At 35.9% G+C, this 72,089-nt stretch overlaps 4 protein-coding genes across 8 annotated transcripts; all 4 read left to right on the top strand.

Moving 5' to 3' along the window:
* Positions 1 to 26,968: 26,968 nt before the first annotated feature.
* LOC114355063 (uncharacterized) lies at positions 26,969 to 31,058 on the top strand. The gene is made up of 4 exons (XM_028307721.1): positions 26,969 to 26,978; positions 28,542 to 30,080; positions 30,328 to 30,453; positions 30,862 to 31,058. The coding sequence occupies exons 1-4, from the start codon at positions 26,969 to 26,971 to the stop codon at positions 31,056 to 31,058; spliced, it is 1,872 nt and encodes a 623-aa protein (XP_028163522.1).
* A 1,608-nt stretch (positions 31,059 to 32,666) lies between these two features.
* Positions 32,667 to 34,734, top strand: LOC114354942 (uncharacterized). Its single transcript, XM_028307559.1, has 2 exons — positions 32,667 to 33,131; positions 33,729 to 34,734. Exons 1-2 carry the CDS (start codon positions 33,093 to 33,095, stop codon positions 34,461 to 34,463), a joined length of 774 nt encoding a protein of 257 aa, XP_028163360.1. The 5' UTR covers positions 32,667 to 33,092; the 3' UTR covers positions 34,464 to 34,734.
* Positions 34,735 to 34,990: 256 nt separating this feature from the next.
* LOC114355146 (uncharacterized) lies at positions 34,991 to 41,060 on the top strand. Of its 5 annotated transcripts, none has more exons than XM_028307868.1 (4): positions 37,933 to 38,007; positions 38,391 to 39,404; positions 39,694 to 39,767; positions 40,000 to 41,060. In XM_028307868.1, exons 1-2 carry the CDS (start codon positions 37,969 to 37,971, stop codon positions 39,087 to 39,089), a joined length of 738 nt encoding a protein of 245 aa, XP_028163669.1. In that variant the 5' UTR covers positions 37,933 to 37,968; the 3' UTR covers positions 39,090 to 39,404; positions 39,694 to 39,767; positions 40,000 to 41,060. The 5 variants fall into 5 exon arrangements, with proteins under 5 accessions (XP_028163653.1, XP_028163643.1, XP_028163669.1 ...); XM_028307860.1 differs by lacking the exon at positions 37,933 to 38,007 and having other exon boundaries at positions 39,089 to 39,404; positions 40,000 to 40,143; positions 40,186 to 41,060; XM_028307852.1 differs by lacking the exons at positions 37,933 to 38,007; positions 38,391 to 39,404; positions 39,694 to 39,767 and adding exons at positions 34,991 to 35,103; positions 35,781 to 35,870 and having other exon boundaries at positions 40,090 to 41,060.
* Positions 41,061 to 42,479: 1,419 nt separating this feature from the next.
* Positions 42,480 to 47,062, top strand: LOC114355052 (uncharacterized). Its single transcript, XM_028307711.1, has 5 exons — positions 42,480 to 42,495; positions 42,858 to 43,044; positions 44,265 to 44,395; positions 45,068 to 45,175; positions 45,332 to 47,062. The coding sequence occupies exons 1-5, from the start codon at positions 42,480 to 42,482 to the stop codon at positions 46,426 to 46,428; spliced, it is 1,539 nt and encodes a 512-aa protein (XP_028163512.1). The 3' UTR covers positions 46,429 to 47,062.
* The last annotated feature ends 25,027 nt before the right edge of the window (positions 47,063 to 72,089 follow it).

Raw genomic sequence — 72,089 nt, 5'->3', positions numbered from 1 at the left:
CATTCCAGAACCTTGCTGCCCCATCGGCCGTCAGTTCTGCGTACTATGTGCCCTGCCCACTGCCACTTCACACTCGCCTGACAAGAAGTATCGTGTTATTGTGGTATCGACCCAACTCTGTTCCATTTTTGTTACCTACATTCTAATTCTTATAAATAATTTTAATAATGAGTAGAAATAATTACTTTAAACTGTGCCTGTGTAAATTAGCTTGCAAATATAGAATTAATTTATAGAACTGTTTCTTACTTACCTCCCAAACGAAAACTATCGGTGCATATTAGGTAGACTTATAATAATGTTTGCTCTTTTCTAACGTTCATTATTATTTTAACAACCAGGCTCTTCAAATTACTTGTTTGTAACTACATCCTCATATTTAAAGTATTGTTTTCTTCTTTTTATTTGTTTTGGGGCTTTTATCCACACGGATATGACTGTCAGCCCCATAGGATTATTATTATAATACTAATCTAATAACTATGTCGAAGAGTTCAGGCAAACTATTTATAAAATATATTATGACTTTTACTTCACAGCTTTCATATATTTTTTTTTTGTTTTTAAAAAGATTAATTTTTAATTCGAGTAATATACTGAATTTCATGATAAATGCTGTCAGTCTCCATTTTTATTAGGGTTCCGTAGCCAAAATGGCAAAAACGGAACCCTTATAGTTTCGTCATGTCCGTCTGTCCGTCTGTCCGTCTGTCCGTCTGTCCGTCTGTCCGTCTGTCCGTCTGTCCGTCTGTCACAGCCGATTTACTCGGAAACTATAAGTACTACAGTGATGAAATTTGATGGGAATATGTNAATTTCCATTTTTAATTTAATGACATTTGTGTCTGCATTATTTTCGAAGTACAAAATTTTTGGCTGCATATTAAGTTGTACAGTTGTACTGTAAGGAAATCAGGCCAGTTTAAATATTATGCTTAATATCTGTCATTAATATTCCGAAGTGTAAAAATTAACTTTTTTTCAGAATTAGAATTCATAATGACCGATAAAGGGAACTACATAGTTGTATATCAAGGCTGCAGCTATTGGTGCAACAACAAACACGCTCCTGAGGGCATAATCAAGAGGTGGTACTGCTCGAAACGTACTAGAAGAAAGTGCCTCGCTTCTATCAAGACTCTAGAAGGGAAGCTCATAGGAATCTCTGGAGAACATAACCATTATACGTGAAATTATAGTGATACATTCCAAATATTATGTATGTGTAAAGTTACGTTTTAATACAGTCAGCGTCATGAACTGTTTCGTGACACGCAAAGTGGTCCAAAAAATGACAACTCAATTGGAATAAGGTTGGACTTTTAGGCAACTTTTGGTGTAAGGAACTTTTTGACTTTGACTGTACTACACCGGTGAATAAATTCATGAAGAAAGTATGGGACAAGTAGTGCTTGTCCTCTGGTCGCTTTATTGGAAATACGGTATGAAATGTTGTATGGCGTATTCGCCATATTCATCATCCATTCCATCGCGCTAATATTTTAGCGCTACATAAAAACTCTATGTTTTTATTGTTTTGGAATTAAATACTGAATACTTTTTGTGACATGAACCTACTAAATTATATTTGTGACGTAATTGTAAAAAGGTCGTTTGATTAAAAAATGCCTTTACTGTTTTGTGATTTATTGGAAAACGATTATGAAGTTTTTTTTTTATAATAAAAAGTTTATGTATGACGTGATATATTTTAACCTAACCTAACGTAAAAAGGTATTTGAGATGAAAATATGTTGTGTAGTTTCCCGAACGCTGCCCAGCCGGGTTGGATTCGACGATTGACCTTTTTCTCAAAATGGGACGTACTTAGCTTAATAGCTTATCCAAGTGGGTGTGGGTAGACCGCCCACAAGGTGGTTGGACGACCTCATGAAGGTAGCAGGAAGGCGCTGAATGCAGACCGCTACCGATCGGCCAATCTAGCAGTGGACGTCCTACGGCAAAAATGTTGATTTGATAATGGTGATGATGATCAGCATATGTATTTCTTCCATATTTATTTATTTACAATTTACAATACAATTATGGCAGCACATCAAGTATCAGTAAAGAATTCCTAGAGAAATCAGGCCAGTTTACCTGTTAATAAGTTGTTGTTGGTGTTATGGTCATTAGTATTGATTATAAAGTGTGAGAATTACTATTATCTTTTCAGAATTGCAATTCGAAATGACCGAAAAAGGGAACTACGTTGTTATATATCAAGGCCACAGTTATTGGTGCTATAACAAGCACACTGCTTCGAGGGGAGTCAAGGGGTGGTACTGTTCTAAACGTAGTAGAGGGAAGTGTCCTGCCTCGATCAAGACTTTGCGCGGGGTGCTCATAGCAAAATCTGGAAAACACAACCATGACACAAAATTTAATTTGTGACCATGATCCGTGAACTGAAAGTAGGTACTATACTAACATTCTTATTATTAACTAGCGTCCGCCCGCGACTTCTTACGCGTGGATCCCGTTTTGTCCCCTAAAGGGGTGGAGTTTCGTAAAATCCTTTTTTAGCGGATGTCTACGTCATAACCATCTGCATGCCAAAGTTCAGCCCGATCCGTCCAGTGGTTTGGGCTGTGCGTTGATAGATCACTATGTCAGTCAGTAAGTTAGTCACCTTTGAGTTATATACCTACAGGGTGGAATTTTGTAATGCCACCTGGAGGGAAAGTACTCTTAATACTGTAGATAGAAAATTTTACTGAAAGAAACATTCCCTTATTTTTGAAAAGAATGAGAACTGCATTAAAAGATTTTCGAAATTATTTCGAAAATTCACTAGGTACCATACTATACAATTTTCTGTAACATAGGTAATTAAAATAATTTAAGATTTCATAGTTTTCCTTTCATTTGATTTATCAAGTTTGTTAGAGAGATTTCATCCTTATACTTAAACCTAACGATCGATGTAATAAAAATACAGGGTGTAATTTTTAACAGCTTTTAGTTGGTTCGATTCCCGGGTGTGGCAAGCAAATTTTTGGAAATCTTTGAATGCAGTTCTATTTCTTTTAAAAAATAAAGGAATGTTTTCTTTGAGAAAAAATTTCTATCTACAATATTAAGAGTACTTTCCCTCCAGGTGGCATTACAAAATTCCACCCTGTATGTATATTTAGATAGATAAGAATTAACTGTATGTTACGTTTTCATACTACACCGTCGAATAACATTTGATGAATTTTGAGCGAGAAAATACCTAGGACAAGGATACCTTTGGTCCCTGAAATAGGCTATGATTTTTATGGTGAATGGCAAATTTTAAAATAACATTGATTGTTTAAATAGAGTCGGAGGGCTTATGCTATAAGAACTTTGTGACTTAGCATGCACGTTGGAAAAGGATGAATGTAATCTACACAGAAAAAGGAATGCCTATTAATGTTAAAAATGCCTTTACTGTTTTTAATTGATTGGAAAACCAGTATGAAATTCTTTCAAAATAAAAAGTTATGTATAAGACGTGAGATTTTTACCAACCGACTTCATTTTTATATTAGATAGAAGGCATAATTTTCACTTATGCCCGTATTCACAAACATTACTATGAGGTCTTACAGTGCGCGTGGACGCACAGGGTGACACACGAACCAATCACAGAGCTATATTCAAACGCTGTGCGTTCGGTTTGCTGCTTCACTTAAGCAAGCATCGTTTGTGAATACGGGCGTTAGTACCGATAAAATCGCCTAGTTTCCAAAATTTGTTTGCAAAATTGACACAAAAAAGTATCTTGTCAAGTTACAAGAAATTCCTACTGTTTTTTATTGATTCAGGTATTTAATTTGATAGATGATTTTGCTTCTATTTTTAATAAAAAAAAATTATTAATGCAGTCGTCTTACGCGACGCCACACAAAGAAATAAACGTATTTTTTTTAAATGTTAGTTAGGTATTTTCATTTACACCTAGCCACGATCCCAATAAGCTTCCTAGAAAAAGTAGTACTCGCGACACCATCATTTTCGTTTACGTATCTCAAGCGTATCAAGCTGTCGATGGTCAAGCTGTAGATCCTCGCTGCACAGGAGTTGCAGCGGTCGAGAGGTGGGTTCAAGAAAGTATGCTTATTCTTCTTATAAAGCAGATAATTGTTCGAAAAGTCTTGTGTTCAATGTTTCTACGTGTTTAATAGTAAAACATAGTCATCCCAGCATTAGAAACACAGACTTTAAGACTACTGAAAAAGTTTATATTTTGTTCCAGAAAAGGCAATCTTCTTAACAACGACCAGTGGCAGAATACAGATGGTGTATCGAAACAGAAAGTACTACAAACAACTCGAGGGCTTCCAGAAGGTCAGATGGAGGTGCACGAAAAGAGGTTGCAAGGCCTATTACTACCTTGTCAATGGAATCATCACTAGAACACAAGAAAATCATAATCACGATTGTCCCTAGTCATTTTTTTAAATAATCTTTAATTAGTATACTATAAGGGATTATTCTGACATTTTATTTTGTGTTTCTATGGAGTAGATGTAACAATTTTGTTGTTTATTGTTTTATGTTATTGTTGGTTTCTGTTGGTTTCTATACATCTAAAAATCAGTCATTTAATACTACATTTTATTGTGTGTTTTTGTGATTGTTTAACCCTCCCGTAGTGAGAGGGTGGAATTCCCTCACCCTGAGCACTCCTAGCCGTTATCACTCCTATCACTCACTCCTACACTGACTAGGGGTACTACTAACTAGTGAATCAAACACCGTCTTGAGGTCAACTGAATTCAACTTTATTCTTTCCTCGGTTATATATAAAGGGCGGGCAAAAAATCTGGACACCGCGCGCTAATAATTTGCCTTAATCTAAGAGGTGCCATCTATTGGCCAAACTACGTGAACTACCTGTCATCTAGCGCGCGGTGACATCTATCGGTAAACCACGAAACCTTAAACCGACGTCAACAGTGATTTTAATAATTATTTAAAGATTAGTAAAAAAGCATACGAGGAGGTATTATAAAATTATAAGAATATCACTTGTATCATTTAAATTTTACTCAATGAGTTTGTATATTTTAAAAATATTTGACATTGAATGTCAAAAATTCAAACAAAATTAATTTAGTAGCTATTTTATTGATACCAAATTAAAATATGAAAAAATGGCCATACTGTTTTATTTAATCTAGATATTTAAAGTATCTAATTACTTGAACACAAAGGTGGTGTACAAAAGGGTAATAAAACATTATTCGTTCACCATTACCTACTAACCAGCTCTCTATCAGGTTATTTTTTCAATTTACGTTTTTCCTCAATTTTTTTTATAATCCAACAGCGGTGTTCTTCATGAGCGCTCGAGGATCTCGGATGCTGCTCCTCCACGGCAACAAATACAGGATCAACAAGGCCCTTGGTCGGAAGATCAGGTGGAGGTGTGCCACCCATGAACGGTACAGCTGTCGAGCCAGAGTCCACACTGTCGATAACGAAATAGTGTACTTTATTGATGAGCACATAACAGAAGAGTTTATCACTGGCGATAACTAGATGACGCAGCGTGGGACGTCCACCCACAAGGTGGACCGACGACCTGATAAAGGTAGCAGGAAGGCGCTGAGTGCAGGCCGCTACCAACCGTGCGATGTGGAAGTCATTGGGGGAGGCCTATGTTCAGCAGTGGACGTCCTGTGGCTGAAATGATGATAACTAGATATTTATCAATGTTGTATTTTAAAAGTTAGGTATTTTATTGCACGTTTCAAAGTTTATAGGACTGGTGACCAATTTTTATCTTTACCAGAGCTTTTTATAAAAAAACTACATGTACATTAATTAATTAAGAAAAGAGAGGGATCATAATTTCCTTTGCCTTATTAAGCTATAAATTGCAGTGATAACATACATTTATTTTTATGGATAAGAGTCTATGTGTATTAGAATAAAAGATTATTCTGTAATGTTTATATTAACTTGATATTTTAATAAAAAATCTGTTAAAGGTTAAAGCTAATAAAATGATTAGGTTAATTGAAAAGCGAAAGATCTTTACTTGACCTAGGCGCAAAAATCAAAATCAATAAAATATTATAAATGGTAATATTTTGTATATTGTTATGTTATTACTAAAATCTCACAGTTTATTTTGAGATTCTCAAGTGTATTTTTAAGTTTCACCTTTTTTATATTTTAATGAAGAACGTGTGAAAAGTTAATAGAAATAAATTTATTTTTCAAAATAAGATTTTTTATTATACATAGATTTATGAATTTTATAAATAAATGAGTAACTTTTGGATTTTTTTCGTGAACATTAATTTCTGAGCGACTTTAGATCCTATTTTCAAATAAGTTTTGGTCTAATTCAGAAATCGCATTTCATTTTAGGATCACAAGGTATGTTCCAAATGAGCAGCAAAGGTAAACCTTACCTCTTACTAGAGGGCGTGAGGTACAGACTGAATGGGGCCACAGCTGGAGGCAAGAGGCGATGGAGGTGTAGCACTCACGCAAGGTTCAACTGTAAGGCCATAGTCCACACCTTGAACAACGATATATTGTATTACTTTGGAGAGCATACGACCAGTTGTTGTAGTTTCGACGATAATATGCAATATTGATTTATATTGACACAATTTTGTTTGTAGATTAACTATAATTTAAGTGTTGAATGCAAAAAAAAAAGAGTCTCTTCAAGTATGTTGTAAAATTTTATTTATCTACTATATAAAAATAAGTCGGGTTTTCCTCCCTGACGCTATAACTCCAGAACGCACGAACCGATTTCCACGGTTTTGCATTCGTTGGAAAGGTCTCGGGCTCCGTGAGGTTTATAGCAAAAAGAAAATTCAGGAAAAATTTCAACAGAAAAGCGGGAAGGGGGTAAAACGGGGTCCACGCGTACGAAGTCGCGGGCGGCCACTAGTTTTTAATATTTTTTTTTTTTGTAAGAATATGTAGGTAATGTCACAGAATAAGTAATAGCACAGAATAATAATAAGTACTACGTACAGAAGTTTTACTTCGCGAAGGTATTTAAAAAAATGTATGCTCAATGTCATTAACAATATGGTGTAATTAAGCTTGTCTCAAGAGTCAAGCACCATTTTGTTGACAAACGTCAGTGATCGGTACTCGCCGAAGCTATAGGGCTGACTTCGGTAAAATGATGTGACGTGAGGTGCCAAACTGCAGAAAATGGCGGAGGAAATACATGAATTATCATGAATAATATTAACTACTTATTTACCTCTCAGTGTCTTCAGGCAACTTAAAAAAGTACATTCTGTGTTTTTATTATTATTTAGGCAGTTAAATACTGCACAGTATTAAGTACACCAGTTTCTTTATTTTTTTCCATCATACACAAGAATACGCGTGCGTGTCAATGCTCGCTCGTATGTGAGGCCTTGTCAAATAGTAATCCTGTAGGGGGCCATCGTGCGTGTTTTGTTTTCGATGTAAACTCGCGAAGATGAACAGGCCTGGTACCAAGTTAGTACCAATAGTACCAAGGTAAAAGTTGTAGGAGATATCTAATTTAAAAAAAAATGTAATGAGTCAATTGTTTATTGGTTTACTACATTAACTCTTACAATTTAGACAAATATACAATGTGGACCTAGTTTAGGGCACAGCAATTTTAGAAATAAAATTGTTATGTAATTTATACTTTGTACAGGTTACAATAGATATTATTAAAAACAGCTTTATGTATTTATGTCAGTTGTTTTACTTTCCTTCCTGAATTTATTATTTTTGTATTTGTACCTGTTATGCTTGACTTATGCCTGTTTTCACCATAATCCCTAGTTTTTAGTGACTCCTATGAAAACAAAATGCCCGTTATGTGTTACCATAAGGGTCACTTAAAAAATGGGGATTGATGGTGAAAACGGGCATTAGTGTCCTATTCCCCCTAGATGGGGCAAAGGGCGTCTACAACAGTCCTCCTTCGTGTTTGGTCTTAAGCTTCGCATTTGATCTCGCTCCAAGTCTTGTTTTTCTTCATTTTCTTTGCCTTATCTGCTAAAGTGCGCCGCCAAGTTGATTGGGGCGACCACGTTTGCCTGGTATTTGTTTATAATGACCAAATAATAAACTTTCAGGGTTACAGCCAATATTTGCCAGGAACTCAAGAGGGAACCATATTTTACTAGCTGACGGTTGTAAGTTCCGAAGCAATGGTGAAGGGAAAGGAAAACTAAGGTGGAGGTGCACGTCTCATACAAAATATGGATGCAAAGCTGCCATACATACGATTGAAAACAAAATAGTCTATTACAGAAACGATCATAAGACAGCGTTTGATACATATTACAAATAAAATTCAATTTAAAAATTCAGAGTTATATTAATAAGCACTATAACAGTTCAAACTTGACTGGACCATGACAGACAAGGCAGGTATTTGACCCAATCGCACCTGGTGTTAAGTGGGATGCAGTCTAGGATGATCTAGTCATTTTGCCTTCGGGAAATGCTTTGCGCATACCCACTGGCCAATGAGGATGACCAGAGGGTTATGTTGGACTCTCTCCGCCAGAAGGGTGGAGCCTACCCACTAAAACTCATGTCCTCCGAGGCCATTGCAATGGAACCGCGAGCTTTTTTTTTTGTTTGTGTTTGTTTTGTTTGTGTTTTTGCTATTGTGATAAGATTGAACATTCGTCCCCGGCTCCGTCTCAGGCTACGGCGCTATGTCATATGGTTGCACATGAGGTTTGATTTGGGTTGTTAACGCCGACAGAGGGATGGGATAGGCGATCCTCCCGTCTCTATAGATGGCGAAAAGAACTCTTGGATTGAATTATTCGTTTATAGCGGTGTCAATCGTCGAATTAATAAACCTGTTATCACACAAATAGGCTTAAGCAAAATGATGAAGCAAAAGTCTTTCTTCCAGAATTCACCAAAATTACATCCAGGAAAGGAAAGACCCTGCTGTGCTACGAAGGTATCGGATACCGGCAAAAGTTTAGGAATAACTTGAAAATCACCTGGGTCTGCTCGACCCACCACTCCAGAGGCTGCAACGCATCTATCGTGACAGTTGGATCTGAAATAGTAAAAAAAACCACATTGCATAGACATGCCATTAAAGAAATATTACCATATAAGAAAATAAAATATTAATAAGATTTTATAGGATCTGTTATATCTGTAGTGCATAATGAGTCAGTGTCTGAGGTAAGGGAGCAGCACGGCAGGAGTGACATTGACAAGATGACGTCACAAAGCATACACATCTGAAAGAAATCTGAAGTCTCGTTGATGTTTGGCAAAGTCAAAGTCAAAATTTATTTATTTGTTTAGACTAATAAATAGCGAAAAAACGCAAGTTCATCGCCATAAACCAAAGAAGAAGAAGAAGAAGACTAATAAATAGTACCTACTTACAAATCGTCAAATATTTTGCTCTTAAGGAGCCTCTACATGTCTCATAATCTTTTTACCCTACCAGCGCTTCGAGACCAACATTTGGCAAGTGCTGAGAAGAAGCGCCGCAACAAACTCAGTCACCACTGTCTGTCGGTTAATATAAATAAATAAATAAATAGTGGCGTCTCAAAAACCCCCTCCCGTGCCGCTGCCGTTCCTCAGGCACTGACTGAGTACCTACCTATAGTAACAATAGTTGAGTATATTGCTAAGTCGCTATAAGGTTTCTTTACAATTGTTCTGAATTGACCGAATTTTTAAATAAAAATTTTGTATAAAATTGACATTGTTAATCCCCAACTACTAGTTCTTGTAAGGTGGTAATCAACTTGACTGCCATTAAACCACACCAGAAATAGTTTTGTATTTAGAAGAGAGACATTTTATATGAATACCTAACTAGCTTTTGCCCACGGCTTCACCCGCGTGAACTTTAGCTTGTCATAGATCATCATAAATTATAGCCTATATGTTATTCTGCGTTATAAAGAATAATACCATACTGTAAAGTTTCGAAATCCGTTCAGTAGTTTTTACATCCATCCAGACATCCAGACATCTAGACATCCAAACTTTAGCATTTATAATATTAGTAGGATAAATATCGAGTCTGTACGGCTTAAGTAACGTTTCGGCTGCTCATTACTGCTGTGTGTTTCTCTATTTTAGAAATGGAACGTGAAAGATTAAAATCTTTTATAATATAAAAGATTTTAATCATATTATGTTATCATATTATGATAACTTTATAATTTCAGAGTTCAGCCAAATTTTATCCCGAAGAGGTAAACCGCTGTTGTGGCGGTTATACCTACTTTAGGAAGACACCAGCATATTATCCGAAGGCCAGATGGCTCTGTTCAATCCACCACTCCAAACGATGCAAGGCTGCAGTTATCACTATGGGCTTGGAAATCGTGCGTTTTGATGCAAATCATAACCATGAACATCAACCTAGACCTGGCCATAAACCAAATAAAAAGAAGGAGAACCATGAACAAGGCTAATATTGTTAAAGGATGCGGTTTTTTTGTCTACACGTAACAGGTAACACAGATTTAGAAGAATCTTTATTTTTGGCCTAGAATGGGCTTATGAGTTCTGTTTAGATTTAACCTACTCGTACCTATGATTTTTCTTTTATCATCTTTTGTTTTTTAAGCATTTGAAAGGTTTTCGTTTTCATCCGTTGTTCGTAGTTTGTGGCTGTTGTTCAAATTGAATTTAATGTTTGATTTTACATTCAATAAGTGCCTAGTTAAACACAAATAAAAATAAAATTAAACAAAAAGAACAGCATTTAATTTGCCATTTTATTGTTTGACTGGTCAAAATTGGGCAAAAATTGATATAGATTTTTCTTTCCAGTGTTTTCCCTGATGTTGTCTAGAAGAGGGAGGCCGCTGCTCTATCGTGGAGGTTACACGTACTACAGAAAGACTCAGAAATATGAGAAGACTGTCTGGGTCTGTTCGACCCATCACCACAAGCGGTGCAACGCCACACTCGTCGCTAGTGGCTTAACTATTATCAGATTTAACCCTAATCATAACCACTATCCGCTGAACCGTTTAACTCGTTCAGCTTAAAGATCATAGCAGTCTTATGAACTTGGAAAGGGATCAATACCGTATCGCCTTTCGCGAGCTGTCATTGCCTTTCGAGCGCTGTCAAACGCGAGGCAAGGCGTTTACGTTACAGTGCGGATAATTGTGCGTTGTAATATGGAGTTTCATTCAAAGAATACTGACTGCCTCGAGTTGATACGGTTACGATCCCTTTCCGGGTTGATAAATGTGCGACGACCTTAAATCTAACTTAAATTTTAATGTAAAACCATAATAATAGCGGATCTCTTAACTCTCAATTTCAAGTATATTCATCTCAGTCAAGATATTATAAGTAGCAATAGATATATAATCCAAAGATAACAATCCTTTAATAATAATAGAATTAGCAGTTTTATCTAACAGTATTACTAGGGTAAACTTACAGTCATTGGACACTTTAAGGCCATGTAGACAGTTATTTATTGAATTAAAAAGAGCATTTCTATTTCAATAACTAATGCTGGGAGTTGCAACATCTTACTTAAAAATAAATAAAAACAAACGTCAAAAATCTATCAAACTCCATACAAAACACCGGTTATTGTCATAGTTACGGTTAAAGTAAGTTGGTGCAACTGAGCCTTTGGTGTTTGACAGATTTTTGACGTTTGTTAAAGCTAAAGTAAGATGGTGCTACTCAGCCTAAGATATCCGACTGATGGAGATAAAAGGGCGTTAAGTTGCAATTTGCTTTTGAAATAATATTCAATAAGAACGTTCTATGGGTGTTTTGCCCAATGAGTCGTAGTGTCCAGTGATTGGAAGTTTACCTTATATTTATTCAGATTTTCATAATACTTATAAATTCTACATAAACGAACTTATATTTGAATGTATCGTAAACTAATAATAGTTCTATTAATTTATTTTACTATTCGTATTAGGAAAGAAATTGACTATACATAAAGCATTTAAAAATGAATTTAGGACTTAGAGTGATATAAAAATTTTCTTCTTCTGTGATATGAACTAGTCGCCTACTATTTTATTCTTTATATAAATATTATAGATGTTCAATAAACGTATTTACAAATAGTAAACTAATAAAAAAGTTAAGAGAAGGATGAGTGAACATGACATCCCCAACCCGTCTAGCTAGCGTGGGGAGTGTAGACCAAATCCTCCATTTGCTTGTGGTAAATTATAGAGGGTCGTGCTCCTGGAGTGGAGACTAAGGCTGGGTTGCACCATCTTACTTTAACTTTGACAAACGTCAAAAATCTGTCAAATTCCATACAAAAAGCACCGGTTATCGTCATAGTTACTAAACTCATGGCAGTAAGTGGCATGTCAAAGTTAGGTGGTGCAACTCGGCCTAAATGACCAGCCCCCCTAGACAAAACGCACTTTTTGATCGAATCGAAAATCGAATCCGTCAAAACTCCATACAAAAAAGGGGCTTTCGACCACTTTTCGACTGGTTTGCGATTATAATTTGCACTTTGTCTAGACCCACTGGGAGTGTAGTGTGAGTTTACGACAAAGGCATTCGATGTCGACTGCGTACAAAAGTGACATTAACGTCCGTATTCACAAACGATGTTTGTTTTTGAGCGCGTTGAATAGAGCTCTGTGATTGGTTCATGTGTCACCCTGTGCGTCCACGCGCACTTTGAGACCTCACAGTAATGTTTGTGAATAAGGGCGTTAATGTGTGACGTANACGCGTGCGTGTCAATGCTCGCTCGTATGTGAGGCCTTGTCAAATAGTAATCCTGTAGGGGGCCATCGTGTGTGTTTTGTTTTCCATGTAAACTCGCGGAGATGAACAGGCCTGGTGCCAAGTTAGTACCAATAGTACCAAGGTAAAAGTTGTGGGAGATATCTAATTTAAAAAAAAATGTAATGAGTCAATTGTTTATTGGTTTACTACATTAACTCTTACAATTTAGACAAATATACAATGTGGACCTAGTCAGGGCACAGCAATTTTAGAAATAAAATTGTTATGTAATTTATACTTTGTACACGTTACAATACTTAGATATTATTAAAAACAGCTTTATGTATTTATGTCAGTTGTTTTACTTTCCTTCCTGAATTTATTATATTTTTGTATTTGTACCTTGTAACTTGCTTGACTTATGCCTGTTTTCACCATCAATCCCTAGTTTTTAGTGACTCCTATGAAAACAAATTGCCCGTTATGTGTTACCATAAGGGTCACTTAAAAAATGGGGATTGATGGTGAAAACGGGCATTAGTGTCCTATTCCCCCTAGATGGGGCAAAGGGCGTCTACAACAGTCCTCCTTCGTGTTTGGTCTTAGGCTTCGCATTTGATCTCGCTCCAAGTCTTGTTTTTCTTCATTTTCTTTGCCTTATCTGCTACAGTGCGCCGCCAAGTTGATTGGGGCGACCACGTTTGCCTGGTATTTGTTTATAATGACCAAATAATAAACTTTCAGGGTTACAGCCAATATTTGCGAGAAACTCAAGAGGGAACCACATTTTACTAGCTGATGGTTGTAAGTTCCGAAGCAATGGCGAAGGGAAAGGGAAACTACGATGGAGGTGCACGTCTCATACAAAATATGGATGCAAAGCTGCCATACATACGATTGAAAACAAAATAGTCTATTACAGAAACGATCATAAGACAGCGTTTGATACGTATTACAAATAAAACTCAATTTAAAAATTCAGAGTTATATTAATAAGCATTTCAAATTTAACAGTTCATGGACTATGATGGATACCTTTTTTGCCATCGGGAAATGTTTTGCGCATATCCACTGGCCGATGAGGATGACCAGTGGGTTATGTGGGACTCTCTCCGCCAAAAGGGTGGAGCCTGCCCACTAAAAGACGAGGGTGTCCTCCGAGGCCATTGCAACGGAACCGCGAGCTTTTTTTTGTTTGTGTTTGTTTTGTTTGTGTTTTTGCTATTGTGATAAGATTGAACATTCGTCCCCGGCTCCGTCTCAAGATATGGTTGCTCATGATGTTTGATTTGGGTTGATACGCCGACAGAGTGCATGAGAGAGGCGATCCTTCTGTCTCCATAGATGGCGAAAAGAACTCGTGGATTGAATTATTCGTTTATAGCGGTGTCAATCGTTGAATTGATAAACCTGTTATCTCACAAATAGGCTTAAGCAAAATGATGAAGCAAAAGTCTTTCTTCCAGAATTCACCCAAATTACATCCAGGAAAGGAAAGACCCTGCTGTGCTACGAAGGTATCGGATACCGGCAAAAGTTTAAGAATAACTTGAAAATCACCTGGGTCTGCTCGACCCACCACTCCAGAGGCTGCAACGCATCTATCGTGACAGTTGGATCTGAAATAGTTAAAAAAACCACATTGCATAGACATGCCATTAAAGAAATATTACCATATAAGAAAATTAAATATTAATAAGATTTTAGAGGATCTGTTATACAGGGTGGAATTTTGTAATGCCACCTGGAGATAGAAAATTTTACTGAAAGAAAACATTCCTTTATTTTTGAAAAGAAAGAGAACTGCCTTCGAAGATTTTCGAAAAATTTTCGAAAATTCACTACCATACCATACAATTTTCTGTACATAATTAAAATAATTTAAGATTTCATGGTTTCCTTTCATTTGATTTATCAAGTTTGTTAGAGAGATATCATCCTTATACCTAACCCTAACGATTGATGTAATAAAAATACAGGGTGTAATTTTTAACAGATTTTAGTTGGTTCGATTCCCGGGTGTGGCAAGCAAATTTTTGGAAATCTTTGAATGCAGTTCTATTTCTTTTCAAAAATAAAGGAATGTTTTCTTTGAGAATTTTTTTCTATCTACAATAAATAAATAAAAATAAATAAATAAATATCCTTGGACTTACACTGCACTTCTAGTCCCAAACTAAGCAAAGCTTGTACTATGGGATACAATATTAAGAGTACTTTCCCTCCAGGTGGCATTACAAAATTCCACCCTGTATATCTCTAGTGCATAACTGAGTCAGTGTCTGAAGTAAGGGAGCAGCACGGCAGGAGTGATATTGACAAGATGACGTCACAAAGCATACACATCTGAAAGAAATCTGAAGTCTCGTTGATGTTTGGCAAAGTCAAAGTCAAAATTTATTTATTTGTTTAGACTAATAAATAGTACCTACTTACAAATCGTCAAATATTTTGCTCTTAAGAAGCCTCTACATGTCTCATATAATCTTTTTACCCTACCAGCGCTTCGAGACCAACATTTGGCAAGTGCTGAGAAGAAGCGCCGCAACAAACTCAGTCACCACTGTCTGTCGGTTAATACAGGGTGTTAGGTAAATGGGTGTATGAGCCGACACTAGCCCATGTTAACATGGTCATATAAATGGTATGGTGAAGTCAGAAAATTGATATCTTCATTTTAATTATTTTAATTTTCATACAAATCAGATTTTATAAAATTTATTTTGTATGAAAATTTAAAAAAATAAAATGATGATATCAAACTTTTGACTTCACCATACCATTTATATGCCCATGTTAACATGGGCTAGTGTCGGCTCATATACCCATTTACCTAACACCCTGTATAAATGAATAAATAAATAGTGGCGTCTCAAAAACCTACTCCCGTGCCGCTGCCGTTCCTCAGGCACTGACTGAGTACCTATAGTAACAATAGTTGAGTATATTGCTAAGTCGCGAAAAGGTTTCTTTACAATTGTTCTGAGTTGACCGAATTTTTAAATAAAAATTTTGTATTTAATTGTCATTGTTAATCCCCAACTACTAGTTCTTGTAAGGTGGTAATCAACTTGACCGCCATTACACCACACCAGAAATAGTTTTGTATGGAGAAAAACGGGTTTCAACGCGACATTTTATATAAATAATACATATAGAGTATGTGTGAGTACATAGGCTTAATGTTTCGGCTGCTGCGCGTGCTGCATTGAGACCCGTGTTTCTCTATTTTAGAAATGGAACGCGAAATAAGCCACCGTCGTTCAAGTAAATAGTTTTAACGTTGCGAATAGCGGAACATGCGATTCGGTATTGACGGTGGCGCCCCCCTGTTAGTGTCTCGGGTGGGGCGTTTCATGTTACATTAGTTTTTAGTTAGTTTAGTTTTTGTGTTATTATTGTTTTCTTTTTTTCTCTCTCTCTTTTTTGTGATCACCGTCCATAACGCCCCCTGTTGCGCGCCTTCTTGACTGGTAGCCTCAATATGGTCCCGGTCATCGTGTTGGTTCCCGCTGAAAACCAGCTTCTCGACATGGCGCTTGTTATGTCGCGAATATAGCATAGCTGAGCGGACGCCTCTTCAGCATAGCCTGTAGTTTAATGTTGTTATGTGTACTGTATTTTTATTTTATTTTTCTATGCTGAATAAAGTATTCTTATTCTTATTATTCTTAAGTATTACAATCTTTTATATAACTTTTTAATTTCAGAGTTCAGCCAAATTTTATCCCGAAGAGGTAAACCGCTGTTGTGGCGGTTATACCTACTTTAGGAAGACACCAGCATATTATCCGAAGGCCAGATGGCTCTGTTCAACCCACCACTTCAAACGATGCAAGGCTGCAGTTATCACTATGGGCTTGGAAATCGTGCGTTTTGATGCAAATCATAACCATGAACATCAACCTAGATCTGGCCAGAAATAAAAAGAAGGAGAACCATGAACAAGGCTAATATTGTTAAAGGATGCGGTTTTTTTGTCTACACGTAACAGGTAACACAGATTTAGAAGAATCTCTATTTTTGGCCTAGAATGGGCTTATGAGTTCTGTTTAGATTTAACCTACTCGTACCTATGATTTTTCTTTTATCATCTTTTGTTTTTTAAGCATTTGAAAGGTTTTCGTTTCCATCCGTTATTTGTAGTTTGTCGCTAGCATTGAAATTGAATTTAATGTTTGATAAATTTCAATTCAGTAAGTGCCTAGTCAAATACAAATAAAAATAAAATTAAACAAAAAGAACAGCATATAATTTACCATTTTATTGTTTGACTGGTCAAAATTGGGCAAAAATTGATACAGATTTTTCTTTCCAGTGTTTTCCCTGATGTTGTCTAGAAGAGGGAGGCCGCTGCTCTATCGTGGAGGCTATACGTACTACAGAAAGACTCAGAAATATGAGAAGACTGTCTGGGTCTGTTCGACCCATCACCACAAGCGGTGCAACGCCACACTCGTCGCTAGTGGCTTAACTATTATCAGATTTAACCCTAATCATAACCACCATCCGCTGAACGGTTTAACTCGTTCAGCTTAAAGATCATAGCAGACTTATCAACTTGGAAAGGGATCAACACCGTATCGCCTTTCGCGAGCTGTCATCGCTTTTCGAGCGCTGTCAAACGCGAGGCGAGGCGTTTACGTTACAGCAGAGTAAATATACAAATGAGTAGGTCATCTTCAAAGAAACGCACGGGTGCGGTTTGTATGTGAGCGCGCCGACACGTATGCGGCGCGCACGCACACACTGACAACATTTAGCGGGGATTAGCGGGGAGCCAGTCGTGGTTGCGCCGAATTTTGTCAGTGTGTGCACTGTGCGTGCGCGCCGCATACGTATATTGGCGCGCTCACATACAAACCGCGCTCGGTGCGTTTCTATGAAGATGACCTACTTATTTGTATTTACTCTGGATAAGCGTGCGTTGCAGTATGGAATTTCATTCAAAGAATGCCGACTGTCTCGAGTTGATACGGTTACGATCCCTTTCCGGGTTGATAAATGTGCGATGACCACTATCTTAAATGTAAAACCATAATAATAGCGGATCTCTTAACTCTCAATTTCAAGTATATTCATGTCAGTCAAGATATTAATTAGCAATGGATGTTATAATCCAAAGATAATAGATTATAATCCTTCAATAATAATAGAATTAGCGGTTTTATCTAACAGTATTACTAGGGTAAACTTCCAGCCATTGGACACTAAAAGGCCATGTAGATGAGTTATTGGAAAATTATTTATTGAATTAAAAATAGCATTTCTATTTCTATAACTACCGCTGGAGGTTGCAACATCTTACTGAAGAAAAAAATAAAAACAAACGTCAAAAATCTGTCAAACTCCATACAAAAAACACCTGTTATTGTCATAGTTACGGTTAAAGTAAGTTGGTGCAACTGAGCCTTAGGCTGAATTGCACCATCTAATTTGGTGTTTGACAGATTTTTGACGTTTGTTAAAGCTAAAGTAAGATGGTGCAACTCAGTCTAAGGGTGGGTTGCACCATCTAACTTTAACTGTGACAAACGTCAAAAATCTGTCAAACTCCATACAAAATACACCAGTTATCGTAATAGTTACCGTTAAAGTTAGGTGGTGCAACTCAGCCTAAGATATTCCGACTGATGGAGATAAAAGGGCGTTAAGTTGCAATTTGCATTTGAAATAATATTGAATAAGGACGTTCTATGGGTGTTTTGTCCAATGAGTCGTAGCGTCCAGTGATTGGAAGTTTACCTTATATTTATTCAGATTTTCATAATACTTATAAATTATACATAAACTAACTTATATTTGAATGTATCGTAAACTAATAATAGTTCTATTAATTTATTTTAATATTCGTAGGTATTTGGAAAATAATTGACTATGCATAAAGCATTTAAAAATGAATTTAGGACTTAGTGATATAAAAATTTTCTTCTTCTGTGATAAGAACTAGTCGCCTACTATTTTATTCTTTATATAAATATTATAGATGTTCAATAAACGTATTTACAAGTAGTAAACTAATAAAAATATTAAGATAAGGATGAGTAAACATGACATCCCCAACCCGTCTAGCTAGCGTGGGGAGTGTAGACCAAATCGTTCATTTGCTTGTGGTAAATTAGAGAGGGTCGTGCTCCTGGAGTGGAGACTAAGGCTGGGTTGCACCATCTTACTTTAACTTTGACAAACGTCAAAAATCTGTTAAATTCCATACAAAAAGCACCGGTTATCGTCATAGTTACTGTCAAAGTGAGGCTTCCGGCGACTGGGACCGCAATTAACTGGGACCGCGGTCCCAGTCGCCGGATGCGTAAATATTAAATAATTTTCTTCCGGCGACTGGGACCACTCATAGATAACTTTAAAGAAAATATTATTCAATCTAAAATCGGTACAGTACTAAAATCCATGAGTNCAAACGTCAAAAATCTGTCAAATTCCATACAAAAAGCACCGGTTATCGTCATAGTTACTAAACTCATGGCAGTAAGTGGCATGTCAAAGTTAGGTGGTGCAACTCGGCCTAAATGACCAGCCCCCCTAGACAAAACGCACTTTTTGATCGAATCGAAAATCGAATCCGTCAAAACTCCATACAAAAAAGGGGCTTTCGACCACTTTTCGACTGGTTTGCGATTATAATTTGCACTTTGTCTAGACCCACTGGGAGTGTAGTGTGAGTTTACGACAAAGGCATTCGATGTCGACTGCGTACAAAAGTGACATTAACGTCCGTATTCACAAACGATGTTTGTTTTTGAGCGCGTTGAATAGAGCTCTGTGATTGGTTCATGTGTCACCCTGTGCGTCCACGCGCACTTTGAGACCTCACAGTAATGTTTGTGAATAAGGGCGTTAATGTGTGACGTATTATACAGGGTGGAAACGATAAGTGATCTCACTCGATTATTTCTAAACTATACAAGATATCACAAAACTAGTTTCTGATCCTGAAAGTACTTCATGAGCTCTATCAAACGGTATTAATAATAGGTTACATAATAAACTGGATCTATCCGAAAATTCAATGTTTTCAGCTCCCATACATTTGGTAAAGTCACATTATTTTAAAAACTACACATGATATCGTAAAACAGATTACTGATTCTAAAAGTGCTTCACTAGCTCTATCCAATGGTATCAATAATAGGTTACAGAATAAACTGGATCTATCCAAAAATTAAATGTTTCCTTCTTCCATACATTTAGTACTACCACAGTCATGTCACTCATCTCTTGACAATATTATAGCAAGTAAAGCCTAAAACCAATGTTTTCCATGAATAATTTTAAATAAGAATACAATTTACGATTTTATTTTAAGAGTTTATTATTCAAAAAAAAATTACACTTCTAATAATTGTGTGTCTGCCATACATTTAGTATGGAAGCTGGATAATTGAATTTTCAGATAGATCCAGTTTATTCTGTAACCTATTATTGGTACCGTTTGAAAGAGCTCATGAAGCACTTTCAGTTTTTCAGTTTTCAGGATCAGTTACCAGTTTTTCAATATCTTGTATAGTTTAGAAATAATCGAGTGAGATCACTTAACGTTTCCACCCTGTATAGTATAGCGCCCATAGCGGAAATTTTCAAGTACTAAAATCTTCATATATTTTTTAACGCGCTCGCTAGTGACGATGTTTGATGTAAACTCACACTAAGCCCTGATGTTGATGAGTAAACAAGCAAATTGTAATTTTGTGCAATTGTAATAAGAGAAATTTTACAACTTTTGTTTCAGCTGCAGCCTTGAGGTTAAGGGAGTTTAGTCAGCCGTGTCATATCAAAATGGAAAATCCAGGTTCTTCGCAAGGTTCAGCAGAAAGCAATTACCAAATGATTCCAAATAGACTGGGTGAAAGAACGTTACTGCTATATGACGGATTTATTTACAATCTGCACAGAAAATACAATAAATCGAGTGTGTGGACATGTGTAAATAAAAGTAACATCAAGTGTAATGGTTCCGTAAAATTAAGTGAGGATAGTGACAGTGTTAAAATTCATAAGTGTCATAATGCTGATTGTCACTTATTGAAACACTAAGGCTGATTTGCACCACCTAACTTTGGCCGTAACTTTGACGAGTTTTTCTTATGGAGTTTGACAGATTTTTGACATTTGTCAAAGTTAAAGTAAAATGGTGCAACCCAGCCTTAGTTAGAGTTGCTATGGAAGAATTAAAAGAAGAAGTATGAGATCTTTCAAATTAGACGTTTTGAGACGGACGTTTGTCATCAGTTCGAAGGACCGCACACTGAAAATTGTATGACAACTGCGTTGGATTAAAAATGACAGTCAATTACTAACAAAGTGTGCGGTCTTGCAAACGTCCGTTCCGAAAGAGCCATAAAGACGAGTTTCTCGAGCTCTTTATAACAAAAATTGTGAACAAAATTTGCCAAATTAAAGAATACAGACACAGAATTTGATGAGTAGGTACATACAGAAATTCAACAATATCAAGCAACGGTTGTACAACCATCGAAAGAAACATTCGCACTAAAACGAGATCGGGGGCGTCCACACCCTAAAATATAATCGGATGTGCTGTTCCAATAAATTGCAACAAAGATGTGTTGCGACCTTTTTTGGCTACTTTGGGTAATACGAAGTATTTGACGCTGACTATACATTCAGATGTATAGAAGTTGTTCGTTAGGCTTACAAAATTTTTTAATGGTAAGGGAACACCACTGGCAAGAGTCAAGAAGAGAAGAGAGACTGTGATAGGTATTACCAACGTATTTTATTGAAATGTGTACTCAATACCAACTTACCTTATGTTTAAATACTGTACATAATATTTTATAATCGACGTATGGTCTAAATCTTTGAAATATTTCGATAATTTGCATGAAGTTGTGTTTTTGCTTTTATCTAATTGAGGGCGGATTCGACCAAACAAGAGTATTAATCTCAGAATAAATCGTCAGTTATTCGACATTTTGACATATTTCCCATACTGAAACTGTCAATGTGCCAGTTATACCAAGAGTTATTCTCGGATAAAAGTTTGGTTGAATCGGGCCATAACTAAGTATTTACAATTCTGTGAACTTTGTAATATGTATGTTAACTTACGATTCAATATACTCGAATAATACACATAAAATGTAACATAGTTTGTGCTTGGACTCCGTTGTCGCTGAACCCACTCGTTGTAATACAAGCACAATTAGCTTAGCACGAGGGGATAACGGGACTATTTCATATTAGTAATTTTTACTAATATAACAAATGACCTGAATTTTTCTATTCATTTTCAGGAGTCTCCATAGTATTGTCAGGGAACGGAAAGCCACTTCTAATGTATGGGGGATATAAATACCACCAGAAACACCTTCCCAAGAAGGATAATGAGAATGATGAGAATGTTAAATGGCAATGCTACACCCACTCCCCTAAGAAATGTAGGGCAAATATCACAACTATAAAGTCAGAAATTGTACAATCAAATCTACAACATAATCATTAACTTTATACACTTGGCGTCAAATAAATCGCACCTCCCGCGACAAGCACTTTTCAAACGTATGCATCCCCACTTCTCACCAATATAGGTACCATTTGAAAGCCTAGTTCTAAACTTAATTTCATTAATGGAAAGGTTTTTACCCTAAAAATGTGTCTTTAGAAGGATCCAGTCTCTTCTTCAAGCGACAGGTTGCGGTTAAATTGGGATTAATGGTTTTATAACCACAAAAATTGGTTTACTTGGTCCCAGAGGTGAGCTCCAAGTGAGACCTTTTTTCAAGTCACATTTATGGTACCTGTTAATTGTTTATAAAAATTTAATGTGTTTTTCTGTAAGTTTATTTACGGGGCTTTTAAATAACACCAATATTGTTGGGGCACCATGATTGTGTCAGAAGAAATTATTTAAAGTTCGCGTCGCGGAAGGTGCGATTTATTTGATATTGAGTAAGGGAGAGTCCGCTAATTTGGACCAGTTTTTTTCAATCCCATTTTACACATAGTTTTCTTTTGTTTTTGCTAATGTCCATGGTATATAATAAAAGATACATTATTCAACTTACTATTNTCTAATTAAATCCATTCTTACTCCCTTAAAATGTATGAAACTTGTATCTGTTTTCTACTTCTGCTAATAGATAATTTTATTGGCTATCGCATGATATAAATTTTTTGCTTATTAGTGTTAAGCTACCCACGCATTCACTTGTTTTTGAAGGAAGAGGTGAAAACTAAAAATTAAAAACTAAAATCCTCGTAATTTTGCGAGAAATGGGTCAAGCCCCAAATTTGAAGTATTTTCATCGATAAAATTGTCCATAGATTACGCCCTTAAAGTTTGATCACTACAAACCCGGACACACTGTATATGTATATAAAAGAAAGTCGTGTTAGTTACTTCGCTTATAACTCAAGAACGGCTGAACCGATTTAGCTGATAATTGTCAGGGAGGTAGTTTAGAGCCAGGAGAAGGACATAGGATACTTTTTATCCCGTTCGAAATAAAAAAAAGTCGGCTTATTTATTGCCATTAAGGCGGAACAAAGTTCGCCGGGTCAGCTAGTTGTTTATAAAAAAATAAATGTGTTTTTCTGTAAGTTTATTTATGGGGCTTTTAAATAACACCAATATTGTTGGGGCACCATGATTGTGTCAGAAGAAACTCTTTAAAGTTCGCGTCGTGGAAGGTGCGATTTATTTGATGTTGAGTAAGTATATTTTATGTCTGCCTCCTTCCAACTGTGCTCTAAGCAGACCACCAACTTTTTATCGGCCGATAGTTGGGTTGGGCTGTTAATCATTATGAACTTGGTATCTGCCGACTCTTTATACAAATTAGAATCGGGCCTAACTATCGGCCGACTAAAGTCTTTAGCCTGCGGGGAGTCTAAATGGGTTAGGATATAATTTAGTGCGTTAATGTGGTAAAGCTTAGTGTGCAAATAAAAATATGAATATGAATTCTTCTTCTTCTTCTCAGTCGGTACACTCTTGTCAGAGTGGTCGTGGTCATCATCTTGAATCACGATTCAGAGTGATGTTCCTCGTAATACGGCGCCATTCCTCGCGGACTGCAGCTTTCCGGGTACTTTCGCTAACCGAGCACTTAGTTGCGGCCTTGATCTGGTCCGTCCATCTCATTGGTGATCTACCATGTGGTCTGGTGCCCTCAACTTTGTAACACACTGGTGAATATGAATATGAAAGCAATATAAGATTGTTATTGGTTTTTATCTTTACCTATTACCTACATGTTCTTTTAGGATTGTTTTAAATACTTAACTGTAGATTGCTTGTTAGAGTTTTTAATTAAATATTTTATAATAATAACGTTTTTGATTTATGTATTAAAGGTATTGGTATTTTATCAGGTTTATTTTCACCGTTGAATTTCTACCTTATGATTTTAGGTTGAGGTATTTTTCTTACTCGCGACAATTACGGGTATGAGAAAAGAGGTCTGCAGTTGAAATTATATAATTTTTTGTTCCAGGATTCACTGAAAAAGTATCTAAGAAAGGCAAAACACTCATATGCGTAAACGGACATACGTTCTACCAGAAGACAAATATAAAAAATAAAATCAAATGGGTCTGCTCTACGCATCATGCTAAAGGATGTAATGCTACTGTCTACACAATTGACAACGAAATCGTTAAGGCGAATGTTGTTCATAAACATTATGGTAATAGTAAATCTTTGTTGAAAAAACAATTTTTAAAATTTGACTATTTTTAAAAGTCAAATAGGTTAAAGGGACTTAGGCTGGGTTGCACCATCTTACTTTGACTTTAACAAACATCAAAAATCTGTCAAATTCATACAAAATACACCGGTTACCGTTAAAGTTACAGTCAAAGTTAGGTGGTGCAACTCAGCCTTACTATCGTTAGGTCCGTATAAATCTACATCTACCCTAATATTATAAAAAGGAAAGATTTGCTCGTTTGTTGAAGAAGTTCCGAAAGTACTTGACTAATTTGAAAAATTATTTACGCTTAGACGCAGGCCACTGATTTTTTGTCGCCCGATGTCGATGATGTCGGGCAGTTAATCAGTATGAGCATGTATGGAAGTGCGCACATTACACCGATTTGATTTTCATACAAATTAAAATCGGATTCAACTATCGGCCGATTAAAAATTTATGGTCTGCACCTAGGCTAACCATTATAGAATCCTACATTATTTCTGATGAATATACGGAGTTAGCCGAGCCAGTTAGTTTAGAATAAAATAGGATATTTTTGAAAATGAGGTTGTAATTGACAAGTAAAAGTTTGTAATTATTCAAAATAAAATATTTAAAAAAAGTAACCATTGTTTTTCTGTCATCGAAAGCTCTTTAAGTGTTAATGTGGACCACGTAAATGGTTTTGCTATTGTTTGTTGTGTGGCTATTAATAATAGTAAGAGGAATTATCTTGTTTTTCAGTAATTTTCCGTAGGAAATCCGTGGATGGCAGGCCTATTTTATTCTTACGAGGTTACAAATCCTACAAGAAATTGAAATCTATTGGCACCTTCAAACAAGATGGGCGTGTTCTACCCATCACGAAAAGGGATACAAAGCCATGATTCATACACAGTAATCAAAGTAAATAATGTTCACACTCATAAACCAAATTAGAAGACCAAAGAAGAAACGCAAAGACTTTAGAAAAGTTTAGCTAAACTAAGCTTTTTTCACTATCCTTACAAGTATCAAGATATTACAATATTGTTCGACTTTCCATATGGACGACCTCAGAGGAGACGCGGCCTAACATGCCAGCCAATCATAGTACCTTTTTTGGTTGCATCTGTGTCAGTAGAAGTGTTTGCACACGCATACGTACCTTAAGAAGGATAATGTACAACAAAGCTCTAAAAATTATCCAAAAATACTCTCATACCGCAAGTGAAGTCACAGTCAGCGCCATCTATTGGTTGGTACTTCTTTGTATTTAGACGAATGAAGGTGGTTTACTGACTGCTGTGTTAAGTTCAAGATACATTTTCTTTTTTACGTGTCCCACTTAGCTATTTTCACCGAAAGTATTACTAGGTTTAAGTTGAAATGTCAAAGTCTTGTTTTCTATTATTTTGTTCTATTTACTGGGAAGATTTTTGAAAGTCACTGTAATAATAAAAAAAGTGTTATGATAAAATATGTTTAATTTCCCGATAAATATTCATAAAAGTCTATGAAAAAGTTTTGGGTTGATTTTATTGATGTCCTCTTAATTTATTTTATTTCTTTAAGGGCTGAAGAGAAGAAAATTTCGGAAGCCAGTGCCAGAGGATGATGTAAGATATGATAACTTCGGTCACTTCCTATCAACGGGGGATCGTGGTCGGTGTCGCCTGTGCTCACATGCGACCAACGTCATTTGTATGAAATGCAACATTCGGTTATGTTTTGTTACTGGAAAAAATCCTAGAAACTGCCAGCTCGATTTTCATACACGGTATTATTAATGTAATAGAGCAGTATACTAGGGACAAGTTCCTTGCAATTATTTTCATATTCGTATCTATTCATTATTTTCAGACATAGTAAGGACAGACTGAAAAATAGGAAACGATGGGTATTTAAGGGTAAATAGAATACTTAATAAAAGCCAAAACTAAAATTCAAACACTTCTTTATTTGTAGACTATTAAAATAGCTACATAAAAATATCTCTATCTCCAATCATATAAAATGGGGAGGTGCATTGTGGTAATGTGGTAAATTTCTGCCCGGTTAACTCTAGCCTTGAGAAGGCTTAGGTAAATAATATGCTTAAAAATTAAAAATTCATAAAATTCATTTATTTTTGCAAATAGGCTTTTAAAAAGCGCTTTTACACGTCCCAATATTAACCCTACCACTGCTTCGGGACAATAAATTAGAAAAATATACCCTACTTTGTAACTTTTAATGCATACTTATCGTGATTTACTTATTTTTAATAATATCATCTGATATTGAGAATTATAAAACCTTTATTATCACTGTATTATATTATTGTATATTGTATAATGTATTGTAAAGAATCCAATCTAATCAGTAATCCTACAGAATGAAGTATGTATATTTGGTTGATCTAAAATATAGATCGATAGGAAGTATATCTAACGATATGTTTTTAGCCTATTCAGACCTTAATGAAAAATAAATTAATATTTAATAATGTGAACGTTTTTAAAACAAATAAACCTTAGGTCACGCAGTTCAATCATTATTATGACGTGTTAACTTTTTTTTAGTAAAATTTTGTTTTTCAAAAATTCTTGTTTAATTGTACCTACCGCTGGCTTGTGTATAGCCAAAGTACAAAAATGTCGTCAAGTGTGGTAGTAACCACCAAAATTTACACAGTAGCATGNNNNCATGCGTTTGGGTATAAAACTATTACCACACTCACACATGATCAAATAAACGTTTACTATCGGCTATCTCTTATGCACTCTGTAGTTTTTACACAACAGATACTTGATAAAAGTACCCTCAAACAACGAGCTCGAATGCAAAACTGGAAGCCTATATCTGTGAGCGATTTGTGGGTGTTCTTTAGCATCTTGGTGCTGCAGAGTCTTGATCCTAGGCCAGTTGAGACTGAATATTGGAACTCAAACCTGAAAATATTACAAATGGACAGATTTAAAAAAGTTATGCCCATGGACAAATTTTTTTAAATCAAAAAATGCTTGCATTTTACTGATAATAGTAACGTGAAATCTAAAACTACACCAAATAATGAAAAAATTGCAAAGATCAAACCAATTCTTGACCACTTAAACCAAAAATTTGCGGAGCTTTACACTCCTGATCAAGACATCGCCCTAGACGAGTCGCTTTTATTATGGAAAGGGAAGCTAAATTTTGCACAAAAAATTTCTAACAAAGCGGCTCGTGTAGGGCTCAAAACATAATATGTTTACATTGTGAATAAATAAAATTATATACTTATCAACTGCTCTTTTCAGGAATTTTCTTTATTTCCAAAAATGGAAGACCTCGGATCCAATATGGGGGTTATACTTTTTTTAGGAGGAGTGAAAAGAAGAAAGGGGCAAGGACGGCGCGATGGATGTGCTCAACCCACCATAGTAGAGGCTGTCGGGCCGTTTTACATACTGTTGATAATGATATTGTCAAAATACATAATGTGCATACACACTGATTTGACGACCGATATTGTAGTGGTTTGCACATCGGACTGCTATCCCAAAGATCGCTGGTTTGAGGCACAATACAATGTTTGTGTGCCTGAACATAAATTAGTTTGAATTTTCTGGGCGTTTCTTATAGTATGTAATATTGTCTCGTGTCTTACTATTTTAGTTGAAATGGAACGCGAAAGTTTAAAATTTTAAAGTATGTAATATGTGGTAAATAAAAAAGAAAAATTATGTAAGTACGAGTATATCCATTGGCCTGGTACCCATAGTACGAGCTTAGCTTAGCTTGGGACTAAATGGCGCAGTGTCAAATGCCCAAGGATAATTTATTTATTTATACTGATAGAAAAACAGTTTAGTAAATTCACTTCTTCGAAAGTTATTATCACTCTCACAACTAGTACGTTTTTGTAGCATTAGATAGCGTTTAAGATAATTTATGAATGTAGTAGTAACTTGTGCCATTCCTTTAATTTATTTTAGTAATTAAGAACCTGTTCGTGTATCATTAATGATGTACTTAATTACCTATAATAAATATGTACTCTAATGTAATATTTAATTTAGTTTATTCATACAAATACCGCAGAGTCTGACTTGAAATTAATAATTTTACATACTTGGATAATAAGGCAGGTATTTGACCGCAATCGCATTTCATTTTAACTTTGTGAGTTATATTTCGAACAAAATTATTCGATTTTAACTGTTTATTTTTTTTCTATTATAGCTCACATTCTGACAGATCGTATCTTGGCTCTACTGGGTGATGGAAGTCGATCAGACTTTGAAGATCTTTATGATGAAGAAGACTTGGGGGCAGATTCTCTTGTTTTTGCTGACGTTTTAACTACTGCCAACATTTCTGAGCATACAGAAATTGAAATCGAGATTGAGCCAGCACAAAGTCTTAGTACTAATACTACAATACCACGTGCATTACACCTTAAGCCAGACGACCTTCCAGCTTTCCGTAAAAACCCAGTTCGTGCACCAATAGATTATCTTAGCGAGTACTTTGATGAAAATTTCTATGAAGAGATAGCTAGGTGCACCAATCTCTACTACAAGCGGAAAACTGGGCAAGAACTAAACACAACCAAGTTCGAAATCGCAAAATTATTCGGTGCGCACATTATTATGGGATGCCTTCCCTATCCCCACTTGACGATGTACTGGCGAGCCAATATGAAGATAGGCCTTATTGCAGATACAATAAGTCGCGATCGGTTTTTAACACTACGTAAGTCTCTCAATGTAGTGGATCATGATCGACCAAGTGGAACAGAAAAACAAAATCCGCTTTGGAAGGTACAACCCGTGATCAAGCTGGTTCAGGAAGCCTGCAGCAGATTGGAAAGAGTCCCAACTAACTATTGCATAGGTGAACATATAATTCCATTCAGTAGCCGCTATTCCACGCGGCATATACCCAGACCTGTTGGTATCAAAACGTTCGTTTTGACAACGAGCGATGGTCTTCTGCTCGATTTTGACATATTCAGAACTGCCAAAACAAAATCTGCTCAAAACTCTTTAGAGCGAGGATCTTCTTTAATTTTGAATTTAATCAAAAGTGTCCCATCCGGCAGCAGTGTGTTTTACAACCAGCGTTACTCAACAGAACAAGTAGTTGAAGAGTTTAACTGCAGAAATATACACAGCAAGGATTTGTTAAACCCAATACCGGATCGAGCAACTAACAAATTGGAGCAAATTGCTGATACAGTTGATGGTGAATGTCAGGCCAGTAGGAATGAGTCTAATGACGAATCTGCAATAATGCCATCAAAACACACGGAATCTTCAACAAGCAAAATAGTTAAAAGATCGGTTAAAAATCAGAAACATAATGACGATGAAGATGCTTCTATTGCTCAACAATATTTTCAACATACGGTTGGTGTAGATATTCTAAACCGACTAACCAACTTCTATAATGCCAACAACAGAGGAAAATGGACCTTAAATGTGATTTTCCACTTTTTTAACTTGGCCTTGGTTAACTCGTGGCGATTGTATAGAAATGATTGCGTCGCAAACGGGGTGTTAAGAAAGGACACTCTTCCGCTCCTGGATTTTCGGTTCAGTGTTGCTGATAGTTTGACCAACGCTCCTGAGAGAGACCGCCCTAATGATGACAGCGAGTCTGATGACGACCTACACTGTACAAGTAGACGGTACAGACCAATTCGTCCGTCTGAACGCAAGAGATACGATGGATATGACCACCTCGCTGTGTTCGATGAGCTAAGGGCACCAAGGTCTTGTATGTTCGAGAATTGTCATAGCCGTTCAAAGATCAAATGCTCCAAGTGCGGTGTCTATCTATGCTTATCTAGAAGCAAAAACTGTTTCCAATTGTATCATGTAAAACCTTAACTACCTAATATACACATTACTTTACGATATCTTGTCTTTAAATATACATAGGTACTGTTAAGTTTCAAGTACAGAAATGCATTATCTGATATGTATACTGAAGATTTTTAACGTATTATTGTTTCTTATTTCAGGCTATACGACGACTTACTCCAAAAATGGGAAAATTTTAATACATCTTGGTGGATTCACATTTTTCAAGAAAAGAACCATCGGAGTCAAAGAGACTTGGGCATGTTCTACCCACCATACGAAAGGATGTAAAGCTTCTCTTAAAATAATCGATAACACCATCGTACAGGCGAACGCTGATCATTCTCATAGCTCATAATTTTTTGGTTTTGATTTCCAATTAAAATATTTTGTTAGTGTAAGTATGTAGTTAACATTACTGTGTAGCTTCAATAAATTAAGTGCAGATGATTTTTACTATGTTAAATTGCTCGTGATTAATGAATATGACATGACACGTATAAATGATCACCATTGTATAACTAGAATGGTGTGATGATAAAATAAAATAAAAAGAAAATGCTCAAACGAACTTTGATTTTGCATTATGTGCATTTGTACATTTCTTCTTTCCTCGCTTATCAAGGTGCGTTTCATTTCGTATTGTGTTACATTTATTTTTGACTTGTAACAAAACAAGATGTTTATGATTTCAGTATCCTACACGACAAGAATATCCAAGAATGGTAACGTTATAATAAATTACGAAGGGTTTTCATACTTCAAGAAGCGCAAGTTCAAATCGACGGATTTGTGGGCGTGCTCTACTCACCATACGAAAGGATGCAAAGCCAAGCTAACCGTAATTAACGGACACATTGTGAAAAAGAAAAATGAACATTTGCACGAGTAATATGGCATTTTTTCGGGCCCAATAAAAGACTTCAATTGATAAGGACCAAAGAATACAAAGAAAACGGTCCTGGTCTGCCCACATTCAGCTTCTCGCAACATTAACTAGATCGTCAGTCCAGTGGGGCGTTTTTTATACAGTTCTTAATATTCTTGGACTTAATTAGGATTACAATTTTAATTATCTAGTTCATTAATTGTAGTGCTTTGGACATATAAGACATTCTAGTCCAGTATGTTTTTAGTGACATTGACGGTTTGTTAGAGAATAATAAAACCAATATTTTAAACTTCGTGTTATTTCATTTTATAGTAGGTATTAAGTAGGTTTCACTATGTGTCTTGCGGTCTTGCCATTGGATTTATTTAATGTATTTAATTTTCGTTTTTGCGGCGATACGGTGTTGAGCCCTTTCCGAGTTGATAAGTGTGTTATCACTTTAATGCGTGCTTTCTCAAACCAAATTATTTGGCCTATCTTCTCTCGATACCTACCGTCTTAAAACACCTACTTAACTTACTTGGTTTTATAATTTTAGTGGCAAACCGAAAGACACCTCAAATATTTCGGAACACGAATACCACGTTGAGTTTCAAGGGAACAGACGAAGTGGTACGTATTTTTATATTATGGTTCTTCAGGACTACAATAAAAAAAAAACAAAGACACGGAAAATTTAGAAGATCGTCGAGGGAATGAATAAAAACCATGAATTCCTCATAAAAAGTCACACTTAAAATGAGGGTTGAAGCCATTAGACAGAATAATTAATTAAGGAGCCTAAAGGACATAGCACACTTATTAACCCGGAAAGGGATCGTAACCGTATCAACTCGAGGCGGTCAGTACGCACAATTATCCGCACCGTAACGTAAACGCCTCGCCTCGTGGTTGACAGCGCGCGAAAGGCGATTTTTTACGTAAATCGATTAAGTTACTGATTCTAAGTTCCTCCTAAAAATTTGGATACTGATAACAAAATCATCCTGTATATATTCCTGTATATATTTTTTATACTATCACAATATTACACCTTCGTACATTTCTTCGTCTCGCTTTATCAAGTTGCGATAAAATTTTTGTGCAAGCTGTACCACAGAATAATAATAAGTACTACATAGCTGTACTACTTTTCTTTTATTTAAGTTCTAACAAAAATATAATGTTTATATTTCCAGTACAGTACACGACAAGGATGTCCAAGAATGGTAAAATCATAATAAATTACGAAGGATTTTCTTACTTTAACAAACGAAAGAAATCGGATAATAAGTGGTCGTGCTCTACTCACCATTCTTTAGGATGCAAAGCCACTCTAACCGTGGTTAAAGGGCGTATTGTGAAAATGCAAAATGAACATTCACACCCGAAGAAAGTCGTTTCGGTCAAGTCATCCAAAAGACGTCCAAAAGCCAAGGATTCTGCTCGCACCCAGACACTTTCTGCTTCCAGATCGTCAGTTCTCCGTGTGAAAGGCCCCTTTTATAAGATTATCTAATAAACATTTGCTACTGGACTTATTTAAGATTAATTAATTAATGACTTAGACTATGCCTTTTTTCACCCCTATAGTAACACATAACAGGAATTTTGTTTTCAAAGGGGTTTTGAAAACAAAATTCCTCCAAATTTTGTTCTTTAAGGGATTGATGGTGAATACGGGCAGTGATTATGTTTCATGTATTGTGTAATATTAAAACGAATACTGTACTCAAACTACGTGTTATTTCACTTTAAGTAATGTTTAAAAATTAAAAAAATATGAAATAGGTAACTGTAAAATAAATTTTAGAAATAAACTGTGTATCTCGCAATGGGATTTATTTAATGCATCAATGTATTCCTGCATAATTTTAATTCCTGAAAATCTAAATGATCAGATGTCTACAATGTGGTAACAGATGACAGATAGTTGTTTGTCTTAAAAGTCAGAATAAGGCTTTTCTTGACACCTACCGTCTTAAACCACGAACATAACTTACTTGTTTTTATATTTTAGTGGCAAGCCGATGGACAAGTCAAATCTTTCGGAACATGAACTTCGCGTTGAGTTTCAAGGAATTCGACGGAGTGGTACGTATTTTTCGTACTATGATTTTATCTTTCCCTTCATACTTTTTTGCATAGAATATTAGTATCAAATACAAGGCTTTTTCTTCGATGAATGAANGAATGAAATGGTTGGTTAAGAGAGTGACAATAATATAGTAGCTAAATAAGACTCAATGAAAACTCATCAACATCATTTCAGACATAAGACGTCCACTGCTAAACATAGGCCTCTCCCAATGACTTCCAGCGCCTTCCTGCTACCTTTATCAGGTCGTCGGTCCACCTTGTGGGTGGACGCCCCACGCTGCGTTTTCCAGTGCGTGGTCTCCACTCCAGAACCTTGCTGCCCCATCGGCCGTCAGTTCTGCGTACTATGTGCTCTGCCCATTGCCACCAACTTGCTTATCCGTCGGGCTATGTCAGTGAATTTAGTTCGTTTACGGATCTCCTCACTTTGATCTCGTAAAGAAACACAGAGCCTTTCCATAGCACGCTTGACATGCAATGACAACTAGGAAGTATTATTCTTGATAAAACTGAGTCTCTCTCTCTCTTTCGCTCTTTTTACTGTGAGCGTGAGTGTGTGTGTGTGTATTTTCATGTTTATTTGAATTTCAGTCAAATCAAGCAGAGGACAGACTATCTAGTTCGGACATATCACAATCAGTATCTAGTGATTCAGATTCAGAACAAGAAACGAACATGCTTGAAACTCGCTCTACATCTTGTAAGAAAAAAACTACATCGCAAGCTACCATGTCAAATGATCGAGACTTAGAAGCAGACAATCCAGTAGATGAATTGACAGGTGACAAAACCACAAGCAAAATTAGACGTAATCGCAAGGCAAACCCCGATAGTTGGAAGTGTGTACAAGCAAAAATTTTAAGGAATCATGGTAAAGCGTATTTAAATATGAAGAACAAACTAGTTCCTGCAAGAAAATTGAAAACGCCATGTGGAGATCAGTGCAAATTAAAATGTAAAGAAAAAATTACAGAATTACAAAGACAGATTATATTTCAAGACTACTGGGATTTTGGTGACTTGGAACGGCAGCGGGAATATATTAAACGACATATTTCCGAAATTAAGCCAAGATACTCGTACAAGGTACACAACAGTAATCGGGGAAATAATTTTGCATGTTATTTTTCAGTGGGAAATAAAAAAATTAGAGTCTGCAAGACTTTCTTCAAAGCCACTCTTGATATCAGTGACAGAACTATCAGGACTGTAATCCAAAAAACCACAGACACGGGAAATTTAGAAGATCGTCGAGGAAAACACAAGAACCACGCTTGTAAATTTAAATTGTCGCCAATTTCTCATAAAAGGTCGCACTCAAAATGAGGGTGATAGTGTTCACTCTATTATAGTCGTCAATCCAAAAGAAGCGTTAAATATGGAGCGATATACACATCATATTGATATACACAGACAACGGCGGCAGCAGAGCAGTAAAGAAAAACGTAGTTACAACAGATAATTTTCAAACTATTTCGCGACAAAGTCGCGGGCACAGAATCAGACAGTATGTGTATTAAAACAAACATTACTTCAGACTACATCTTATTTATCTTTAAGTCTAAATAATTTAAATGTACCTATAGGTAACTCAAAAATATATTTTAGAAATAAAGTAACTACCTATATGTATATTGATTTTTTTTTGATAAATTATGTGTTCCTAATTTTAGTTCTTAGTTAGTAGTTTTATTCCCGTTTTCACCATCAATCCCTAATTTTAATTAACCATTAAGAAAACAAAATTCCTGTTATGCTACCATAGGGGTCACTTAAAAATTAGGGATTGATGGTCAAAATGGGCGTTAGACAGTTGTCTACAAATACGGATATAGCTTTTCTCGATACCTACCGCCTTACAACACCTACCTAACTTACTTGTTTTTATATTTTAGTGGCAAACCGATGGACACGTCAAATCTTTCGGAACATGAACTTCGCGTTGAGTTTCGAGGGAATTGAAGAGGTGATAAGTATTTTTCATACTATGATTTAAACTTTCCCTTCATACTTTTTTGCATATAATATTAGTATCAAAGCAAGAAAGCGCTGGACGCATGCCGCTACCAATCGATCAACATGGAAAATATTGGGGGAGGCCTATGTTCAGCAGTGGACATCCTATGGCTGAAATGATGATGATTAGTAACGAATACAAGTTTTTTTCTTCGAAGAATGTGAAGGGCTAGTGATAATAATACACGATGATTTGACAATCAGTATTTAATTTTTTTAATAAGCTCTTTAGAACAATTTAACAATACAACTTTATCTAAATTATTTTTAATTGTTTACTTTTTCGCAAAAAAAAAATTGAAAATATAATTCGCTGGTGCCCATAATATTGTGGGACAAGATATTGTTAAGTGCAAACTTAACTGTGTGTTCGTATTTTTTCATGAACAAAGCTTTATCCACGTGAGCCAATTTTGAAACCGCGCGCAGCAAATAAAAATAATAAAATATGAAAAAATATTTTTGTTTTCTTGACGCAAATCGATTAAGTTACTGATTTAAGTCGCTCCTAAAAAATTTGATACTGATTGAAAAATCACACTGTATAGTAATCAACTAAATAAGACTTAATGAAAACTAGAAGTATTCTTGATAAAACTAAGTCTTCATGTTTTATTTGAATTTCAGTCAAATCAAGCAATAGACAGACCATCTAGTTCAAGCTCTTGTTCGGACATATCACAATCAGCGTCTAGTGATTCAGAACAAGAAACGAACATGCTCGAAACTCGCTCTAAATCTTGTAAGAAAAAAACTACATCGCAAGCTACCATATCAAATGATCCAGACTTACAAGTAGACAATCCAGTAGATGAATTGACAGGTGACAAAGAAACCACAAGCAAAATTAGTCGTAATCGCAAGGCAAACCACGATAGTTGCAAACGTGTACGAACAAAAATGTTAAGGAATCACGGCAAAGCGTATGTAAGCTCAAGGAACAAACTAGTTCCTGCAAGACAATTGAAAACCCCATGCGGAGATCAGTGCAAATTAAAATGTAAAGAAAAAATTACAGAATTACAAAGACAGATTATATTTAAAGACTACTGGGATTTTGGTGACTTGGAACGGCAGCGGGAATATATTAAACAGCACATTTCAGAAATCAAGTCAAAATACTTGTATGAAGTACATAACAGTAACCGGAGACATAGTTATGCTTTTTATTTTTCGTTAGAAGATAAACATATTAGAGTCTGCAAGACTTTCTTCAAAGCCACTCTTGACATCAGTGACAAGACTATCAGGACTGTAATCCGAAAAACCACAGACACGGGAATTCTAGAAGATCGTCGAGGAAAACACAAAAAACCACGCTTATAATTCAAATTGTTACGAATTCGTCATAAAAGGGCACACTCAAAATGAGAGGGACAGTGTTCACTCTATTATAGAGTGTCAATCCAAAAGAAGCCTTGGAGATACACATCATTACTACACACAGACAACAGGGGCGGAGCCACCCTAGTAAATTTAAATTGTCGCCAATTCCACATAAAAGGTCACACTCAAAATGAGTCTGACAGCTATGGTGACAGTGTTCATTCTATTATAGGGCGTCAATCTAAAAGAACCCTTAAATCTGGAGCGATTTACGCACTATATCAAAACAAACAGATAAAAGGTCGAAGCAGTTAAAAAAAATTGAAATTATTATTCAAACTATTTTCACGCGTCCAAACCCGCTGACACAGATAGTCTGTGTACTACAAACAATTCTTCAAATTACATGGCATTTCACTCTAAAGCTTCAACCACACCAACGCGTGCAGATCGCCATCGCCGGCGCGATCATAGGCCAATGACAGAACGCGTGACCCATGACAGTTCACGCGACCTGTCATTGGCCTGTGATCGCGCCGGCGATGGCGATCNTTTCTATACAAATTGAGGTACTTGCATACAATGATTAAATCTGTCGCCCCGCGCTCCGCGGCGGAGCGCGGCGCAGTGTGATAACCGCCTAATACTACTTGTAAATCCTGATTCCTTCCTCCACATGACAGGCAATGCCTAGTGTGGAGGGCTGTCTTTTATTTTGTACTACTTGATCTGGCAATAAAAGTATTTTTATGTTAATTTTCAAAAAATATGAGGATGGCGATGATAGCAATTTTTAGACTAAAATATATGTAGGGCTGGGGTTCTCAAGAGAAACTTCAGCTTTCAGTTTCGTGAAAATACACCGTTTATTTCTAATAACTTTAGCGGAGCACACCTGCACGTCATGGCAGTTCGGACGAGAGAGAGCGAGCCTCGCACCTTTCATTCAATCCTATCATTCGGTTTATTTTAACGTTTCACTATTTGAACGTTTCAACGAAATTAAAAAATAAAAGTTAAAGTTTGTNTGGCGATCTGCACGCGTTGGTGTGGTTGAAACAGACGTAGTGTTTAAATAATTTTAAAAATGTGAAAAAGGTAACTCTAAAATAAATTTTAGAAATAAAGTATGTATCTTGCAATGGGATTTATTTAATGCATCAATGTATTCCTTATTTTAATTCCCGCAAATCTAAATGATCAGATGTCTACAATGCGCAATGTGGTAGCTAGTTGTTACACCAGTAGGCCTAAGATGCGCGCCGTGATAACTTTTATCGACGTCAATTTGTATGGGCAAAATCGATAAAATGGCGTGAAAACCGCCTATCACGGCGCGCATCTTAGGCCTACAGGTCTGCACGTTTGCCTCCTGTCACATCAAAAAAAAATTTAGCTTTTTCTCAACACCTGTCTTAAAACATCTACCTAACTTAGTTGATTTTATATTTCAGTGGCAAACCGACGGGCACGTCAAATCTTTCGGAACATGAACTTCGCGTTGAGTTTAGAGGGAATTGAAGAGGTGGTACGTATTTTTCATACTATGATTAGATTATATCTTTCCCTTCAGACTGTTTTGCATAGAATATTAGTATCAAATACAAGTTTTTTTCTTCAATGAATGAAAGGTTAAGAATAATACAGTACCTAAATAAGACTTAATGAAAACTAGGTTATTCTTGATAAAACTGACGCCTGTATTCAGAAACATGAGGTCTCACAGTGAACGTAGACGCACAAGGTGACACACGAACCAATCACAGAGCTCTATTCAACGCTGTGCGTTCGATTTGCTGCTTCACTTAAGCAAGCATCGTTTGCGAATACGGACATGAGTCTCTAATCTCTCTCTCTCTCTTTCGCTCTTTTTACTGTGTACGTGTATTTCATGTATTATTTAAATTACAGTCAAATCAAGCAGAGGACAGACCTTCTAGTTCAAGTTTTTGTTCGGACATATCACAATCAGCGCCTTCAGATTCAGAACAAGAAACGAACATGCTTGAAACTCGCTCTACATCTTGTAAGAAAAAAACTACATCGCAAACTACCATATCAAATGATCGAGACCTAGAAGCAGACAATCCAGTAGATGAATTGACTGATGACAAAGAAACTACAAACAAAATTAGACGTAAAGGCAAGGCAACCCCTAATAGTTTGAAGCGTTTACAAGCAAAAATTTTAAGGAATCAGGGAAAATCGTATGTGAGTGAAAGGAACAAACTGGTTCCTGAAAGACGATTGAAATCCCCATGTGGAGATCAATGCAGATTGAAATGCAAAGAAAACATTACAGAATTACAGAGACAAAAGTTATTTCAAAACTACTGGGAAATTGGTGACTTGAAGCGGCAGCGAGAATATATTAAACAGCACATTTCAGAAATTAAGCCGAAATACTCGTACAAAATACACAACAGTAATCGGGGAAACAAATTTGCTTTCTATTTTTCGGTAGCAAATAAAAAAAGTAGAGTGTGCAAAACTTTCTTCAAAGCCACTCTTGATATCACTGACAGGCCTATCAGGACTGTAATCCAAAAAACCAAAGACACGGGAAATTTAGAAGATCGACGAGGAAGACACAAAAAACCACGCTTATAATTCAAATTGTTACGAATTCGTCATAAAAGGGCACAGTCAAAATGAGGGTGACAGTGTTCATACTAAAGAGGGTCAATTTAGAAGAAGCTTTGGAGCGATATACACATCATTAATACACACAGACAACAGGGGCGGAGCAGTAAAGAAAAATGTTGCAACAACAGAAAACAATATTCAAACTATTTTTACGCGTACGAAGTCGCGGGCACAGAATCAGATTGTCTGTGTATAAAAAAATACTTCAAACTACGTGTTATTTCACTGTAATGTATTGATAATTGTGTAGATAACACATAAATATATTTTAGAAATAAAGTAACTACCTACCTATATCTTGATATTGGATTTTTTTATTACATTATGTGTTCCTAATTTTAATTCTTAGTTAGTAGTCTCATGCCCGTTTTCACCATCAATCCGTAATATTTAAGTGACCTCTATGAAAACAAAATTCCTGTTATAATGTTATCGTAGGGGTCATTTAAAAATTAGGGATTGGTGATGAAAACGGGCACTAGATACTTGTCTTAAAATTTTAATATATAGCTTCTCTCGATACCTACCATCTTAAATCACTTACTAACTTACTTATTTTATATTTTAGTGACAAGCCGACGGACACGTCAAATGTTTCGGAACATGAATGTTACGTTGAGTTTCAAGGGAATGGACGAAGTGGTACGTATGTGGTATTTCTTATATTAACTTTTTTTTTTCTTCGATGAATAAAATTAAATGAAAGGTTCAGGGCTGGTGATAACAATATAGTACTTAAATAAGACTTAATGAAAACTACGAAGTATTAGGTATTCTTGATAAAACTGAGTCTCTTTCTATTTTGCTCCTTTTACTGTGTGCGTGAGATTGTGTATGTCTAATTGTCTAGTTTCATGTTTTATTTGAATTACAGTCTAATGAAGCAGAGGACAGACCATCTGGTTCAAGCTCTTGTTCGGACATATCACAATCAGCGTCCAGTGATTCAAAACAAGAAACGAACATGCTTGAAACTACATCTTGTAAGAAAAAAACTACAAAAAAATCTGCATCACAAGTTAATGTATCAGATGATCGAAACTTAGAAATAGACAATCTGGCAAGTGCCAAAGAGACAAATAAAATGAGACGTAAACGCAAAGCAAACCCCGATAGTTGGAAGTGTGTACGAGCAAAAATTTTAAGGAATCACGGCAAAGCGTATGTAAGTAAAAGGAATAAACTAGTTCCTGCGAGACGGTTGAAAACCCCATGCGGAGATCAGTGCAAATTAAAATGTAAAGAAAAAATTACAGAATTACAAAGACAGATTTTATTCCAAAACTACTGGGACTTTGGTGACTTGGAACGGCAGCGGGAATNAAGGTGCGATATTAAACAGCACATTTCAGAAACTAAGCCCAAATACCCGTACAGAGTACACAACAGTAATCGAGCTAACAATTGTGCTTTTTATCTTTCGGTAGGAGATAAAAAAATCAGAGTGTGCAAAACTTTTTTCAAAGCTACTCTTGATATCACTGACAGGCCTATCAGGACTGTAATTCAAAAAACCACAGAGTCAGGAATTTTATTAGAAGATCGTCGAGGGAAACACAATAACCACCCTTGTAAATTTAAATTGTCACCAATTCCTCATAAAAGGTCACACTCATAATGAGATGTGGGTAAATCCAAAAGAGCGATTTACACACCATATACATGCACACTGATGATACGTTGTGAAAAGAAGCTGGTAGCCCTACAAAGTTTAAAAATTAAGGCTCTTTCGGACGTTTTGACACGGACAATTGTCGTCCGTTTGTAGGACACATTTTATGATAATTGCGTTGGAATAAAATTGACCAGCAGTAGGTACCTGCTGTGTGAGAAATTGCTGTCCGGCTCAAAACGTCTAATTTAAAAGAGCTCTTTTACCGACTTCCATCATTATTATGTCACAAGTTAAGCAACTGCTGTTGACTAGAATTTAAATTAACTCATAAAGCATCGGCAAAGTAACTGATTGAAATTTAAATTCGTGTAGTAGTTATTACGTTGATTGTAGCTAGCTTGTATCATTTTGAACATTTAAAACTTTTATGGTTTGCTTTTTAGAATTTATAAACTTCTGTGTTGTATTATAAATATAAATAAATATTACTAAACCTTCTGTTTTATTTCATTTGTTGTCTGATTTTAGCATTATTTGTAACTGTCATAGAACCTTCTATCATACTTTATTTATCTTAAAAGAGTTTTTATACAGCCAGTAATCAAATTTCAAAAGATTGAATATTATTAAAAATATGAATAATGCTGACATTGTCATAACTTAAAATATAACTGTTGCGAACGATCCTCCTTTCACCTTTATACTCCTTCGGCCTTGTATTTGTATTTGAGAAAAAGTGTTTGTAAATTGTGATTTTTATTGTAAATAAAAATATTATTTATTGTGTTGGTTTAGTTGGTTTTATTTAAAAAGGATATTAATTTCAGATTTAACGGGCACCATAATAATGTCCCAGAGAGGGAATCCGATGATCCAAGTGGATGGTTTTACGTTTTACAAAAAAAGCACAACCGGGCGCCGAACCAGGTGGCTATGTTCCACCCACCACTCCAGAGGGTGTCCAGCTTCTTTGTATACTATAGAAGGAGAAATCATCAGGATTAATAATAATCATACGCATCAAGGAAATTAATTACATTCAAATAATAAATAAATTATCAAAATAAATAGCTAAAGAATCTATACACTTGCACTCATACTCCTCTCCATACCCCACACACAACACATCTATACTTTTACACACAAGCACAATATGCATACAATCAACACTCATTCCTAATGCCCTTTCCTATCTTTTTAACCGATGATTTATTGTATCCCTATATTGCACTTCTGTTTAGCCGTACTAAGGCGGTTATCACACTGCGCCGCGCTCCGCCGCGGAGCGCGTGATTTTCATATAAAAATCACGCGCGCGGACGCGTTGTCAGTGTGAAGTGCCGCGCGTGTTTTCTATAGGTTCAAACTGTGGTACTTGCATACAATGATTAAATCTGTCGCCCCGCGCTCCGCGGCGGAGCGCGGCGCAGTGTGATAACCGCCTAATACTACTTGTAAATCCTGATTCCTTCCTCCACATGACAGGCAATGCCTAGTGTGGAGGCCTGTCTTTTATTTTGTACTACTTGATCTGGCAATAAAAGTATTTTTATGTTAATTTTCAAAAAATATGAGTATGGCGATGATAGCAATTTTTAAACTAAAATATATTTATAAAAAAAAATTATACCCAATATTTTTTCCATTAACCCATTATAACTATAATAGCTATAAGATCGATGGATAATTCGATTTTCATATGTTTTTTTCTGACATCTAACAACATAGTTAGATAAAAGATGCCAATCTGCGGCAGTCAGTATTCTGGTTTTTAGTATAGGTACTGGATGCCTGTTTTCACCATCCATCCCTAAATTTTAAGTGACCCCTATTAAAACAAAATTCCTGTTATGTATCATTTAAAAATTAGGGATTGATGGTGAAAATGGGCATGAGAATCCAGAATACTGACTTCTTCTGCTTTTCGTGACGACAACAAACCTACACAGTGTCAGCCCAGCTCAACTCCGCCACAAGAGTGGCGTTATCAGCAGCATTCATCAAATCCTCCTGCGTGCAGTTGCTCGGGCACTCAGGGCACGACATCAGGTGCTTCATCGACTGAAAACTGTATGTGATTAAAATTAGGACATGAATTAAAATATGTTTTTTTTTAGGTGTGTTCTTCACGTGGTCATCCAAAGGGAATCGGATTCTCATCGAAGGAGATTACAAGTACAGGGTTAATGGGATGTACAACGATAAGATAAGATGGCGGTGTGCGAGCCACGAAAAAAACAAGTGCAAGGCGATTGTACACACGTTAGGACACGAAATAATCTACAGGGCTAACCCTCATATCTTGTGAGTAGTATTGTAAAAAACAAAGTCAAAGTCAAAATTTATTTATTTGCTTAGACTATTTAAATAGTACTTTCAAATCGACAAATATTTTGCTCTTAAGGAGCCTCTACATGTCTAATAATCTTTTTACCTTACCTACTGAGAAGCGCAACAAACTCAGACAAACATTAATAATTCTCTACTTCATATTGTTTCTTAAAATAAGGCTTCAGCTTAGGCGCAGACTGCCGATTTTTAGTCGGCCGATAGTTAGACATTATAAGAATCAATCGGTGTAATGTGCGCATTTCCATGATTAACTGACCGACTAAACTATCGGCCAACTAAAAGTCGGTGGTCTGCGCCTAGGCTTAGGTAAACCTATTTTGCTGATTAATAATATAAAGAGCGCGAAATCAATACCTATTTAAAGAATAGTGTGATATAAAAAGTTTTTTTAATAGGTACATCATTTAAGTAAATGTTTCAATGTGAATAGTGTACTTAGCTTATGATCAGACAGAACTACTTGTAATAATATAATTGTCTGAAATTAATAAAGATTGTGATAAAGTAAAATTGTTAAAAAGTTTATCTCTAACAAAATCATATTTCTCTTAATACATGTTAATAAGTTTAAAAAAATATATAGATAATAACATATAAGAAAAATATAATAACTTCAAGTAAAAAAGTTTTTTTTTACCACATTAGGTAGCTCTCCCCCTGCATATCACTTGATGGAACGTGACGGTCAGTTCAAGGTGGAAACAAGCTCCACCCGGTATCCTCAACCTCACGAAACTGACTATCTTACAACTTATTTCAATAAATGAATAAATAAAAAATAAAAATCATTTATTTCAGGCATGGCCCATATAGTGTAAGTAACAAAGGTCAGGTAGTAACAAATTGAAAAACGGGAGCGTCCTCCACAGGGGCACGATAGATCGGTGGCGTAACCCACGGGTCGGAAGTTGCTGCTGACGTTGTAAAAAATAACTCTTTGAGTAAACTTCAAGTTTAGAACACCCATAAAGTTCACAGCAGACTTATCAACTCGGAAAGGGATCACTGTATCGCCTTTCGCGCGCTGGCAACCGGAGGCGAGGCGTTTAAGTGTGCGTTGCAGTATGGAGTTTCATACAAAGAATACTGACCGCCTCGAGTTGATACGGTTGCGATCCCGTTCCGGGTTGAAAAGTGTGCTACGTCCTTTAACTTATAACTGCCTTTTTCAGCAAGATTCGTGAAGTCTCGCCGTGGAAAGACCATGATTCAGATAGGTCGGTTCACGTTCTGCTCCCAAATGGTAACGGGCCTGAAGACCAGGTGGGTCTGCTCCACCCACAACCACAAGCAATGCCGAGCGGTTGTGCATACATACGACAATGAGATCATCAAACTTAATAATACTCATACCCATTGAAATAATTTGTATTTATAAAAGCGATAGGTCACTGACTGACTGACTCACTCACTCATCACGAAATCTCAGAAACTACAAGTGCTAGGAGTCTCAAATTTTGCACGGGGGTTCCATTTAGAACGTAGGTGTTCATTAAGAATGAATTTTACGAAACCTTAAGGGGGTAAAACGGGATCCACGCGTACGAAGTCGCGGGCGGCCGCTAGTAGTATAGTATGAAATTGCCTATTTTTTTCTTCAATTTCATTCGTGTATAATTAATATAATACAAAGATGAAAACCTTATGCTATGTGCACTGATGTTAAAATATATGATGGATTGCCAGTCTTCAAAATTATTTTCCTGTAAAATTCTCAAGTAGGATTAATTAAAATGTTTGAAATCCTGAAATTCGGTTTTAATTAAATTTTACCTTTTACAGATATTATACAATTTTGTTCCTAAATATGAATGCAATTACAACTACATTATTATGATGCAGTTTTTATTTTTATGTGCGTCCGTATTACGATAGTTAATTTATTACTCGATGTTTACTTATACCAAAGCATAGCAAATATTTATAAATAGGTACTTTGCTGTGTAATTAATCTTAATTTTTAAATTTGTTTCAGCATTATCCGAAAAGACAATCATATCTGAAGTTTCAAAATATGGCAAAGTATACCCGGTTAAAACAAGCTTTAAGGAACCATCTGCTGAAAAAAGTAAAAATATCGACGGTGCGTACTTAATTTCTTTATTCAGGTGTATCTACTTAAAAATGAAAAATTTAAATTGCCTGGATAACTATCCACACATACAAAGTTTGTAGATACAGTTGGAAATCTATTTTCAAAATATTTTTTTAGTTGTATTGATTACTAATTTGGTTTCAGCTTTAACTGAAGAAGTAAACGAGCCCGAAGCACCAAAGTACGGCAAAGTATACACGAGTAAGAAAAGTCTTTTAAACCTATCTGCTGACAAAATTCAAGGTGATGTTGATGAGATATGTAAAAAATATTTGCAAAATATTATGGATGCGTCTAAAAACGTAACGGTACTCTCAGTTGTTAAAATACCTCCAGTGAATTTGGTAAAAGAAGTTGAAAAACATTTGACACTGAACAAGGAGAATAAACAGGTTGTGTCTTTAGAGAAGCCTGCATTAGAAAAAGCAAAACTAGAAAAACTGAATGAGAACGAAGATAAACCTAAACCTGAAAGAAAACGTGTTAGACGTCTCAATGTGCCGCCGGGAAAATCTGTATCCGCGGAGGAAGTAGAAATGTATTTGACAAATGAATATGAATATGAAGATGAAATAGAAAAACAGAATGAGAACAAAGATAAACCTAAACCCGAGAGAAAACGTGCTAGACGTCTCAATGTCCCGCCGGGAAAATCTGTATCCGCGAAAGAAGTAGATATGTATTTGACAAATGAATATGAATATGAAATAGAACAACCGAATGATAATAAAGAAAACTCTACACAAGTTGAACTGCAAAAGAAGCGTATTAATCGTTCTAATTTGCCGAGAAAATGTGAGTTAGCAAAAGATACTGAAAGTTTATCGACAAAAGAAGATCAAGATAGAGCAAAAGAACATAATGAGAATATTACACAATGTGAATATGAATGTGTTAAACTAAGAAATTTGCTTCTTGGACAAAAGATCCCAGAAGATGTTGAAATAGATTTGACAAACGAAGAAGAAGAAGATAATTATGTTACACCTCCAAGGGATTTAACATCATTTGAAGAAGTAAACATGAATTTACTAGAAGAGCTCAATAAAAAGAAAATTAACTGTCCCCGTTCACTATCGGAGGAAGGTGAAAATAATAAGAAATGTCAATTGCCAGTAATACGTGCCATTCGGTTTGAACTACCTCCAGGGAAATCAGTATCAGCCAAAGATGTTGAAGTTATTTTAAAAAATAAAGAAGATGAGCTTAAAAACAAATACTATCACACTACTAAACACTAATTAACATAAGAAACAAATTTTATTTTTATAGTTGACTAAGTATACCAATCAAAATATTATGGTGCAAAATAAATTATTAATATAGTGCATCATCAAAATTACTTGTGATATAATAATAAGTGCCTTTGAGGATTTGTTGACTAGTGCCTTACTTTCTATTAATTAGGTATTACAAATTGCGGGACAGTACGTCGAAGGACGGTCCTTAAATTCTAATAGATTACGACACAACGTTCATCGACGGCTGACTTTGAGCTTCGAAATACGACAGCCCGTCGAAGAACGAACGTCAGCAATAGAAAATATTGTAGGGTGACTTAGTAGTGTCGTATTTGAAGAGTACAAAGCTGGCTAGTGTCACATCGTAAAGTTTTATGAGCACACACGTAAACTACACGCACACACTCAAAGTCGTCTCGTATTGTGACACAACGACCGAGAAAGCGATCTCCGGTTAGCGATGGGCGATTGTTCGAAAAAAAAAAATCTAATGAATCGACAATCGACCAATCGAACTTTCGATTGTCAATTTAGTAATTCGAAAAATAAAATCGAATACTTAATAATCGACAATCGAATGATAAATCTATTTACCTACCTGTACGCGACGATTCATTCGTTGTACCTAGTAGATAGTACCGTGCGGCGCGCGCTCACAGGACCGCAGCGAACGAATCATGTTATTCGTTAGTAACATGATTCGTTCGCTGCGCTGTTCGCGTCGATTAATCGAATGACTGCGATTGCTTTTCGAATACATTCGATTATAGAGATCATTCGAATAATTCGATTAATTTAGTAATAATCGCCCATCGCTATCTCCGGTGCTCGAAGATGATCAAGAAGTGTCAGAGGCTAAAGATAAAGATCCTTTTTCTACCCTACATGGAATGCGTGATATGACATAATTATGTTCAAAGGCGGTCAATGTGCACTGATTGTTAAAAAATATGACAGGTTGCCAGTCTTTAAAATTATTTTCGTGTAAAATTATCAAGTATATTATTAATTAAAATGTGTAAGATCCTTAAGATTTTAATTTAATTTTACCTTTTACAGATATTAGACTTTTGTTCCTTATATACAATTTTGTTCCTAAATATGAACTATTGCAATTACAACTACATTATTATGATGCAGTTTTTATTTTTATGTGCGACCGTATTACGATAGTTAATTTAATACTCGATGTTTACATGTACCAAAGCATAGCAAATATTTATAAATAGGTGTTGTGAATGTGAATGTAAAAAGTCATGGAATTATTTGTTTCAGTATTATCCGAAAATCAAATCATATCTGAAGTTACAGAATAAGGCAAAGTATACCCGATTAAAGCAAGACTAAAAAGTATAAAAATAATTACAATTAATTACTTATTTATTAGGACGAATTAATATTTATACCATGATTGATACTTTTGGAGTCGGTGCAGGCAAACTTCACACGTTTCATAATCTTGGCACCGACTAAACTATCAACCAACTAAAGTATCAATCATGGTATAAATATTAATTCGTCCTAATAAATAAGTAATTTGTAATTATTTTTGTACTTTTTAGTGCATGTTTTTTTTCTGTTTCAGATTACAACTACACCGTCAAGCTATCAAGAAGAGGTTACCCCCTAATTCAAGTGGGAAACTACACTTTTTGCAGGAAGACTACTTGTAGAATAAAAAGCAGATGGGTGTGCTCCACTCACAACCATAAAGGATGTAGGGCTTTGCTTCACTTATGTGAAGAGCGGATAGTGAAGCTAAACAATGAACATAGACATTAGGAACTTTTTAAAAGATTATTAGTCATTTGTTAGTCCTGTTAGCCTCTCGTACTAAGCTAAATTGCTTGTATCACGAGTGAGCTCACCACAATACTCGAGCGGCGGCGGGGACCGAACCCGCGTTCCCCGGATCACGAGTCGGCCAGTCCGACCCCCTCACCGTTCGGCTATCGTGACTTCTAACTTAAAAATATATGATATGTATAATTGTTCAAATTATATAAAAATAAGTATCCTTAATAAAAATAAAAGCCTTCTAGCAACAATAAAATGTTTTTTTATGATACAAATTCTCTGAAACCACTTATTTTAACCCGAAAACCCTTTTTATACGTAATTAATATTAATAACATATACTTTTTAAATACAGCTATTATATTATTTTTAACGATTTCATTATTTTATTTATAGGCGCAGTGGCATCGATGATTATTATGATACGACAATACATAAAGAATAATTATATGAAAAGTGATTCTCGTTTTAACACGAGGAATAAAAAGAACTGACTGTAACAGAGTTTTTTAAGCTGCTTCTTCTCAGCACTGGCACATATTATTATATCGAAGCATTGGCCGGGTTGAGGTTGATACGGCTAAAAGTGCTCTACAAAAGCCAACTAACTATACATATAATATAAATTAATTTTATGTATTATTATTATTAGATTAATTGAACCCGAGGCTTACATAGCTTGTAAGTACCTACTACTAGACTAAAAATACCTAATACATTGGTTCCCAAACTTATTTGGGACGCGCCCCCTTTCGATCATACAAAAATTCCGCGCCCCCCTCCTCCAGTCAAAATTATTTATTGGTCGTATCGAGCAGCGACCCTGCGACCGCTAAGAGAATGCATTCCAGTGCATTCTCTTAGCGGTCGCAGGGTTTTTTATACTTAAGTACACAGATGACCCGCGCCCCCCTTTAAAGGTCTTTGCGCCTCCCCTGCGCACTTTGGGAACCAATGACCTAATATAATTAATTGTAAAATAACTAACATAACTTATTAAGTGTAATATTAACTACCATTATTATTTTATATTAAAATTTTGTATTGTTATGAATTTTAATAATTAAATGTTTTTTCATAATAAAGTTCATAACAGTACCGTAAATTAACTTATCAATTGATAGCGAAACTATATTCTAAAACTTAGTATAATCTTAAAAACAAGTACATGTACTCGTAACTTATAAGTATAACTACCTCATTATTGTTTAATTATTTTATTTAGCTAATGTGTGTCAATGTGTTTTTGCAAATAAACATTTATCTATCAATTTATTTTATTTAGTTCAATAATTCTATCCGTACATGATCTTCAATTAAAGATCTTAATTAAATAAAAATAAATATCCTTGGACATTATACACTACCTACGCTTCTAGTCCCAAACTAAGCAAAGCTTGTACTATGGGTACTAGACAATGGATATAAACATACTTAAATACTTTTTTTTTGTAAATACATAGATATTACATAGTAACACCCAGACCCGTCACAGAAATAAAATTCATCAATTCAATTTCTGCCCGGCCGGGAATCGAACCCGAGACCTCTCGGCATAGTAGTCCGTTCCGAACCACTACACCAAATGGCCGACTCACCAAACGGCCGACAATTGTTTTTTTCTGAATAAAAACCTCGTTCTTCCAAAATCAGATGGATTATAAGTTATAACTGACACTTTTTCAGGTATGTTTAGGCTGCCTTTGTATATAGGCAGTTCTGAACAAGTTAGAATCGTTCGGTCCCGCCGAGGGAAGATTCTGCTGGACATCGGAGGGTTTACATTCTGCATGCAGGCCGTATACGGGCCAAAGAGGAGGTGGGTCTGTTCGACCCACAACCATAAGCGGTGCAGGGCTGTAGTGCACACCTTAGGAGATGAAATCACCAAGCTTAAGAACGAACACTCGCATTCGCACTAGTTTAGAATTTTGAATCGTGCAATGTGGTCTTTTGAAGTCGAAGATTATGGATGCCGCTACCAACCGACCAATCTGGAAATCATTGCTTATGTTCAGCAGTGGACGGGACTATTCCCACCTCTCGTTCCCACCACTGCAACTCCTGTGTAGCCAGGATCTACAGCTTGACCGCCATAAAAACTCAACCAATGAAGGTCAAGTTTGTCCCGGGGGAAAGTTAAACTGTCATTGGACCCGCAACGAAATTAATCAGAAGAACATAGGAGGAGTTCAGCAGTGGACGTCCTTTGGCTGAAAATGTGATGACGATTGATTTTATCGAATCACGGGAATTGCCTCCGTAGGTAAATACAACTCTAGTTTTTCTCTTGGAATACTCACATTTTATACTATGTAGTTGTTGAATTTAGTTGTTTTAACTGACTCCTTGATTCTGTCTTAGGCACAGTTTGCTAGAAATTTAAGCATTGAATTCAGATCGTGTTTATCCAGCCATGTTTCTAAGTTGAAAAGTCCTACTGATTTTATACCAAAAATGTGTACTACAAAAATTGTTGTTATTTTTATTTACAATATGCTTAGGTATATTATAATAGCCTCCGCTATTAATATTGTATAAAACTTTTTGTCAATAAAGAATTTTTTTTTTGTAGGTATATTTACCCGTCTTTACACACTGTAAATTAAAAATAAATAAAACTTTTTCAACGATACTAATATTTACTATTTCAGTTATCACTATGATAATGCTTTCATTAAAACAATACTCAATTATTTAAATGTTTTTATTTAATCATGTTTGCTGGTTTCATTAGGTTGAAAAATAATAATGAACATACGAGAAGGAAATTTTTTCTCAACATTACTGCATCCCATTTTTACAAATTACGCATGATCAAAAGGAGAATACAGTTACCTATTTTTTTTTCTAAAAAGCCTGCGATTGGTTTTTGTAGAATAAAAACATTTTTATTTTCTAANTACCAACCGGCCAATCTGGAAATCATTGCTTATGTCAGCAGTGGACGGGACTATTCCCACCTCTCGTTCCCACCACTGCAACTCCTGTGTAGCCAGGATCTTCAGCTTGACCGCCATAAAAACCCAACCAATGAAGGTCAAGTTTGTCCCGGGTGAAAGATAAACTGTCATTGGACCCGCAACGAAATCAATCAGTGTGCCTACCATGAGTTTACGTTAGGTGTGCTCGCTAGCGACTGCGTAAAAAAATGACATTAATTGTATGACATATTGTGCAGCGCCCCTAGCGGCTACTTTCAAGAAACAAAATCTTCATAGAGATTTTTGACGTACTCGCTAGCGAGCACACCTAACGTAAACTCATGGTAGGTACCCAGAAGAACATAGGAGGAGTTCAGCAGTGGACGTCCTATGGCTGAAAATATGATGACGATTGATTTTATCGAATCACGGGAATTGCCTCCGTCGGTAGTTAATACAACTCTAGTTTTTCTCTTGGAATACTCACATTTTGTACTACGTAGCCTTTGAATTTAGTTGTTTTCTTCTGTTTTAGGCACAGTTTGCTAGAAACTTAAGCATTTAATTCAGACCGTGTTTCTCCAGCCATGATTTTAAGTTGAAAAGTCCTACTGATTTTATACAAAAAATGTGTACTACAATTATTGTTGTTATTTTTATTTATATGGAATGATGAATTGAATCTTCAAAATTAACTAAAATTATTGAATTATTATTGTCGATAGTATAACTATATTTACCGGTCTTTACACACTGCACATTAAAATAAATAAAACTTTGGAACGATACTAATATATTTACTATTTCATAATATATTTACTATTTCAGTTATCACTATAATAATGCTTCCATTAAAACAATACTCAACTATTTCAATGTTTTTATTTAATCATAATATTTGCTGGTTTCACATATATTAGGTTGAAAAATAATGAACATACGAGAAGGTAATTTTTTTCTCAACATTACTGCATCCCATTTTACAAATTATGCATGATCAAAATGAGAATATACCTTTTTTTCTGAAAATAAACCTCTTATTCTTATAACAATATTTTATATTCAAGCCTGCAATTGGTTAGTATGAAGATTGGAGTGTTTTTGTAGAATAAAAACATTTTTCGATGCTTATTATTTTCCTACTTATCTTTTGATTAATTGACTTTACACACCTGTTTTTTATAGCCCAGTTTATAATGTCATCAAGGGGCAAGCAGTTGATCAAGTACGGCAACTACACGTTCTGTTTGAAGCACGCAAGTTCCACCAAAAGTAGGTGGGTCTGCTCGACCCACTGCTTCAAAGGCTGCCTCGCTACCCTGATGACGGTTAACAACCAAATTGTCCAGTTTAAGAACGCGCACAATCACTGAAATAGTCTTTTATAAACACACTATCGATCTTACCTGAATTAAGCGCTATTATAGTTGATATTAAAACTTATGTAGAGTCGGTAGCAAGGTTCTGGAGTGGAGGCGAAAGCCCTCATAAAGGTAGCAAGAAGGCGCTGGATGCAGGCCGCCACCAACCGGCCATTGTGGAAATCATTGGGGGAGGCCTATATTCAGCAGTGGACGTCATATGGCTGAAATGATGATGATGATGTAGAGTCTGGTACGCTGTCGACTGTACAAACCTTATTAATATAGTAAACACGCTATGGCAAACATGTAGGACCAGTCTAGTTGTAAGCATGTTGAATTTTAATATAAAGTTATACAAACAAGACATCAGGTATGTTTAAATAATATGTGTTTGTTAAGTCATAAAATTGTGTGTTAATTCTCACGTGTATTATTATCTAGTCATTAGGATAATTATTATAGGTCTTTAATTTGTATTTGAAAACATGCCATTTTAAATATATTGACGGTTCACTCAAACCAACGCGATCACACGCGATCAGCCGGCGTGCAGCGATGGCGACCAGACTTAAATGTATTGATCGCCATCGCTGCACGCCAGCTGATCGCGTGTGATCGCGTTGGTTTGCCCGAACCTTAAGTCTGATAGCCATCGCTGCACGCCGACTGATCGCGTGTGATCGCGTTGGTTTGACTGAACCTTAAGTAAGTATTAAACGAGTAAATCATCATTCCAAAGAAACTTAGTCATTACAATGTAAGCGAAAAGAAAAATTATAATGGTAAGATACAAAAAATATTTATATTTTCTTCATTCTTGTAGAGAGAGAAAACTGTATTTAATTTATGGAAAACACTTTTACGCTCGTATTCACAAACGATGCTTGCTTAAGTGAAGCAGCAATTCGAATGCACAACGTTGAATAGAGTTTGTAAATACGGGCGTTAATATTTATGTTGTGAGGTTTTATTTGGATTATGTGGAGTCACGAATGTAATTTAGTTCATGTTCATATTTTCCAACTTATTTATTACTTAGAAGTGTCATAAATTGTAGTTTACATAAGTGAATTTATTATGTACCTAAATTTTATCAAAGCAGGGCAAAAATAGTAGTGATTAAATATTTATTTTAATAAATACTTTGAGCGCCTGACTTCACTTTTACTTAAAATCTAGAGGCTCAATTTAATAATCTACCCTATCTTCTCCCATCACTATTTAAGCGTAACTTACAGGATAAAAGATCTACAGCCAATAAAAACCCAACCATTGAATGTCAAGTTTCTCCCGGGGGAAAGTGAACTGTCATTGGATCCGCAACGAAATTAATCAGAAGCACATAAGAGGAGTTCGATGTTAAGGTTTGACTTCCCTCCAGTGCAAAGCGGATGACAGGTGATAAAACAAAGGTTAAGTTTTTATTGGCAGTCAAGCTGTAGATGCTGGCTTCAAAGGAGTTGCAGCTTCAGCACCGTTTAGTAGAATAAGGAGTGACATGTAGTAAGTAATTTTGACTGGCTGTAATAAATTAAGGCAAATAGATTTTCGTTACTGTCAGTTCAAAAGACGTTTGTGTCTCCTGAAAACCTACTGGTTATAATACATCCTTTTGAACTGACGTTTTAACGGTTACAAGTAATAAGAAAGAAAGAAAATTTTAAAATTTTCGTTGTGTTTTCACCTAAAATGTTGTTAGTGTTTCTGCATCTAATTTTGTACTATGTATATTTACTCAATGTAATTTCAGAGGCAGAATATGTACTGTCCCAGAGAGGAAGGCAGTTACTGCGGTATGGTGGCCATAACTTCTCTAAGAAAGCTTCGTCCAGCTCAGGGAAGACCCGATGGGTCTGTTCTACCCACTGCTACCGTGGATGCAAAGCATTTATAATTACAATTTGTAATCATGTCATAAAAGTTGTAAATATGCATAATCATTCATTAAAAAGCTGTTGAAGAATTTCAGATCTCTGTTAGAAGAATAAAATTTAGTTTTCATATTATTTTCTTAACACAGAAAATGTTAATTACTATTTTATTATTTAGACAAAAAATGTTCTGGTTGAATTATTATTATTGGGGCTTCTTAAATAGCATCTCTCAATGCATTGCTTATGTCATTACATTCTGTGGTACTTTTGAAACCGATTTTTAGGCAGTATTACCCAAAAAATATAAACAAAAATCGTAAATCCTTTGAAAGTTGAAATCAAATCGTTTTTTTCAGTGACCTTTCACAAAAGTCAGCGAGGGCGAACACTCCTGATGTGTGGTGCATATACCTTCTGCATGCAAAGGGTACAAAACGAGATGGGCGTGTTCCACTCACAACAGCAAAGGCTGTAAAGCACACATATACACTATGAACAACCAAAACGCGGAAGTCATTAAAATACACGAGTATAATCATCATATGCATTAAAAGGACGAAAATATTCATCACATTTGATTTTTTAGTTACTTGTACTCATAGAAATTCTGGTGTATAGGACCGGCCGCAAAATGTACCACCTTAATATTTCGCATCATAAACTCAATGATACACAAAAACCATATCACTGATAAAATCAATGTAATTATTTACCTATTGTTGAGTGTGGGCGTTACAGCAATTTAAAGAGTAATTTACGAAATATTAAGTTCCAATTTAGCAGGTGGTCCAATGTACCCGACTTTCCCCTAATAGGACGAAAATGTTCATCACATTTGATTTGTTACTCAAGCAAGGTGCAAGTTCGTAGCCGACTCTACGCAGCAGCAGCTGCCGTGTCGCAACACTACTGGTGTCTATGTATTTCTATGTAATAGTGACGGTTGCTAGCTACACGTCTGAAAATATTTCAAAGAAATACATAGAAAGTACCTAGTTTGTCGCGACGACACGTCGTATGCCGCTGCTGTGTGCAGTCAGCTATTACTTAGATCAGTTACTTGCTTACCTGGCTTACTTACCTTACTTACTTATCTTAGACCTAGATCTTTATGGTTGGGCATAGGTTGTTTTCACTACGGTTGTGTGTGTTGTGAGCCAAGATCTGAAAATCTGTAAGTTAGTCTTTTAAGTTTCAATCAAGTTTATCTGGTCTGAAAATATGTCAGTTGATAATAATTTTCAGTTAACTGTTAAATTAGAAATTTTGTAGCTTTTATTTTAATAAACAGTAGAGCTTTCTCAATAAATAGTCGATTAAGTTGACGAAGATGACTGTGATTTGTGAAATGTGTTTCTATTTTCTTTCCACACAATCAACATTATTCGTGTACGAACCTTAAGAGCGTTTACGCGAAGCGCGGCGTTTCAAGGGGCATCATTGGAAATGATTCGCGCGCGGCGTTTTTTAATAGTTTTCAAATGTTTATAGCAAAACAATAACAATTAATTAAATATCGTTTCAAAGTAAATATTTTAAAGAAGATGTTGTTTTATTATATTAAGCTATTTTTATGTTGAATAAAGGAAGAATATTGGTGAAAAAATCACTTTGATTTTTGGGTATTTCACGTTGTTTTAATTTGTGATTTTTTATTGTAAAATGCTTAAATCTAAAAATTTTCTCAGATAACTATTTGCCCAAGGATCTATGCTATAGGATATAAATGTTTGTTAAATAGTTTTCACAGTATTTTTATAAAAATTTCAGCTTGTAAACTGACGCTAAAGTGGAAATTTACAAAACCTGTGTGGACTTATCTTGATAGAATTCTTAAATACTAAACTAATCGCAATATTTTCTCAATTAACTATTTAGACGACGAAATTGCCTAACTATTTATGCCTATAATATATTTGTAGTATTACTGGTTAATGATTGTAACGAGTTGAAAAAGTACTGCTTTTGCGCCAAACGGCGTAAACGCTCTTAACAATGGCGATAATTGCTAATATTCTTTAAAAAAAACCNAAAAAATATTCCACTGTTAACCCTCTCAAAATACACGCATTTTTTATAAAAAATATAATAGATGAATTTAAATTTCAGAGCTTGAATTCGTGCTGTCGCAAAGAGGGAAGCCGCTACTACGTTATGAGGGGTACACTTTTTGCAAAAAAGCTGAGGGTTCAGGGATAGTCAAGTGGGTCTGTTCGACCCACTGCTGCAAGGGGTGTCACGCTGTCATACGAACCACTGAAGGCCAAATTGTGTTTGTTAAAAATGAACACAATCATTAGTTATAAGGGGAACGTGCTGTTTTAACGGGTTAACCTATACAGGGTGGAAATGATTAGTGATCTCACTCTATTAAATTCTAAACAATAATTTTGAAAAACCTGTTACTGATCCTGAAAGTGCGATCACATCTGATGTTAAATGAGATAATATGGTGTTCCAGTAAATGTTTATTCACTGTCGCCTTGAAAACCCACGACCTTTCGCTTACCGGGCGAATGCTCTTCCATCTGAATTGTCGTGGGTTCGATTCCCGCCTTAGGCAGTTCGATTTTTTCAAGTTATTTATAATTTAGTTTGAGAAGCGACTCTAATTGCTAAATTTTAATAACTATACACTGATTCTGTTACGGATTTGATTGTATGAAGGATGTGTGGAAGAATGAGGAATTTGAGCTGAAAAAAATTAAAAGCGTAGAATGGAACCAAGAAATAAAATATATTTTTTTTCAAGCTTACCTTTTATCTTTACATTTACGGAAGTTGCTCTGCTGGCCAGTTTCCATCATATTTTTTAATGTTTATGTTTTTGGGCTTGTTGACACTGCAAACAGGATGTGTATGTGAAATGGGAAGTTTTTTGGAGGATCCTGCAGAAACGGGTTGTCTCTGTGGGAACAAGCCCTTATTGTTAATAGAAGAATAAGTCCTAATGGGAAAGATGTTAATTTTCATGTGCTTGAAAATGCTTACGTCTCCCCTCTCTGAGAAGAAGTGGCGAAAGAAATTCATGCCCGTTTTCACCATCAATCCCTAATTTTTAAGTGACCCCTATGGTGACAAGTAACAGGAATTTTGTGTGCATAGGGGTCACTTAAAAATTAGGGATTGATGGTGAAAACGGGCATCAGTCACCTATATCAGCCTTTTTCAATACAGGAAATATGTATTTATAGTTTACTAGATACACGCATGTGTTAAATGCGAGCTAGGCAAATAAAGTCCATGCACTCTTGTCATTATAAATAATCGTTTACTTATAGTTCTTGCAACTCATGAAGGCGAGTGAGCTTTACTTGTGTGTGTACGTGTAGTACGTGTACATGCACATAATGTCATGTAATGTCTATCAAAACTTTTGAAAAACGAACCGTAGCGATCTACCACACATGTAAAGCTCACTCACCTTCGTGAATTGAAAGAAAGAAAGAAAGAAACATTTATTGCCATGGACATCACAGAAGACAAAAGATGTAAATAATAGAAAAAAAAGTAAATAAGACATAGGTGACATAAAATAAAACATACAATGAAAGTGAAAGTAAAACTGAGCAGTGCCACCCTGTCGCACAGCGATGTCCATCGCAATGGGACCCCACTCAGCATATGCCATGGCCCCCGGTGAAGGAGGCCACGACGCTGGTTTTCAGTGTGCCCCATGCCGAGTGGGAGTCACGGACACTAACCTATACCACAAAATATAACAGAAGGCAAACTCATGTATGTACCTCGCTTTGCATACCTCTCTCGCTCGCACGCTCGGCCGTCGCGCTAGGGTTGTCTTGTCATGTGTTGCGTTTATTTCGTTATGATAGAAAAATGTTACTCTTAATACTATGCAAGAAAGACAATAACAGATATCCACGTATACTTATTTATATTTAGTACGTTATTATAGTAATAGTTTGCAAACAAATACACGAGAAGGAAGTGGTTGACACTATTATCCAACTAATATTATAAATGCGAAAGTTTGGATGTCTGGATGTTTGTTGCTCTTTCACGCAAAAACTACTGAACGGATTTTGATGTAACTTTACAGTATTGTTGTTTATAACCCAGAATAACACATAGGCTATAATTTATGACGATCTGTGACAAACTGAATTTCACGCGGGTGAAGCCGCGGGCAAAAGCTAATTATCCAATAATTCATAAAACCTCTCTAAAACAATTCGATATTCCTAATAATTGAGTTGGCTTTCAATTTCAATAGAAATTCAAATAAAAAACTTACTTACCTCCCCGAATCAACTGGTAATTTAAAAAATGAAAATTCTGTATTTAATGATGAGTTTAAGCAACCAAATACCGAACAATTATAATACGACTTTTTCTGTTCACTCATTTTCGTCAATTTCGCAAAACAAAATAAAAGCGAACCACAGCTAACGTGTGGCGAACGTCTGTCGCGCTCGCGCCACGTCGCGCTCGCATTCGTCCAAGACAGTCTTGCTAGAGCGGTGTCTATGTGTGCGTGGCTCGAGCGCGTTTAGTATGGAGTTTGTCTTCTGTTATATTTTGTGCCTATACTGCATAAAATATACATACATAAATAATAATAATAGTGCGCGTATAAATTTTAAGTGTAAGTACAGTATAATATTATTATAAAGAAAAGATGTAATAAGATATTATAAATAAAACGATAATATTTGAAAAACAAAACTGTGTGGGTGTACATAATAAATAAATTGTAATGTAATAAAGTGTTTGTGTATACAGTGATTGTGTGTGTCTCGACGACCACAAAACCGTCACGTGCGATCGAACCATTTTGCGTGGTTGTGTCTATTCATAGCGTCAGGTAGGTGAATCAGATTGGCCCATAATCCTGAGCGCGTTAGTCGCATCGCCTACCCACAATACAGAAAAAAAAAAACAAACAAAATAAAGTACATCATTAGTGTCAGATCAAGTAAATTAAATAAAATTCATTTACGCATATTTAAAAATAATTATGTCAGATAGATGTTATTACGTTATTGTTATTACGATGTCAATTAATTATATACAATCTTAGTGGTGGTAATTGAAACATGTATACCCACCATTTTTCATAAGGATTTTCTTAACCTTCAGGTTGAATTTATGAACCGGTAGCGCTACAAGAGATTTTTGTAGTACCATTTATTGTCCTGAAGCAGTGGTAGGGTTAATACTGGGACGTGTAAAAGTGCTTTTTTTAAGCCTATTTACAGAAATAAATGAGTTTTAATGAGTTTTTTTTTTAACTTTATCAAACATTTTTGTAATACATACAGAAGGTTAGGATAGGGTGGGTCAGCGTCAAATAGTTCGTGACACCCAAAGTAGCCAAAAAGTTCGCAACACGTCTTTGTTACAATTGGAATAAGGTTGTGCTGTCAACTTTTTGGTCACTTTGGGTGTCACGACTGTTTGTCGCTGACTGTGCCTGTATGTTCTCATAGTTAAATAATATAAATTCATGATTTTATCGATAACACTTTTTTTCCTTTTCAGTCCAGTTTTGTACCTCAAGAAGAGGCAAGACTCATCTCGTGCTGTATGGGCACACGTACAGAAAGGCATATCAACAACGCGGGTTGAAAATAAGGTGGATGTGCTCGAAACGGCAAGATTGTCCTGCAAGGGTTTATACAACTGATGATTACACCGTCGTACTTGCAATAAAGGGCGAACATAAACACTGAATGTTTGTAATTATTTCAAACTAGCGGCAGCCCGCGACTTCGTACGCGTGGATCCCATGTTACCCCCTTAGGGGTTGAACTATGCAAGATCCCGTCTTAGTGAGCACCCCATGCTAAATTTGAGACTCCTAGCACTTGTAGTTTCTGAGATTTAGTGATGAGTCAGTGAGTCAGTCAGTCAGTGACCTTTCGCTTTTTAGATAGATGGTCTTATTTAAATAGAAGAATGAGTAGTATGTGAAGAATATTCATTTTCATGTCCTTTTTCTCAACTCGTAAAATTGTCGTCCAAGCGTGTTTTTAAACTTCTTCTCTGCTCTATTATTGTATTGAAATTATTGTAATATTTAAATTGTAATGTTGGATATATTTTATTTAATTTAAATTTGAATGTAAACTAACCTAAACTAATATGATCCCAATGTGATTGAAATAAATAAATAATTTATTTATTTAATTAATTGTGCCTACCAGTAGGTCAGGTAGGCCCCTAAAAGTTCTCTCTATAGGTAAACGAATGGTAATCACCTTCGGCCTGATCGTCACTTACCATCAGGTGAGATACAGACCAAGAGCTTCCTTGTTGTAGATAAAAAAAAGATAAATAATAAACACATGAATAAACTTTATTTCTCTTTCACAAATGCATAAACTTATTATCTAGTTACAGTAGGTAAGTTAACCTATGTGAGAGACTGGTATCTGTAGGTAGGTACTAGGGCAATAAAGGCATTTTATCTAATCGAACTGAATAGCAATTTAACTTCATAAGTATAATGACGATTTATGATAAACTTACTTATGTTATTATTTAAACTTATAATAAATCTGTAGAAAGGTCAATTCTGTACATGAAATATATTTTCAAAATAACTATCAGGGGGTGATTAGTGATCGATACTGATGCCAAAAATGCAATCAGTAAAATTTTTGTCTGTCTGTCTGTCTGTCTGTCCGTCTGTATGTTCCTTATAGAAACAAAAACTACTCGACGGATTTTAACGAAACTTGGTACAATTATTCTTCATACTCCTGGGCAGGTTATAGTATACTTAGGAATTCCCACGGGAACAGGAATTAGCGGGAAAAGCATGAAAAATCTAAACCGCTTAAGTTAGACGCTTGAAATTTGGCATGTAGGTACCTTAGTAAACTTAAAGCTTAGTTACAACAGGATATTGCAAAATTCCCACGGGAACGGGAGTTAGCGGGAAAAATCATTTGTATGAAAAAATCTAAACCGCGTAAGATAGATGAAGGGGTAACGGGATCCACGCGTACGAAGTCGCGGGCGGCCGCTAGTCTAAACTATAGCTAAATAAAAAAAAGGTTAAAAATTTAAATAGGTACAAGCTTTATAAATAAAAAAAAAACATTTAAGTCGCACCCTTGGGGGAAGGTGCCCAAAAGGCTGGCCACATTGCCACGCTGGATGGCAAGGCTGATGCGTTGGCCAAGGTACGAGTAAAGGCCAGCCTTTGTATCGTAAGATGTCTCAACTAAGCGCTTTATTGATGTATTTTTTTCTTTTCAGTCGAGTTTTGTATCTCGAAAAAAGGCAAAACTCTCATCGTGTTCGAAGGGTACACGTACAGAAGGGCGTATCTCCAACACGGTAACAAAGTGAGATGGGTGTGCTCTAAAAAGAAGAACTGCTCTGGAAGGATATATACGCAGGATGACAATGACTTCATCATAATAAAAGGCGAACATAATCACTGACTTCTTTTTGTTTTAAATAATAATATAAGGTTTACTTTAGAAAAGTAATTAACAAGGGTAAGGATACGCATAGTGAATGTAATTTAGTACAGTCAGCGCCAAAAAGTTCGCAACACGTCTTTGTTACAATTGGAATAAGTTTGTGTTGTCAATATTGTTTGACTACTTTGGGTGTCACGAATTATTTGACGCTGACTGTACCTACTTATTTGTATGTTCCTAGATTTTAATACATATTTTATCTTGAAATAATGTATGTTTACACTGTACCCATTTACCCATACATTATAAATTAGGCTTTATTTTAGATCAAATAAACTGGATTATTGCATCCTCTATCTAAAATAACCTGATTCCTAAGGTTTTTGTAATTTTAAACGGCTTTATTTACCTTGCCCAGTTTATTAGTTTAAGTCAAGAAGACCAAAAAGACTTCTTTTATTTAATTTGAATATAATGCTTTATATTTATAGCAAATAAATGATGATTCTGATTCTGATTCTGATTATGTGAACATAAGCTTAAGAATCGATTTCAAATATATTTTTTTTTTATTTAAGAAAATCTTCGTATATTAGACAATATTGCGCCATAGTTGAATATTAGTTTAAAATTTTGAACAAAATATTGTTTGTTTTCCATAATAAATATGTATTTTTATATTGTGCATGTGAAATGTTTAATGAATACTATTTAGCTGAGCTATTATAGTTTAATTACTAAATTAAAGGGTTTAAAAAAAGGTTTTTAATTTCTTTTGTCACAAAATCCATGTATTTTATTTTTATTGGTAGGTTGAGTAAGGGGAATTGATTACGCAAACAGCTACTAGACACTTAGAATAGAATAGTACCTATTTTGTTTTATCAATTTTATTTACAAATGTTGTTTTTTTTTCAGTGGTCTTCACAACGTCAAAGCAAGGAAAGCCTCTCATAGAATACAGAGGATTCAGGTACCGGCAGCACCAGACCACCAATAGAGGAATCAGGTGGGCTTGCTCCAGCAACAAGTACTGCACAGCGTGTCTCCACACCAAGGACTACCAGCTGATCAGGGTGGCTGGACGGCATACGCTAAGATGTTCCAGGTGTTGATAATGTGAAACACAGTCATCATCAACATTTCAGCCACAGGACGTTCACTGCTGAACATAGACCTCCCCCAATGACTTCCACATCGCACGGTTGGTAGCGGCCTGAATCCAGCGTCTTCCTGCTACCTTTACCAGGTCGTCGGTCCACCTTGTGGATGGATGTCCCACGCTGCGTTTTCCGGTACGTGGCCTTTACTCCTTGTGAATCAATAAAATAATCTAAGCGCTATATTGAATATTGCGTAACATCACACCAATATTGATTACAATTTTTTTATGGGACAGGAGGAAAACGAGCAATTAATGATCACTTGAAGGTAAATGATTACCGTCGCCTATAGGCACACCCATAGGCCCGGGTACAATATCATAAAGATCTAACTGGCTTATCAGCAACATTGTGGTAAAATTGCTGCATTGAAAATTCAGGGATTTGGCTGGGAAACACTTAAATATTTGGGGGGCACAATATTCGAATATTTAAGTCATAATTTCACTAAAATTATAATCAATAAAAAAACATTTTGTATATACTAACGACGATCGACGATCGGTAAAGGTCGCGGCAAGAGCCTGGATGCGGGCAGCGCAGGACCGTTCATTGCGGAAAACCTTGGGGGAGGCCTTTGTCCAGCAGTGGACGTCATTTGGCTGAAACGAACATACTAACGAAAATGGAAATAAGTAGAACAAAGTGGTCAATACAGTCTTGATAATAATTCCATCAAACCATTCTATTTTTAAACGACTTAAAAAAATGAGGAGGTTTTAATAAATGTTCTACTGTATTTTTTTTTGCTAAATTAAGTATACGAAATAGAATAGATATAAGTTTGATTATCTAATTTTAGTATTTAACGCGAATAAATGTCGTTGTTTTATAAAATAGTATTGAATTGGGACCATTTAGGAAAATATTTGGTTTCAAAATAAAGTAGAAATAGGTACATTGATGTTTTGAAATCAATAGAAACTAATAATGTCTATTATTTTATAATGGTAAATGTAATATTATTTAGTGTATCATGCAAAGCTATGTTATTTGACTTTTTTTTAAATAAATGATACCAAAATTCATCCCATTTAGATATTATTTCAAACAAAAATTATAGTGCAATAACCAATCTCACGATTAAAGGTCAGTAATATTTGACTTTGAGGCTGGGTTGCACCATCTTATTTTAATTTTGACAAACGTCAAAAATCTGTCAAACTCCATACAAAAAACAGCGGTTTAATCGTTATAGTTACGGTCAAATTTAGGTGGTGCAACTCAGCCTAACACAGTTGTCTCCGTTTTAATCTAAACTCATGGCAGTAATAACTAAGAATAATGTTAACATATTTTTTTTTGCAGATATCAGACCATACTTTCATTTGTCCAGAAAAGGGAACCCTGCTTTGAGGATGAATGGATACACATACTATGGAAGCGGGAAGACTCATGGAAATCAGACGAGATTCAGCTGCTTGAAAGGACTCAAAAGGGGGTGTAAAGCACAAATCATCACGGTTAATGATGAAGTGGTGGCGTGTATTAACGACCATAACCACGCACCATAGTTATTTTATGTTTATTTTGTCGCTGATTTAGGTACTACAGTATATAGCACAAGCTTTGCTTAGTTTGGGGCTAGCGGCGCAGTGTAAAATGTCCAAGGATAATTTTATTATTATTATTATTTACTATTAGTACTTATCGTAAAACGAATATAAGTAACTTTTACACTTAAATTGATTGATATTAGTTAAAAATGGCACGCGATATCAGTGACAACATGTATTTATTTAGGTCATTTGTATTGTTTTTTAAGTATCCTCTAAGTCTTATTATCATTCGCTATTAATATACAGAGACTTTGCTTCAACAAGCTGTCAATTCTAGTCAGTTCTGCAAGGTGTTGCACTGGTGGGAATAGTCCAGTAAGAAATGACTATCAAACTACTTATCAAACGTTAATGAATGTTATTATAAGTTGTTCGTAGTTGCTTTGTTTTAAATTGTTCGTAGTTGCTTTGTAAACTATCCCAACTAATATTATAAATGCGAAAGTAACTCTGTCTGTCTGTCTATCTGTCTGTCTGTCTGTCTGTCTGTTACGCTTTCCCGCTTAAACCTCGCAACCGATTTTGATGAAATTTGGCATAGAGATAGTTTGAGTCCCGGGAAAGAACATAGGATAGTTTTTATCCCGGTTTTTGAAACAGGGACGCGCGCGATAAAGTTTTACTGTGACAGACAAAATTCCAAGCGGGCGAAGCCGCGGGCGGAAAGCTAGTACTAAATAAATATGACAAGAAAGCAATATACGAGTATTTCTAGGGCCAACATTTTGGGGCACTGCTTTCTCTTAAAATAATGGGTAATTTTACGAATTTATTCATTTTCAGTGACGTTAATAAAGACTGCAAAAGGAAAGACCAATATAAAAGTTGGAGAGTATACGTACTATTTGAAACCGGGCAACTGTGGGAAGAAGGTGGACAAAAAACGGTGGTGTTGCACTCAGAACAAGTACTGCAAGGCGTGCCTGCATATTGTGGACAATAAGATTGTCGCTATATACGATAAACATAACCACGAGAAAAAGTAGACAATGATACGATGAGACGATGACATCATTTTGTATACTAACGCCGGGTTGCTATATCAATCCTAATCAAAATCTGTCCGTCAAACTGACAAATTTTGATTATGTTTTTGGTCAAAATATCTACGGTTTTCGATGTTTTAAGACTATTTAAACAATATTAAGTGGCCTGCGTGGGCAGGCCTCCTACTAGGTGGACCGAATATCTGGTAAAGGTCGCGGGAAGAGCCTGGATGCGGGCAGCGCAGAACCGTTCATTGTGGAAAACCTTTGACCAGCAGTGGTCGTCATTTGGCTGAGACGAACGACGAACGAACGAAACAATATTAAAGTTTAAACGCATCGAAAATCTATATATACAGGGTGTTAGGTAAATGGGTATATGAGCCGACACTAGCCCATGTTAACATGGGCATATAAATGGTATGGTGAAGTCAGAAATTTGATATCATCATTTTAATTTTTTTAATTTTCATACAAAATAAATTTTATAAAATCCGATTTGTATAAAAATTTAAATAGTTAAANATACATTTCCTGTAACAGATACACATACTATGGAAGCGGGAAGACTCATGGAAATCAGACGAGATTCAGCTGCTTGAAAGGACTCAAAAGGGGGTGTAAAGCACACATCATCACGGTTAATGATGAAGTGGTGGCGTGTATTAACGACCATAACCACGCACCATAGTTATTTCATGTTTATTTTGTCGCTGATTTAGGTATTACAGTATATAGCACAAGCTTTGCTTAGTTTGGGGCTAGCGGCGCAGTGTAAAATGTCCAAGGATATTTATTATTATTATTTATTATTAGTACTTATCGTAAAACGAGTCTTAAATAAGTAACTTTTACACTTAAATTGATTGTTATAGTTAAAAATGGCACGCGATATCAGTGACAACATGTATTGTAGGTATTTAAGTCATCTATATTGTTTTTTTAAGTCTCCTCTAAATCTTACATATCACTATTAATATACAGATACTTTGCTTCAACAAGCTGTCAATTCTAGTCAATTCTGCAAGGTGTTACACTGGTGGGAATAGTCCAGTAAGAAATGACTATCTACTTATCAAACGTTAATGAATATTATTATAAGTTGTTCGTAGTTGCTTTGTTTTAAGTTGTTCGTAGTTGATTTGTAAACTATACGAAATAAAAATGATGACATAGTCAACATTCATCTTTTCAATATTTTCATGCTACTCTGGATGGTATATGACAAAAAAGCAATATAATAATATGAGTATTTCTAGGGCGAACATTTTGGGCCACTGCTTTCTCTTAAAATAATGGGTAATTTTACGAATTCATTCATTTTCAGTGACGTTAATAAAGACTGCAAAAGGAAAGACCAATATAAAAGTTGGAGAGTATACGTACTATTTGAAACCGGGCAACTGTGGGAAGAAGGTGGACAAAAAACGGTGGTGTTGCACTCAAAACAAGTACTGCAAGGCGTGCCTGCATATTGTGGACAATAAGATTGTCGCTATATACGATAAACATAACCACGAAAAAAAGTAGACAATGATACGATGAGACGATGACATCATTTTGTATACTAACGCCGGGTTGCTATATCAATCCTAATCAAAATCTGTCCGTCAAACTGACAAATTTTGATTATGTTTTTGGTCAAAATATCTACGGTTTTCGATGTTTTAAGACTATTTAAACAATATTAAGTGGCCTGCGTGGGCAGGCCTCCTACTAGGTGGACCGAATATCTGGTAAAGGTCGCGGGAAGAGCCTGGATGCGGGCAGCGCAGAACCGTTCATTGTGGAAAACCTTTGACCAGCAGTGGTCGTCATTTGGCCGAGACGAACGACGAACCAACGAAACAATACTTATTAAAGTTTAAACGCATCGAAAATTAAGGATATTTGATTAAATTCGACAGTTGAATGACGGATGTGGATTAGGTTAGGATTGATTATAACAAACCGGCCTTAGGTGGAAGATTTTAGAAACTTTTATTATTTTTTAAATGACCTAGATCTTATAATTCTGATCTGAATATGTTTTTAATGTGTTAACGTGAATTTATTATGATGCTGATTATTGTAAAATTACATTCCGTTAAAAGAACATTGTGGTAATTTTTCTGAACCCTGGTTGGAATTGTTCGGCCGGCAACACACCTGTAACGCCCCTGGATCTGCGGGTGTCTATGGGCGACGGTAATCACTTACCATCAGGTGATCCGTCTGCTCGTTTGCCTCCTGTCACATAAAAAAGCAGTTTTTTTGTTGTTCTGTGATATTTGTTATACGGGGTGGAAACCTTAAGTCTCACTCGATTATTTCTAAATTATACAAGACCTGTCGAAAAAGTGGTTGCAAAAATAGGTTGCAGAATAAACTGAATCTATCCGAGGATTCAATGTTTCCAGCTTGTACGTATTAAAGCGCGATTTTTTGTCTCAATCAGGTGCTAAAACTTTATTTAATCATTTTAGCTCACACCAACGTCCGTTTCACGAAGTCGTCCAAGGGGAACCGGAATATTATCATGAATGGGTACCGATTCTACCAAATGATTGACTCCAGGAGCAAGCAACCAAGCCTCAAGGCAAGATGGGTGTGCGTGAAAATCACCGGTGGTTGTCGAGCAAAACTGGTCACTGTCAATGATGTTGTCTTTTCAATATTTGACCAACATAATCACCCACCTAAAGATCTAAAATGAATGCTATCATTCTAAGAATTCATAAGTATTTTTTTCCGGTTAAAATTTATTGGAACCGAAACCGGATTCGAAAGTGCAAGATCAATCGGAAGTTCCGAAGTTTCGGATTCGGAACCGAACCTCCGTAACATCACTAACGGGTGTAACGCTAAAATAACAACTAAATAAATATACGTGAAAGTCGTGACATTATAATAGCTGCTTATGCTAAGCATAACCATAAATTGCCGTGCCTTTTTTTAGATTTTAGGTCGGTTTTCTTCGTATTGTTTGCTCTTGATTACAAAAAAGAAGAATCCATGGACATATACTTTTTGAATAAATGTGTTATAAAATATGGAATAGTGGTATTTTATTCATTAAATTATGTAAGTTTTAAATATGTGTATAACACCTATGTTTTACAATAAATGACTGAATTTCGCATTCTTTAGTTACATTAAATGCAAGACATCCATTATTTTTTTTATTATTTCTTTATTTTAAGGGATTGAAAACCAAATGAACACGTTTCACTCCAATAAAATAATTCACAAAAATGTGATGTTATATTCCCATACATAATATAAGTAGGTAACTGTCTGCCGTTTCTACTCTTAGTTTCGTTTGTACATGGGTACTTGTAGTCTAAACGGGTGTCGAATATAACTAAAGTTATTACTTAAACGTTATTTTTTAAGTCTCAATCAGGTGCTAAAACTATATTTTATCATTTCAGCTTACACCAACGTCCACTTTACGAAGTCATGCAAAGGGAACCGGAATATAATAATGAATGGATACCGTTTCTACCACAAGATAGACTCAAGGAGACGTTACAGAGCGAGTGCCAAGGCAAGATGGGTGTGCGCCAAAATCACTGGTGGTTGTCGAGCAAAACTGATCACTGTCAGTGATGTGGTCGTGGCGATGGTCGACCAACATAACCACCCGCCTGAAGATGTGAAATGAACGCCATTTGAAGATTAGTCCCGTTAGCCCCTCGTACTAAGCTAAATAAGCTTGTTACGAGCATAAAGTTAATATTCCTTTGGAATAAAGCAACAACCACGAGCTGTCAATCGAAACTAATTTTGGATGACACTTGAGTGTCAGTGTCAGGTTATTTCACTGTTATGTACAATAAATCAATCACTGAACCAGTCACCACGTTTTTGAAGCACTTTTCTCATAAACATCCACTTTTTCACTCACGTAAAATCTGAATTTTCAGCGTGCCACTGCGTACCTCTGACGGCGACGGCATCACGCATCTTTTATATTATTATCACACAGTGTTGCTGCTAGTGACATCTCGCTCGCTCGGTTCTTTGTTGCTCTATTCCGCTAGGTATACTCGTATTAACTTTATGGTTACAAGTGGGCTCACCACAATAGTCGAGCGGCGACGGGGTCGAAAACCCGCATTCCCAGGATGTCGAATCGGCCAGTCCGACCCCTTCAGCGTTCGGCTATCGTGGCTCATAGTTTCTTTCTTTCTTCGAGGCTAACACTTTGATTATATCGGAATTTATAATAAATTTATCACTTTACACGATGCAATCTCGTCCCACACTCAGCACGAGGTAGTCCACTTAGAGCACCCGCAGAAATAGCACCTGGCTTAGTCCACGAAGAGCACCTATTAACGCTATTCGTGGATTCAAAATTTTTACATTTTTGTCCCCGAACAGAGAGAACAAAATATCGATAGGTGCTCTTAGTGAACTAGGACAGATGCTATTCGTGCAGGTGCTATTTGGGCGGGTGCTCTAAATGGACTACGTCCTCAGCACAGCTTGTGTGTACCTAGATAGGTAAACATGCTTATATACGTGTTTCNGTATATACGTGTTTCGAAATACTTATGAGTGTGTATTATACATTGTAACAGTTTTGCTACTAACGCTCGTATTCACAAACGACTCTTGCTTAAGTGAAACAGAAAATCGAACGCACAGCGTTGAATAGAGCTCTGTGATTGGTTCGTGTGTCACCCTGTGCATCCACGCGCACTGTGAGACCTCATAGTAATGTTTGTGAATTCGGGCGTATGTGTTTATTGTACCTGTGGACTGTAGAAGTCCATAAATAGTATTATATTTACCAATACATGTCGTAGATATTAAATTACTAGCGGCCGCCCGCGACTTCGTTCGCGTGAACCCCGTTTTACCCCCTTAGGGAAGAAGTTTCGAGTTTTTTTAGGGGTTTCCCGGTAATTAATCGAACTTTTATCGCCGTAAAAACCATCCTTGGACTTCAACAAACATTTAAAAAAAAGAATTGGTAAAATTAGTCTAGGCGTTGTTGAGTTATGCGCTTACCAACACATTTTGCGATTCATTTTTATATTATAGATGTTATTATAATTAGTCAATGTATGAAATTTGATTTCATGTGTTTAAAGTTTTAAAAGAACGTTATTGGTGTGAAATATTTGTTTTTTTGTGTATTCATATTACATATTAATATATTAAATTAGTTGATTTAAATGCCTTTCATTATTATGATCACAAAAAATACATATTAAAGAATAGGTATAAGTGGGTACCTATTTAAAATTGCTATCGGGTTCGTATCAGACATGCATCATCAATATTTTTTTTATTTCAAAACGAGATTATTACCATCTCTCTTTTCCACCACTGCAACTCCTATGTAGCCAGGATTTACGGCATCTGACATCTTATTTTATTTCATAAGATGTCAGAATTTCAGCACATGTCAAGGCAACTTTTCTTATACAGGATAAAAACGATAAGTGATCTCCCTCGATTATTTCTAAACTATACAAGATATCAAAAAACTAGTTACTGATTCTGAAAGTGATTCATGGAATGAAATGAAACGGTATCAATAATAGGTTACAGAATAAACTGATTCTATCCGAAAACTCAATATTTCCAGCTTCCATACTAATTTAACGCCTGATACTATTAACTTTTCTTATTTTATCAACTAAAGACCTTCTTTGCTTTGCTTGCAATCTGAACTCAGCATTATTCTTTTTAAGAAATAAAAACAGGTTCTTCCCGCGACTTATTACCAGATCGTCGGTACACCTAGTAGAAGACCTGCCCACGCTACGTCTTCCAGACCGTGGTCGCCACTCGAGAACTTTTCTGCCCCAACGGCCATCGTCTCTACGAGCTATGTGCCCCGCCCACTGCATACTTGCATTTATAAGCAGTTTTCTATTTACAGGTGTACCAGCAAAGTACATAACATCGCGGCAAGGCTCTCAGATCCTTCTGTACAATGGGTATAAGTACTACAAGAAGATAGATACTAGAAAAGCGTATAGAACAGGGAAGACCAAGTGGATTTGCACGAAGAACACGCATTTCAAGTGCAACGCGCGACTCTTCACTTCTGAGGACCACATTGTGGAAATCAAGGACTTTCATAATCATAGCAGTTAAAATTTGAAGCTACGATATCATCATCATCTCAGCCACAGCACGTCCACTGCTGAACATAGGCCTCCCCCAATGCTTTCCATGTTGCCCGGTTGGTAGCGACCTGTGTCCAGCGCTTTACTGCTACCTTTATGGTCGTCTGTAAGCTACGATAGCCAAACAGTAAATAAACAAGTAAATAAATATCCTTGGACATTTTATACTGCGTCTCTAGTCCCAAAGCAAAGGAAGGATCCGACTTGAGATCAGAAGAACGCGGGTTTGAACTTCGTTGCCGCTTGACTATTTTCTCTTTAGGAGGGGTTACAAATTGTATTTCTAATTATGATGAACTTTTTTGTATACCTGAAATAACTTTTTAGTTATTTTGGCGATTAGTAAACAAAAAGTTAGCCAAAGTCGTCCAAGTCTAGAAAGAGACTTAAATAAAAAGACATATCTTTTTTTGACACGGATTTAATCAAAATAACCAAAAAGTTATTCCTGGTATACAAAAAAGTT

Source organism: Ostrinia furnacalis, unplaced genomic scaffold, assembly GCF_004193835.3.
Source record: "Ostrinia furnacalis isolate ACB-3 unplaced genomic scaffold, ASM419383v2 OfSCF0195, whole genome shotgun sequence".
Taxonomy (NCBI): domain Eukaryota; kingdom Metazoa; phylum Arthropoda; class Insecta; order Lepidoptera; family Crambidae; genus Ostrinia; species Ostrinia furnacalis.
The sequence above is the reverse complement of the archived record's forward strand: the minus strand, read 5'-3'. Positions and strand labels throughout refer to the sequence as shown.

Coding starts and splice junctions, on each gene's coding strand:
- LOC114355052 (XM_028307711.1), top strand. Junction 43,045..44,264: donor AGGGCTAACCCTCATATCTT/GTGAGTAGTATT, acceptor TGCCTTTTTCAG/CAAGATTCGTGAAGTCTCGC. Junction 44,396..45,067: donor ACCACAAGCAATGCCGAGCG/GTTGTGCATACA, acceptor AATTTGTTTCAG/CATTATCCGAAAAGACAATC.
- LOC114354942 (XM_028307559.1), top strand. CDS start 33,093: ATGAACTTCGCGTTGAGTTTCAAGGAATTCGACGGAGTG. Junction 33,132..33,728: donor TCAAGGAATTCGACGGAGTG/GTACGTATTTTT, acceptor TTTGAATTTCAG/TCAAATCAAGCAGAGGACAG.
- LOC114355063 (XM_028307721.1), top strand. Junction 30,081..30,327: donor GCTAAGGGCACCAAGGTCTT/GTATGTTCGAGA, acceptor TTCTTATTTCAG/GCTATACGACGACTTACTCC. Junction 30,454..30,861: donor TACCCACCATACGAAAGGAT/GTAAAGCTTCTC, acceptor TTATGATTTCAG/TATCCTACACGACAAGAATA.